The sequence below is a fragment of the Salmo trutta genome, chromosome 3 (genome assembly GCF_901001165.1).
Source record: "Salmo trutta chromosome 3, fSalTru1.1, whole genome shotgun sequence".
Lineage (NCBI taxonomy): Eukaryota > Metazoa > Chordata > Actinopteri > Salmoniformes > Salmonidae > Salmo > Salmo trutta.
This window is the reverse complement of record NC_042959.1, coordinates 28,131,725-28,201,644: the sequence shown is the minus strand read 5'-3', so window position 1 is coordinate 28,201,644 and position 69,920 is coordinate 28,131,725. Positions and strand designations below refer to the sequence as shown.

Below are 69,920 nucleotides of genomic sequence, written 5' to 3'. Positions count from 1 at the left end.
TGAGAGACGCTCTGTGTGTGTGAGAGACGCTCTCTGTGTGTGTGTGTGTGTGTGTGTGAGAGAGACGCTCTGTGTGTGTGTGTGTGAGAGAGACGCTCTGTGTGTGTGTGTGTGTGAGAGAGACGCTCTGTGTGTGTGTGTGTGAGAGAGACGCTCTGTGTGTGTGTGTGAGAGACGCTCTGTGTGTGTGTGTGTGAGAGACGCTCTGTGTGAGAGACGCTCTGTGTGTGTGTGTGAGAGACGCTCTGTGTGTGTGTGTGTGAGAGACGCTCTGTGTGTGTGTGTGTGTGTGTGAGAGACGCTCTGTGTGTGTGTGTGTGTGTGTGTGAGAGACGCTCTGTGTGTGTGTGTGTGTGTGTGAGAGAAGCTCTGTGTGTGTGTGTGTGAGAGAAGCTCTGTGTGTGTGTGTGAGAGAAGCTCTGTGTGTGTGTGTGTGTGTGAGAGAAGCTCTGTGTGTGTGTGTGTGTGTGTGTGTGAGAGACGCTCTGTGTGTGTGTGTGAGAGACGCTCTGTGTGTGTGTGTGTGAGAGACGCTCTGTGTGTGTGTGTGAGAGACTCTCTGTGTGTGTGTGTGTGTGTGAGAGACGCTCTGTGTGTGTGTGTGTGTGAAGACGCTCTGTGTGGTGTGTGTGTGTTGTGTGTGTGAGAGAGACGCTCTGTGTGTGTGTGTGTGTGTGTGTGAGACGCTCTGTGGTGTGTGTGTGGTGACGCTCTGGTGTGTGTGTGAGAGACGCTCTGTGTGTGTGTGTGGTGTGAGAGACGCTCTGGTGTGTGTGTGTGTGTTATGTGGTGTGTGTTATGTGGTGTGTGTGTGATGTGGTGGAGACGCTCTGTGTGTGTGGGGTGTGTGAGAGACGCTCTGTGTGTGTGTGTGTGTGAGAGACGCTCTGTGTGTGTGTGGTGTGTGTGAGAGACGCTCTGTGTGTGTGTGTGTGTGAGAGGCGCTCCTGTGTGTGTGTGTGTGTGTGTGTGAGAGACGCTCTGTGTGTGTGTGTGGGTGTGTGTGAGAGACGCTCTGTGTGTGTGTGTGTGTGTGTGAGACGCTGTGTGTGTGTGTGTGTGTGTGTGTGAGAGACGCTCTGTGTGTGTGTGTGAGAGACGCTCTGTGTGTGTGTGTGTGAGAGACGCTCTGTGTGTGTGTGAGAGACGCTCTGTGTGTGTGTGTGTGTGTGGAGACGCTCTGTGTGTGTGTGTGAGAGACGCTCTGTGTGTGTGTGTGTGTGTGTGTGTGAGACGCTCTGTGTGTGTGAGAGACGCTCTGTGTGTGTGTGTGTGTGAGAGACTCTCTGTGTGTGTGTGTGAGAGACGCTCTGTGTGTGTGTGTGTGTGTGAGAGAGACGCTCTGTGTGTGTGTGAGAGAGACGCTCTGTGTGTGTGTGTGAGAGACGCTCTGTGTGTGTGTGTGTGTGTGTGTGTGAGACGCTCTGTGTGTGTGTGTGTGAGAGACGCTCTGTGTGTGTGTGTGTGTGTGTGTGAGAGACGCTCTGTGTGTGTTTGTGTGAGAGACGCTCTGTGTGTGTGTGTGTGTGAGAGACGCTCTGTGTGTGTGTGTGAGAGACGCTCTGTGTGTGTGTGAGAGACGCTCTGTGTGTGTGTGTGTGAGAGACGCTCTGTGTGTGTGTGTGTGTGTGAGAGACGCTCTGTGTGTGTGTGAGAGACGCTCTGTGTGTGTGTGTGTGTGTGAGAGACGCTCTGTGTGTGTGTGTGTGTGAGAGACGCTCTGTGTGTGTGTGTGTGTGTGTGTGAGAGACGCTCTGTGTGTGTGTGTGTGAGAGACGCTCTGTGTGTGTGTGTGAGAGACGCTCTGTGTGTGTGTGTGTGAGAGACGCTCTGTGTGTGTGTGTGTGAGAGACGCTCTGTGTGTGTGTGTGTGAGAGACGCTCTGTGTGTGTGAGAGACGCTCTGTGTGTGTGGAGACGCTCGTTTGGTGTGAGAGACGCTCTGTGTGTGTGTGTGTGTGTGTGTGAGAGACGCTCTGTGTGTGTGTGTGTGTGTGTGTGTGAGAGACGCTCTGTGTGTGTGTGTGTGTGTGTGAGAGACGCTCTGTGTGTGTGTGTGTGTGTGTGTGTGTGAGAGACGCTCTGTGTGTGTGTGAGACGCTCTGTGTGTGTGTGTGTGTGTGTGAGACGCTCTGTGTGTGTGAGAGACGCTCTGTGTGTGTGTGTGTGAGAGACGCTCTGTGTGTGTGTGTGTGTGTGAGACGCTCTGTGTGTGTGTGTGTGTGTGTGTGTGTGTGAGAGACGCTCTGTGTGTGTGAGACGCTCTGTGTGTGTGTGTGTGAGAGACGCTCTGTGTGTGAGAGACGCTCTGTGTGTGTGTGTGTGAGAGACGCTCTGTGTGTGTGTGTGTGTGTGTGAGAGACGCTCTGTGTGTGTGTGTGTGTGTGAGAGACGCTCTGTGTGTGTGTGTGTGTGAGAGACGCTCTGTGTGTGTGTGTGTGTGAGAGACGCTCTGTGTGTGTGTGTGTGTGAGAGACGCTCTGTGTGTGTGTGTGTGTGTGTGTGTGAGAGACGCTCTGTGTGTGTGTGTGTGTGTGAGAGACGCTCTGTGTGTGTGTGTGTGTGAGAGACGCTCTGTGTGTGTGAGAGACGCTATGTGTGTGTGAGAGACGCTCTGTGTGTGTGTGTGTGTGAGAGACGCTCTGTGTGTGTGTGTGAGAGACTCTCTGTGTGTGTGTGTGAGAGAGACGCTCTGTGTGTGTATGTGAGAGACGCTCTGTGTGTCTGTGTGTGTGTGTGTGAGAGACGCTCTGTGTGTGTGTGTGAGAGACGCTCTGTGTGTGTGTGTGTGTGTGAGAGACGCTCTGTGTGTGTGTGTGTGTGTGAGAGACTCTGTGTGTGTGTGTGTGTGTGTGAGAGACGCTCTGTGTGTGTGTGTGTGTGTGAGAGACGCTCTGTGTGTGTGTGAGAGACGCTCTGTGTGTGTGTGTGTGAGAGACGCTCTGTGTGTGTGTGTGTGAGAGACGCTCTGTGTGTGTGTGTGTGTGAGACGCTCTGTGTGTGTGTGAGACGCTCTGTGTGTGTGTGTGTGTGAGAGACGCTCTGTGTGTGTGTGAGAGACGCTCTGTGTGTGTGTGTGAGAGACGCTCTGTGTGTGTGTGTGTGTGTGAGAGACGCTCTGTGTGTGTGTGTGTGAGAGACGCTCTGTGTGTGTGTGTGAGAGACGCTCTGTGTGTGTGTGTGAGACGCTCTGTGTGTGTGTGTGAGACGCTCTGTGTGTGTGTGTGTGTGAGAGACGCTCTGTGTGTGTGTGTGTGTGAGAGACGCTCTGTGTGTGTGTGTGTGTGTGTGAGAGACGCTCTGTGTGTGTGTGTGAGACGCTCTGTGTGTGTGTGTGTGAGACGCTCTGTGTGTGTGTGAGAGACGCTCTGTGTGTGTGTGTGTGTGTGTGAGAGACGCTCTGTGTGTGTGTGTGTGTGTGTGAGAGACGCTCTGTGTGTGTGTGTGTGAGAGACGCTCTGTGTGTGTGTGTGTGTGTGTGAGAGACGCTCTGTGTGTGTGTGTGTGTGTGTGGAGACGCTCTGTGTGTGTGTGTGTGTGTGAGAGACGCTCTGTGTGTGTGTGTGAGAGACGCTCTGTGTGTGTGTGTGAGAGACGCTCTGTTGTGTGTGAGAGACCTCTGTGTGTGTGTGTTGTGTGAGAGACGCTCTGTGTGTGGTGTGAGAGACGCTCTGTGTGTGTGTGTGGTGTGTGTGTGAGAGACGCTCTGTGTGTGTGTGTGTGTGTGTGTGTGAGAGACGCTCTGTGTGTGTGTGAGAGACGCTCTGTGTGTGTGTGAGAGACGCTCTGTGTGTGTGTGTGTGTGTGAGACGCTCTGTGTGTGTGAGACGCTCTGTGTGTGTGTGTGTGTGTGAGACGCTCTGTGTGTGTGTGAGAGACGCTCTGTGTGTGTGAGAGACGCTGTGTGTGTGTGTGAGAGACGCTCTGTGTGTGTGTGTGTGTGTGAGAGACGCTCTGTGTGTGTGTGTGTGTGAGAGACGCTCTGTGTGTGGAGGAGACGCTCTGTGTGTGTGTGTGTGTGTGTGAGAGACGCTCTGTGTGTGTGTGTGTGTGAGAGACGCTCTGTGTGTGTGAGAGACGCTCTGTGTGTGTGTGTGTGTGAGACGCTCTGTGTGTGTCTGTGTGTGTGTGTGAGACGATCTGTGTGTGTGTGTGTGTGTGTGTGAGACGATCTGTGTGTGTGTGTGTGTGTGTGTGTGTGTGTGAGACGATCTGTGTGTGTGTGTGTGTGTGTGTGTGAGACGATCTGTGTGTGTGTGTGTGTGTGAGACGATCTGTGTGTGTGTGTGTGAGACGCTCTGTGTGTGTGTGTGTGGTGAGACGTCTGTGTGTGTGTGTGTGTGTGAGACGCTCTGGTGTGTGTTGTGTGTGAGACGCGTCTGTGTGTGTGTGTGTGTGAGACGCTCTGTGTGTGTGTGTGTGTGTTGTGTGTGAGAGACTCTCTGGTGTGTGTGTGAGAGACGCTCTGTGTGTGTGTGTGTGTGAGACGCTCTGTGTGTGTGTGTGTGTGTGTGTGAGACGCTGTGTGTGTGTGTGTGTGTGTGTGAGACGATCTGTGTGTGTGTGTGAGACGATCTGTGTGTGTGTGTGTGTGTGTGTGTGAGACGATCTGTGTGTGTGTGTGTGTGAGACGATCTGTGTGTGTGTGTGTGAGACGCTCTGTGTGTGTGTGTGTGTGAGACGCTCTGTGTGTGTGTGTGTGTGAGACGCTCTGTGTGTGTGTGTGTGAGACGCTCTGTGTGTGTGTGTGTGTGTGAGAGACGCTCTGTGTGTGTGTGAGAGACGCTCTGTGTGTGTGTGTGTGTGTGAGACGCTCTGTGTGTGTGTGTGTGTGTGAGACGCTCTGTGTGTGTGTGTTTGTGTGTGTGACGCTCTGTGTGTGTGTGTGAGACGCTCTGTGTGTGTGTGTGTGTGTGTGTGTGTGTGTGTGAGACGCTCTGTGTGTGTGTGTGTGTGTGTGTGTGAGACGCTCTGTGTGTGTGTGTGTGTGTGTGTGTGAGACGCTCTGTGTGTGTGTGTGTGTGTGAGACGCTCTGTGTGTGTGTGTGTGTGAGACGCTCTGTGTGTGTGTGTGTGAGACGCTCTGTGTGTGTGTGTGTGTGAGACGCTCTGTGTTGTGTGGTGAGACGCGCTTCGGTGTGGTGTGTGTGGAGAACGCGCTCTGTGTGTGTGTGTGTGTGTGAGACGCTCTGTGTGTGTGTGTGTGTGTGAGACGCTCTGTGTGTGTGTGTGTGTGAGACGCTCTGTGTGTGTGTGTGTGAGACGCTCTGTGTGTGTGTGAGACGCTCTGTGTGTGTGTGTGTGAGACGCTCTGTGTGGTGGTGTGTGAGACGCTCTGTGTGTGGTGTGTGAGACGCTCTGTGTGTGTGTGTGTGAGACGCTCTGGTGTGTGTGTGTGTGAGACGCTCTGTGTGTGTGTGTGTGTGAGACGCTCTGTGTGTGTGTGTGTGTGTGTGAGACGCTCTGTGTGTGTGTGTGTGTGTGTGAGACGCTCTGTGTGTGTGTGTGTGTGACGCTCTGTATGTGTGTGTGACGCTCTGTGTTAACAGTACAGGATGGTGGACCCAGCGCATGGCGCTCTAGACGAGAGCTACACACCAGAAGGGGATTCCCAGGAAGTACACTCCGCCTTCTCAGACGATGGAACCAATGGACGGCGGGCAGGGAACGCGGTATAAACACAGTTACATATAAGTCACAGTACAAGAATTTCCTCCATGGATGACAAACGATTATCTACAACTTCCTGTCTCATGGTGATGTACTTCCTCTTCTGCAGATGGTGATCACCTCACGTACTGTCCTGCCCTCTGATTCGATGTCCATTGACGGGGGAGTGTCTGTCTCGGGCATGGGCGGTTACAGTGCCACTCTGGACCGTTCCTACAGGCAGGGTGGAGGGGGAGACTACCCCACAGCCACGGTCCCCAGGAACTACCACTACGGCCCCGCGGGGGGGTACGACGACTACAGGAGCGCCCCGCCTTCTGAGGCCTACGCCAGCCTGAGCAGAGGCACACGCATGGACGACCGCTACAGGTCAGACCACTGCCACTGTCGTTAAAGTTTGTGAAAAGTTTGTGAAAAAGAGCACTGTAAAGAAAGAAAAATGCTAGTATTCCTTTGAAGATTTCCTATCTTTGGTATAATTGATCTTCTGTCTCTCTCCAGACCTGCGGATGGGTACAGGACCCTTGACTCTGGGTACCGTGCCCCCAGTAGACAGCAGCTGGACCCCTACGCAGCCCAGCCCCAGGTGGGGCGAGGGGTGATGGGCATGGGAAGTGCCCTGGAGCTGGCGGGCATGCGCTACGCCCACCAGGGCCACTATGGCATGGAGGATGACCAGAGGAGTCTGGGATATGATGATGTGGAGTACAGTATGGCTCCTCCCACCATGCATCCAGGATACGGCACCATGCCGCGACTAGGCCCAGGCCCAGGAGGACTGGACAGGCGCAGGCTCAGGTAGACACACACCACTCGGATATGTATGTACACCATTCTCCGATACCACACACATACACCAATTAATTTGCGTCTGATTTGTGCAATTGTCCCTTAGGAGTTGTGAGGACACTTTGGAAGGGGACATGGGAGGAGTCGACACCTACACCTGGGGCGTCAACATGGAGAGAGGAAGTATGGCGTCATTGGACAGCACCCTGAGGAAGGGTCCGCCCACTTCCTGGAGACAGCCGGAGCTTCCTGAGGTCATCGCCATGTTGAACTACAGGCTGGACCCGGTCAAAACCAACGCTGCTGCCTTCCTCCAGCACCTCACCTTCAAGAACGACAAGGTAACACACACAAATCTTGTATATTTGCAAACACACTGATTTGTATTGAAATGATGGATATTACAAGTGTTAAAGTACTGCTGTCAGTGTTTTAGGATTGGTTTGGTGTGTGACCATGTTGGTTGTGTAGGTGAAATCGGAGGTGCGTCGTTTAAAGGGGATCCCTTCTCTGGTCTCGTTGCTGGACAACCCCAAGAGGGATGTACACCACTCGGCCTGCGGGGCGCTCAAGAACATCTCGTACGGACCAGACCACGACAACAAGATCGCCATCAAGAACTGTGACGGCATCCCAGCCTTAGTCCGGCTACTGAGGAAGGCCAGAGACCAAGACCTCACTGACACCATTACAGGTAATACTACTGTTCAGGCCCTCCAAGATTTCAAAGGGATTTTTTTGTGCTGTATGCTGGCAAAAATGCTTGATTTTGCTGCGGCAATTCTGTAATTTTGCATGGCAATATGTAATGATTTTTACCAATTTGGCGTGAAAATGCACCGACGGGAAAGTTTGACGTGCGGCTTGATTGAACCATACTCGGTGATTTTTGCGGTGAAGAGTTGAAATTACGAGCACTTTTTGTGTACTACGGTGATGGCTCCGTTTTGTGTTAATATTGAGATTTGACTTTTTTTATGTGGAATTAGCCCTCATAATATGCAGGAATTAGATTTTGCCCCAAAATTGTAATCACGGAATTCTAGAGGGACTGACTGTTATAACTATTACAGTACTGGTTATGGGACAGTAAAACATTACCGTGTAGTATTCCTACTATAATTCCTTATTATTGGTCCCAATCAGAGAACTGAGTCATGAAGATGATGGACGCATCTCCCTCTTCTTCCTCAGGCACTTTGTGGAACCTATCGTCTCACGACTCGGTGAAGATGGAGATCGTGGACCACGCGTTACACGCCCTCTCAGACGAGGTGATGGTGCCGCACTCTGGCTGGGAGAGAGGGAGTGACGGAGGGGAGGAGAGCCTCAAACCACGCCACCTGGAGTGGGAGACGGCCCTCACAAACACAGCCGGCTGTCTGAGGTACGTGGAGGGAGAGGAAGCGGACAGCAGGAGATGAATGGACAAAGGGACTATGTATTGGGGATGTTGAACCCTAAACATTGTATCTATATATATTTTTGTTTTGTTCAGAAACGTGAGCTCAGAACGTAGTGAGGCCAGGCGGAAGCTGAGAGAGTGTGCGGGATTGGTGGACTCGCTGATGTACATTGTCCAATCACAGATCAACCGCAAAGATGTGGACAACAAGGTGTTTAACCCAACCCGTAGCTTCTAATCGATTGCTGATGAATTTTACGTACTTGAGTAATGACACTTTAAAACCTCCCATCTCCCTGTCTCTGTGCAGTTGGTGGAGAACAGTGTTTGTCTGCTGAGGAATCTGTCCTATCAGGTTCACCGAGAGGTTCCCGGCTGCGAGCGCTACCAGGAGGCCGCACCCCTAAACCAGGGCCCCGCCCCCGGCTCCAACAAGGCCGGCTGCTTCGGCTCACGGAAGGGCAAAGGTCGGTAACCGGCCTGTAACCCCAAAAGGTCGATGTCCGCTCCCCCCCGGAAATCTTATTAGCATAATAAACACATCTGTTTAAGCTAGAGATCTGTTTTTGTTTTGCATTGGATGCGTCTCAGAGCTAGAGCTTGTCAGACCATGAGACATCCCGAAAATCGGTCTTTTCACAAAATCGTCTGTAGCATCCAAACCCCCACAAGCGTCTTGGGACTCGTCTGAAGTCAGTCGGTACAGAAGATCTGTCAAAATTCTGTCTGTAGCGTCCAACAGTTTAAAGGTGAGACTCTCATGAAAATGTTTTTTGCTCTAGGATGCCCACAGGCCTCGAGACTCGTCTGAAGGCCCCCCAGTACCACTCAAAAATGGATGGCAGTATATATGGAGACTGTTTAATGAAAGAAAATGGGGGTTTAAATACACTATTTTTCATGGTTCGGGCTAGGCCCCTTCGTTCCAGTGAAGGGAAATCTTAACGATACAGCATACGATATTCTAGATGGTTCTGTGCTTCCAACTTTGTGGCTACAGTTTGGGGAAGGCCCTTTCCTGTTTCAGCATGACAATGCCCCCGTGCACAAAGCGAGGTCCATACAGAAATGGTTTGTCGATTTGTGTGGAACAACTTGACTGGCCTACACAGAGCCCTGACCTCAACTCCATCAAACACCTTTGAGATTAATTGGAATGCCCAACATCAGTGCCCGACCTCACTAATGATCTTGTGGCTGAATGGAAGCAAGACCCCGCAGTAATGTTCCAACATCTAGTGCAAAGCCTTCCCAAAAGAGTAAAGGGGGGACCAACTCCATATTAATGCCCATGATTTTGGAATGAGATGTTCGAAGAGCAGGGCTTAAACGCTTGTGGGTTAAAGGTCATAGTTCTCTGTGTCTAGAGGTAGAAAGTTTCCCTTAACTCCAGATCTAGGATCAGATCACCCTCTCCCCAGTCCTCACTCATTAAAAGGGGTGCGAGATTTAGACTGACCTTAGATCTGTGGTTAGTGGAAACATAATCCTATTATGTGTATGTGATGATTGGGTGCCATGGGCTGGGTTTTGCTCTTGTGAATCTGATGTGCTTGTTGGTGGCTGGGTTACTATTTCAGTTTTTCACTCTCTCCTTCCCTCCCTCTGTCCTCCGCCCATCCTCTTCTTGTGTTCCTGTCCTGTTTTAGATGAGTGGTTTTCCAAAGGTAAGATTCTCTTCAGCTGCGTTTATGCAAGTTGCCCGATTCTGATCTTGTTTTTCACTAACGGGTCTTTTGACCAATCACATCAACGCTGAAAAATATCTGCTGTGATTGGTCAAAAATATCAGAATTGGGCTGCCGTAAACGCAGCCTTCTTGGTGTTCTATTGTACTGTGGCGAAATAAGGGCTTTTCCTAACGCTGGCCGGTCTTAACATTGCCTTTACTGTAAATGGGACGTGACAGAGTGCATGCTGTTCAACTAGTGCATGATAACATGTCATTCTGAGGAGACTGCCTCTATTAGAAAGGGCAGTCTATTAGAAATGCGCATTAAAATGTATTTTTACATCTACCTCAATCAGAATGAGCTCTAGATCGTTTTGACCTCTCCTCATCATCCTCTCTCTCCAGGTAAGAAGGATGCGGATGACGGGAGTGTGGACCAGGTTGATATTCCAAAGAGGACGATGCCTGCCAAAGGTAAGTCGAAACACCATACGAAAGCGCAGTGGACACAGAATCAGTTACTGAAATCCGTCTTCCTACCAGGCTATGAGCTGCTGTTCCAGCCAGAGGTGGTGCGTGTGTACACGTCGCTGCTGAGAGAGAGCCAGAACCCCTCAGTGCTGGAAGCCGCAGCCGGGGCTGTACAGAACCTGTGTGCCGGACGCTGGACTGTGAGTGGGCAGCCTCTGACCTCTCACCTTTCCCTGAATCTCCTCGTCTTGCCTATCATGTTCTGATCCATAGCGTTACCCCAATGACGTTGGTCGCAGATTACTCCCTCTCCCTCCCTCTCTGTCCCTCAGTATGGTCGCTATATCCGGGCCACGGTGCGTCTGGAGAAGGGCCTGCCCATGATGGCAGAGCTGCTGGCTCATGGGAACGACCGCGTGGTCAGAGCCATGTCGGGAGCCCTGAGGAACCTGGCCATCGACAACCGCAACCGTGAGCTGCTCGGTGAGTTGGTGTATCAGATAACACACGATATCACAACTTCATGAGGAAATACGTTTTTCATCAGCAGATAGATGTAAAACATTTTCCCCAGATACTCTAAAGAGTGGATGTATTGTCCTCCCATAGGTAAGCACGCTGTGCCCCACCTGGTGGCAGACCTGCCGGGTGGCCAGAGCCAGTCGGCACGACCTCTGTCTGAGGAGACAGTGGTGTCTGTACTGAGCACGCTCACTGAGGTGCTGGGCAACAGCCTGGAGGCCGCCAAGACCCTCAGGGCCTCCCAAGGCATCGAGAGACTGGTACTCATCAACAAGGATGGGTGAGAGTGTGTGTTTGCGTGTGGAACTGAACAGCTCGCGTGTGGAACTGAACAGCTCATTAACAAGTTATATTGTTGCCGTTTGTTTGTGGCTGATGGGTCAGTGTTCATGCAGTACATGTCTAACGGAGTGTATGTCTATTGGTCCTGCAGCAAGCGGTCTGAGCGGGAGGTGCGTGGGGCAGGCCAGGTGTTACAGCTGGTCTGGGGGCACAAGGATCTGCGGCGCCCCCTGGAGAAGGACGGCTGGAAGAAGACCGACTTCATGGTGAACCTCAACCCCACCGCCAACGGCCCCTCTACACGCAGCAATGGGACCTACGAGGACACTACTATGCCACTGCTAGAAAGAGGTGACACTTGGAAGAGTTGTATTTGCATCAGACTTGCACCTTAACAGGAAGTTAAAGCTAGACATAAAATGTAGGAATTTTAGGGAAGCAAACAGAATGTAATGGCTTTTTTTTCGACAGGGGAGAAGAGGGACATGATTCCACTGAATGACCTAGGGCCTGGTGAGTATCCATAGAAACCCTGACAAAGCTAAGCCCAGCTAATACTTTATTTTTGTCAGTGATTTATGCTCTTCCTCCCTACGTCTTAGAAGCCTACTCTACACTGGACCAGAGGGAGAGGAGACACACTCTGGACAACTCCCTCAACGCCACAGACACTTTACAGGTAAGACACACCCCTGCCCTGTACACATTGTTTCTTTAACTTAAACACACTTGCCTTTTAACCTGTTCTCTCTCCTTCACACCTTTTTTAAAACGTCTCCATTTTCTTTTGGTTGACGATCACCGTCTCTACTCACGGTATCTTTCTCACTTTCACAATCTCCCGCTCTTTCTGTCTTTCTCGTTCTGTCTCAGCGTGGGGTGTATGGAGGCAGAAAGGGTTCACTGCCTCTGTTGGACTCCTACGATGGTTAGCCCCCCTCTCCCCCTCTGCATGTAACAGCATGGTACGTTTCACCTCTTGTCCTGCATGGACTCTATCGCCATCCTTTGTCTCTGATACCTATTACCTATCTCTGCTGTAACACTGTGTCAGTATTGTGTTATTTCAGTACCTTGGTTTTGTGGACAGTATAGTGCGCAGTGAAAACTGATTGAAGTTCAGCGGTATGAATATTCTAGTAGTATACAATACCATCAGTGTTTCCCCTAGTTCAAGAAAAATGTAATTCTCTGTAATTGTATACATTGTTCCATGGCGCTGAGAGAGAATATTGCTATGTGAAAGTTAATTTCCTATTTCCAATTCTACACATTTTGCCATGGCCATTTGTGTTCTTATGCTCAAGCATAACAAAACCAATGGGCATGTGCCCTGTCAGTAATCCAGCAATGCCAAAACAATATCCCTGACCTCTACCCCATCGAGCACCTTTTGGATGAATTGGAACGCCGACTGCGAGCCAGGCCTAATCGTCCATCAGTGCCCGATTTTCCCCTAATGCTCTTGTGGCTGAATGGAAGCAAGTCCCTGCAGCAATGTTCCAACATTTAGTGGAAAGCCTTCCCAGAAGGGTGCAGGCTGTTATAGCATCAAGGGGGACCAACTCCATATTAATGCCCATCATTTTGGAATGAAATATTCGACGAGCAGGTGTCCACATACATTATATATACACACACACACACACACACACACACACACACACACAGTTGAAGTCGGAAGTTTACATACACTTAGGTTGGAGTCATTAACTCGTATTTCAACCACTCCACAAATTTCTTGTTAACAAACTATAGTTTCGGCAAGTAGGTTAGGGCATGCACTTCGTGCATGAAACAAGTAATTTTTCCAACAATTGCTTGCTGACAGATTATTTCACTTATAATTCACTGTATCACAATTCCAGTGGGTCAGAAGTGTACATACACTAAGTTGACTGTACCTTGAAACAGCTTGGACAATTCCAGAAAATGTAATTTCTTTAGAAGCTTCTGATAGGCTAATTGACATCATTTGAGTCAATTGGAGGTGTACCTGTGGACGTATTTCAAGGCCTACCTTCAAACTCAGTGCCTCTTTGCTTGACGTCATGGGAAAATCAAAAGAAATCAGCTGCTTTCTGTCTCCCAGAGATGAATGTGCAAATGAATCCCAGAACAACAGCCAAGGACTATATGAAGATGCTTGAGGAAACGGTACAAAAGTATCTGTATCCACAGTAAAACAAGTCCTATATCGACATAACCTGAAAGGCCACTCAGCAAGGAAGAAGCCACAAAAAAAACTGACTACGGTTTGCAACTGCATATGGGGACTAAGATCGTACTTTTTGGAGAAATGTCCTGTGGTCTGATGAAACAAAAATGGAACTGTTTGGCCATAATGACCATCGTTATGGTTGGAGGAAAAAGGGGGAGGCTTGCAAGCCGAAGAACACCATCCCAACTGTGAAGCACGGGGGTGGCAGCATCATGTTGTGGGGGTGCTTTGCTACAGGAGGGACTGGTGTAGTTCACAAAATAGATGGCATCATGAGGCAGGAAAATTGTGGATATATTGAAGCAACATCAAGACATCAGTCAGGAAGTTCAAGCTTGGTCGCAAATGGGTCTTCCAAATGGACAATGACCCCCAAGCATACTTCCAAAGTTGTTGCAAAATGGCTTAAGGACAACAAAGTCAAGGTTTTGGAGTGGCCATCACAAAGCCCTGACCTCAATCCTATAGAAAATGTGTGGGCAGAACTGAAAAAGCGTGTGCGAGCAAGTAGGCCTACAAACCTGACTCAGTTACACCAGCTCTGTCAGGAGGAATGGGCCAAACTTCACCCAACTTATTGTGGGAAGCTTGTGGAAGGCTACCCGAAACGTTTGACCCAAGTTAAACAATTTAAAGGCAATGCTACCAAATACTAATTGAGTGTATGTAAACTTCTGACCCACTGGGAATGTGATGAAAGAAATAAAAGCGGAAATGAATCATTCTCTCCTATTATTCTGACACTTCACATTCTTAAAATAAAGTGGTGATCCTAACTGACCTAAGACGGTGCAATTTTTCTAGGATTAAATGTCAGGAATTGTGAAACTGAGTTTAAATGTATTTGGCTAAGGTGTATGTAAACTTCCGACTTCAACTATCCATGCATACAGTGGCAGAGTTTGTGAACCCTTTGGAAATACCTGGAATTTCTGCATAAATTGTTCAGCTGATCTTCATCTAGGTCACAACAATAGACAGTCTGCTTAAACTAACACACAAACAATTTTATGTTTTCATGTCTTTATTGAACACACCGTGTAAGCATTCACAGTGCAGGGTGGGAAAAGTATGAACCCTTGGATTTAACTGGTTGAGCCTCCTTTGGCAGCAATAACGTCAACCTGACGTTTTCTGTAGTTGCAGATCAGACCTGCAACAACGGTCAGGAGGATTTTTGAACTATTCCTCTTTACAAAACCGTTTCAGTTCTGCAATATTCTTGGTATGTCTGTGAACTGTTCTCTTGAGGTCATGCCACAGTATCTCAATCGGGTTGAGGTCAGAACTCTGACTGGGCCACTCTAGAAGGCGTATTTTCTTCTGTTGAAGCCATTCTGTTGATTTACTTCTGTGTTTTGGGGCGTTGTCCTGTTGCATCACCCAACTTCTGTTGAGCTTCAATTGGCGGACAGATGGCCTAACGTTCTCCTGCAAAATGTCTTGATGAACTTGGGAATTCATTTTTCCGTCAACGATAGCAAGCTGTCCAGGCCCTGCAGCAGCAAAGTATTCCCAACCATGATGCTCCCTCCACCATAATTTACAGTTGGGATGAGGTTTTGATGTTGGTGTGCTGTGCTTTTTTTTTTCTCTCCACACTTAGTGTTATGCGTTCCTTCCAAACAACTCTTTATAGTTTCATCTGTCCAAAGAATATTTTGCCAGTAGCGCTGTGGAACATCAAGGATCCCTTTTTGTTAACCTCAGACATGTAGCAATGTTTTTTTTTGGACAGCAGTGGCTTCTTCCGTGGTGTCCTCCCATGAACACTATTCTTGCTTAGTGTTTTACGTATCGTAGACTCATCAACAGAGGCGTTAGCTTGTTCCAGAGTATTTTCTAAGTCTTTAGCTGACACTCTAGGATTCTTCTTAATTATCCTCATTGAGCTGTGCTCTTGCAGTCATCTTTGCAAGACTGCCACTCCTATGGAGAGTAGCAACAGTGCTGAACTTTCTCCATTTACAGACAATTTGTCTTACCGTGGACTGATGAACATGAAGGCTTTTAGAGATACTTTTGTAACCCTTTCCAGCTTTATGCAAGTCAACAATTCTTAATCTTAGGTCTTCTGAGATCTCTTTTGATCAAGGCATGGTTCACATCAGCCAATGCTTCTTGTGAATAGCAAACTCCAATTGTGAAGTTTTTTTTATAGGGCAGGGCCGCTCTAAACAACGTCTCCAATTTAGCTTTTGGAGAAGTCATTAGCCTAGGGGTTTACATTTTCCAACCTACACTGTGAATGTTTAAATTATGTATTCAATAGACAAGACAAATAGAATAATTTGTGTTATTAGTTTAAGCACACTGTCTATTGTTGTGACTTTGATCAAATTTGATGACCAATTTATGCAGAAATCCAGGTAATTCCAAAGGGTTCACATACTTTTTCTTGTCACTGTAGATATTACACACACACATCGAACAAAAATATAACGTAAGATTTAAAGTGTTGGTTTCATAAGCTGAAATACAAGATCACAAAATTTTCCCATATACACAAAAATATGAAGTTCTCTCAAATTTGGTGCACAAATGTTTACGTCCCTATTAGTGAGCATTTCTCCTTTGCCATGATAATCTATCCACCTGACAGGTGTGGCATATCAAGAGCTGATTAAACCATACACAGGTGCACCTTGTGCTGGGGACAATAAGGCCTCTCTAAAATGTGCAGTGTTGTCACACAACACAATGCCACAAATGTCTCCAGTTGAGGGAGCGTACAATTCACATCCTGACTGCAAGGATGTCCCGCAGAACTATTGCCAGAGAATTTAATGTTAATTTCTCTACCATAAGCTGCCTAAATCATTTTAGAGTTTCGCAGTAAGTCCAACCAGTCTTACAACCGCAGCTGATGAAACTGAGTTTCTGTCTGTAATAAAACTCTTTTGTGGGGAGAAACTAATTCTGATTGGTTGGCTGCACCCCTGCTTAGTCATGTGAAATCCATAGGTTAGGACGTAATGAATTTATTTAAATTGACTGATTTTCTAATGAACTAACTCAGATTCTTTGAAATTGTAGCATGTTGTGTTCATTTTTGGAGTGTGTGATATATATGTATATATGTATGTGTCACTTGATGTACAAGACATTAGGAACACCTGCTCTTTCATGAGACTGACCAGGTGAGTTATGATCCCTTATTGATGTCACCTGTTAAATCCACTTCGACCAGTGTCGTTTAAGGGGAGGAGACCGGTTAAAGAAGGATTTTAAGCCTTGAGACATGGATTGTGTATGGGTGAATGGGCAAGACAAAATATTTAAGTGCCTTTGAACAGGGTATGGTAGTAGGTTTGAGGCACACTGGTTTGAGTGTCAAGAACTGCAACACTGCTGGGTTTTTCACGCTCAACTGTTTCCTGTGTGTATCAAGAATGGTCCACCACCCAAAGGACAGCCAGCCAACTTGACAACTATGGGAAGCATTGGAGTCAACATGGGCAACTATCCCTGTGGACTGCTTTTGACACCTTGTAGAGTCCATGCCCCGACGAATTGAGGCTTTTCTGAGGGCAAAAGGGGGAGGTGGAACTCCATATTAGGAAGGTGTTCTTAACGTTTTGTACACTCAGTGTATACTATTTGGCGCAATGATGAATACAGGGGAAACATTGAATACCCAAGAGGCTTTCACACTGGTATAGTATGCTATGTGAACTTGTGTATTACGCTGTATCATATACCTTAACAATATACCGTAGGCAATTGCATTTTGGCATATTGTGTAGACTCACATACTTGCACCACAGAATCCACTTGAGTGTACCGTTTGCTAAACACATGCACTAATCAAATGTATTGCTTATCATTCCCTTCTCCCTCCAGAAAAACTGATCGTGTGCATCACCCAGAGTGAGCTGCCCCTGCCCTACCACTGCTACTGAGGAGAGACCCACAGACTTGCTCTCATCCCCCTCTTTTGCTCCTTCATCACAAGTCTGTGGTTATGAAGATGAGGGTTGGCATCCAAAGAAAGCAGTTGTGTTGCAATCAGAAATCTGACACACACACACACACACACACAGATCATAGTAGCATCAGAAATATATTATCTCTAAGTTTTATTGATATTCCTTTTTTCAAGGCAATCATCTTTGTTTGACAATCATTGTTTATTTCTGTTTCTATGGTTACTTACATCCAACATTTGGCTCAGTGAGCGTTCCCTGTCGTTCGTTAGATTTATCGTCCTCATACTCATCCATGCGTTTTGTCGTTGTCGTGAATCAGATTGCTGCCATCACCTGCATCCTGAGATGAATTTATTTTTAAATATCTGTAGGGTATGTGTATATAAAAAGAGGACATGTTTGATTGGTAAGAGGAGGTGTCTGCTTTCAAGGTTGATTTTAATTTAAATTGTGCCCAGATTGGGATTGGAAGGTGACTGGTGGACCAATGAGACTTGGCCCTCATAGATTCAGAATGTTTGTATAGGAGTTATTTTAATCTCTTCTAGTTATCTTCGTCTGGTTGGTTTTGGGTTAGTTGGGAGAGTTTAAGGCCTGTGTGTGTGTGAGTGCCATACAGGAGATCTGTGTGAGATTGATGTGTGTGTGAGAGAGCTTCGTTAACGAACAAAACCCATATGACCGTTTATTTTAAAGGATTTCACTTTGTGCTCTCATGCGTTTTTCTACTCCTGTGGCAAATATTTATTTTATTTGTCTGTTCTTTTCAATTGTGGCTTTTACAGATTTACCAACTGCATCTTTTGTCGAGTGATAACCTTTTTTTTTTTTTTACGTGTCTGTTTTCCCTAATGTAAAGATATGACCGTTAGACTGCTGTCTTACCCTCCTGATATGTTAACTATGGCTGTGGATTTAGCTTCTGCTGTGCAGGTAGCTGGAATACTACAGTTCACACACTGTTAAAAAGCACCACAGCTCTTAGTCCTACATTGCCCATACTCTAGATAACGTTCCAACACTAAACTACAACACTAGAAACTCATTCCCCACACTACTATACAGAACCCCACTACAGACCTGGGGCCTATTCAATAGGATGGGTTGTTAGAAATGTATTACATAGAACTCACAAGATTCTTTATTCTGCATGTTAGACTTTATTAGTGTCTGTTTTAATAAAAGACAGTTCTCTGCAATGCTCTGAACCACCTATAACGCTAATCGCACTGCAGTTCAGTCAGTACTTACTGTTACACCGGACAGAGCAATGTGCCGCTGATATGGACCACGAGCAGTGGTTGAAAAGGAGAATGAGGTTGGTCTTCTCTATAAATGACACTTGTAGTTATGTATTGAGAGAATTGCTTTCCTCAGAGGTGACTCGAGTGTAGACACAGCGGGACCAAGCTAAGGGGAAAACTCTAAAAGCACATTTTGGTATAAGATCTGTTCTTCCTGCTTTGACTTCATTTTGTGCCCGCGTTTTTAATATTTTGTTTTCTGATTTGGGAATGGTTGTTGGGAGTGGTGGGTGAAGCATATGCAACCTGTTATTCTTTTTATTCTGCTTTTACCACTTTCTTTGAATGGCAAGAAACCAATCCCACATGGATAATTTCTCGTTATTATTGCCTATTCATGTACAATGATGATGAACTTACCTGCCTTGGCTCTGAAAAGTTTCTTTTTCACTAAGAATATGTAACTGGCAATACTGTTTTATAAAATAAAGATCTTTTCTCAGACCAGATTTGATCAGATTTGTGTGCATGTGTGACAGCTAGAGATGTGTACTTGGGATAAACACGTCTAATTAAAGAGGTACAGCTTAGTTTATCTGGGTAACCAGACTCCCTAACTCAAACACACACCTTCACGCCTTTATAACCATGAAGGCTTGAGCTAGGGGTGGTCTTGAGCTAGGGGTCAGTCTTGTGCCCCACTCGCAGTTAGTATGCATCTACTACATTTGAGATGCCTGAAAGGTGTTTCTAGCCCTTTGAATTTGATTTTGAGTCTACACCTTGGCCAGTAAGTCCTAGACATTGCTGTATGTGTTCCAACAGGCTAACGTGACCCTGGGGAACATTTTGACCACAGATGAAATTTGAGTGTTCAATGTGCTCAGCCTTCTTTGACTCATGTCTCACGCTGTGAGACGATACCAGGGTGGGTGTGACCAATGAACACGAGCACTTTAAAGTGTCTCAATGTCCCCTTGTAAACCCTTGTCAGTATTCCAGACATCTCTTTGCCTTGCAGCTTATGCAATTAAACTACAGCTGTAGGATGGATCATGAAGCCTCAAGTGTGTGTGTGTACACTGGCAGACTTGCCATTAGGTGGAGGAGGCAGGGGCCTCTTGAGCTGGGCATAGAACATTTCTCAGCTCGAGTCCCTTTTAATCTGTTTAAAATGGAGATGTTTTTTTTTAACATGGGCTGCGTCTCAATCCATTGCATCTGCCGATGTCAGCGCTACAGCAATGTTTGTCAGACCGGTAGACATCACGAAAACGTCTGTAGCGTCCGAATGGTTTGGCCTAGAAATTGAAACACTCACGAATACTGGTGTTCTCCGTTTTGCTCTATGACCCCAACAAGTGTCACGGGGCTGGTCTGAAGGTAACCCGGTACCGGGCCGAAAAATGAATGGAAGTGAATAGGGCATTTCCCCGTCAAAGGTATACAGCTGATTCCATGGTTACAAAATATTTTTCGTAGCTTATATCTCTCGGGTATAGGACATTTCCAAACGCTTCCTTTTGACTAGCAGTTAGGCCAAAATCTATGTTTTATCAAATATTTTTTAAATATTACCTACAAGGGTCCTAAAATGATTCTTCCCCCTAGGGCCTCCAAATCACTAAGTCTGCCCCTGTATGAGCGTACGAGAGCGAACAAGTAAGTGTTATTAGTGTGTGTACAGTATGCATGCAGCCGATGTGTCTCTCCCTAAATTTGAGGGCACTTAATACAGCAGATTATCTCTCTCCTTGCTCCCCTGTTGCACACACTCTCCTGTCACTTGGTACTAGAGCTATTTAAAGATGCCACTCTCCTTCATTTGCTCTCTCAATCATGCGCAGTGTCATGTTTCTCCAGAATCCACACAGCAGGGCAGGAGAAGGAAAACTAAAGAACAGATTGAGAAAGAGTGAACACCAACTGTTCCAGATGGCATGTTAGTGAGGATTTAAACATGTTGACTTCAGACCCATGAAGATTCAAGTCTTCAAGTCAAACTTGGAGCAAAGGGCAAAACCTTACCAGCCACGGACTATTGACAAGCACTGGGGGTACCTACTGTCTGTGTGAGAGAGCAACAGCTACTGAGCACAGGAAGTGTGTGGTGCAAGAGATTAGAGACTGGAACTACAGAATGTTCTTTGCATTTATTTTTTCCATGGATGATTAGCCTAACTGGAGACATCACAGGCTAAAAATAACTTCAATATTGAACAAGTTTTGCATCACTCTTCATTCTGCTGCTCCACTATGGATCACCTCTCTCCCCCGTCTTCCAACATGCAGGATGGTTCACCCACCACGTTACCAGACTCGTCTCGCCGCACCACTCACACTGGTAACCAAGGTGGGTTGGGATCGTTGGTATATGAGGTGGGGGTTGTGTGGGATCACCTGCGGCCGCTCATACCGTTCTTTCTGATCAGTGCAATGGTCGTGGCAATCATCTACCTAATCCAGCACATTATCTACTCTGGGCCATTCACCGATCCACTCTTCTTTGAGAAATTCGAGGAACGTTGGCCTAGGCCCAAACCGCACAAGGATACCTCACCCTCAAACCCAGTCCTTTTCACTGACGCTTTGGAATACACTGGGAATGGAACCCTTTGAACTTGAGTCGTGGAATTCGGAGGAATTCTGCCTGTGCCGTAGGATTCTATTTGAAGGAGGATCAAAGGTTTTTACAATCTCCCTGTGGAATTTGTGGTGAAGTTCATAATCAGATCATGGTTAGATCTGCACGTGACTCCCAGAGGCTTGTCTTTGACTCAGTTGTGTCCTCATGTCTGTTCTATTCAACAGCCCCTTGGGCTATGTGTATATAATGTGCAGATTATGAGAACCTGGAGTCTGGACCATTACTAGGCTATAATTAGACTACAATGCTCTAATGTCTTAATCTAGATTTATTAGCCCTGTATATTAGCGTCTGTCAGTGACGGTGAATGTATTTAATGATTTAAATTCCAGTAGGCCTGGCCTAGATCTACACAGTTAATTGTTTAAGATTAATACAATACTCGTAATTTGGGAGAAAAATGCAAATTGAGGGGGAATAAAGTTTTGGGTTAAAAAAAATGTACTCATCTGTACAGCTTACAGTCCACTACACAAATAGAGAATTTTCAGACTGTATGGATTTTCTCTACAGGTGCATTTGTGGCAACCCATTTAGCAGTGTTGCCAGGTCAAGCTAAAATGTGTTGCCCAATGACCACTCAAATCCCCACCCAAAAGGCCTGAAAACTTGGCCAACTTTTTTTTTTCAGCAGCTATAGAGGAGTCATTATGGAGACACCTATTGGATAAATGTGCAATCTCAATACTTATGGTGAAATTCCTTCTCTGCATTTTTCCCTTTTTATTGGTTCCTCACTGAACTATTGAAGTGATAGATAAATGGTTAAGAGGTATGTTTTTTTCAGAAAATATTCATGTGATATGGTGTTGATCATTTTATTTTTACCTTTATTTAACTAGGCAAGTCAGCTAATAACAAATTCTTATTTTCAATGGCAGCCTAGGAACAGTGGGTTAACTGCCTTGTTCAGGGGCAGAACGACAGATTTGTACCTTGTCAGCTCGGGGATTTGAACTTGCAACCTTTCGGTTACTAGTCCAACGCTCTAACCACTAGGCTACGCTGCCGCGCCACTATTGTGAAATAGTGTTAATACATTGCTCTAAAATAATTGTATTCCTTTAAACTGGAGTATGAAAAACTAAAATCCCCAACAGTTTGCTTTTTTGATTTTATTTCATAATAAATGTAAATTAATGTGTGAGATAAGTACACCAAAACAGCTAGTTTGGTAGTACCCATCCATCTAGTATGAAGTGATCCCCACACAAGTTGGTGCTGCTGATGCCATTACCCATATGTTGCTCTACAGAGAGTAGAGGAACAGACAGATATGAGGTGTTCTGCTCACCCCCAAAGTGCTGGGTTAGGCCAACCAGGAGCCTTACTACCAGGTTGAAGCCATTTCTTGGACTTTAGGGGACACTCAGGAACAGGGTTCCAGCCAGTGAGGGGCCAAAGGAGGTACATGTTGGTGATCACCATAGAAGTTGCAGTTGCTTCTTGGTTGTGACGTCAGTACTTTCATCAATAATCAACGAGTAAGACTCATTTACAATTGTATGTATTAGTTCCTCATGCACTGCTGGCCCTATAACTTCATTCGTGATCGCTGTGCATTTTGTTCTGTGGAAATTGATTCCTTTCTTTGCGATGTCTTCAACGCATCCCAGGTGATCTACAGGTGCAATGCTGGAGTGGCATGCAAAATGTGCAGCGATCTGTAACGATGATTGTTTAACTGTTATTCTCTCAAACAATGTTCTTGCATTAGAAAATGGGGCAGCATTTCTCTTGTTTCTCCGTTTGTGAATGAGAAATAAGATCGGCGTGGTGGGCTCGCATTTTTCATCTGCAATACCTACAATTTAAATCAGTTAAATCTGTTCGTTCCTCTGTCCTCACTCACCACGTTGCTTCCTAACTGTTGGATGTAATGGATGTCTCTCCCTTGCTGTAATGATTGGTAGGACTGGGGGCGATCAGGATACAAAGAACCACTCAAATAATACTTTTGAGTGAGAATTATGAAGCTAGCTAGCTCACATCACCTGTCATGATGTGCGCGTGCTGTTAATCCTGACTGCCGTGACTCCGCTGAGCTGCAGCATACTACACAGTACTACACACTCCATGTGATAAATATATTTTCCAAAGCATCTGGTCTTTGCCTAAACCCTAATAAGTGTGAATTTGCTGTTAAAGACCGTGTGATACCCTCTATATGCAATATTCCAGTCAAGGAAAAAGTAACATACTTTGGGATTACCATATCTAAGGATCAACAGGAAAGATGCTCATTACATTTTATACCTATTATTGAAAAAAACTAAAAGAAGTTGAACCATTGGTTGCAGAGGGATTTATCCTTGAAAGGTCGAGTATTGATTGCTTTCTAAAACTGAAGGTATCTTCAGACTTACTTATGCAGCCCAGTCCCTACATCTTGACAACAAAATAGGTAAAGAGGTTGACCAGGTGCTTTTCAACTTCATCTGGAAAAATCACACACATTATATTAGGAAATCTGTCGTTATGAACTCATATATGGTGGTCTCAATTTTTTTGATTTTCCTACTTTGAATAATACTTAAGATAAATTGGGCTAAACATGTTTTAAAGAATCCAACTTCAATTTGGAATTTCATCCCTCATATCTTCTCCCGTTTTGGTGGCCTCAATTTTATGTTACTTTGTAACTATAACATTGATAAGATTCCTGCAACATTATCTGCTTTTCATAGACAAGTATTCTTAGCGTGGTCGTTAATATATAAACATAATTTCCCTCCGCATAGGTATTTCATTTGGAACAATAAGGACATTTTGTTCAGAAACAAGTCTTTATTTTTAAGAACTGGTTTAATAATCATATCCTGCTGGTGAGTCAACTTTTTAATGCAGAAGGATTGTTACTCAATTATGAGGAATTTTTATCTCGTTACAATATCCCTGTAACACCTAGAGAGTTCGCCATAGTCTTTGATGCTATTCCATCTGACCTTCTTGACCTACCGTCGCTTAATCCAGCTGAATCTCCAATGCGGAAATTATGTTTCTCCTTGCTCCCTCAGAACAGCAGATCTATACGTGCTTTATTTCAAAGGGATATTGTATCCATTCCTTATGTCACAATTTACTGGAATACATTGGTCGCTAATATCTGTTGGAAAAAAAGTGTGGTTGTTACCACACAAATACCTGCTTGTTAACAAGGTCAAAGAGGTCTCTTTCAGAATGATCCATAAGTATAACCCTGCGAATCATTACCTGAAGAAACTCAAAAAAGACATTAACTGTACTTTTTGTGTTGAGCATCCAGAAACAGTTTCGATTTTATTTTGGCATTGTCTACATGTAAAACAATTATGTAAAGATATTCACAGTTTTATAATTGTTAATATTCTTGATGACTTTTGTTGTTGTTTTTTATGGGAGAATGTGCTGCTCCGGTTTCCGTAACCATAATAAAGATAAAGAAAAACCATTTTACCTCAAATCTAATTGTGATAATGGCAAAATGTCATATTCATAAATGTAAATTCACTAATAAAAAACCCTCTTCCATGTTTTCTATAAGGAATTCGAGCAGTACATTAAGACCATTCAACATTCTTCGAATAAAAAAGCTGTTAAAACAATCAATATGTGTGTTTCTTTTAAGGTCTTTGTATAATCTGTAATTTGTTGTACCCCCTAGCATATGTTATCATTGTCTATTAGTGTACTTCCTGTATGTATACAGACTATATTCTACATTATAACAACAACAAAACAGTACTACACACACCCTTCCGGTGTATATGAACTCATAACATGGCAACCCTGCTATTTAGCGTCAAATCAGTGACCTCTGCAAATTGTCCGTGACAAGGACGCTAGCCTTCGGTCAATTAAGAGTTAAATACAGAAAAAATAATAATAATAATTAAAAACAGATTGTTTTAAAACTTTTATGCACTTAGCATTGTCGATGCTTTGAAGTTTAATTTTATTTAAGAAAAATGACATATCGAATGACTGGATAAAGGTGAGTAAAGTGATGCATGATTTTATTTCTGTAAACTAACTTTAGCTAGCCTGGCTAACGTTAGCCGCTTGTTGCAACATGTTGCCTTTTAATTTACGTTTACTAGTTAGCTAATCACACGGCTAAGCATCCGTTATTTATATCATGCTAATGGAGGGTGCACTTCAACAAACTATTTTCACCACTTCAAATAATATCTATATACTCGTTGCTTGAGTCGAGCGTTGGTAGATGGTGCACAGCTAGCCAGTTAACGTTCTAATTTGGCTGGGATTGTAACTAGTTAGCCATCTGACCAATTAAGTAGATTGCAATTCAGCTGATAATCGATGCCTTAATATTTTCCCATAACAGAAAATGTGATTGTGGCCTAGGTTTTAAACTTTTATTAAGTTATTATGGCTTTAATTTGAACTCAGAAATGCTTATTAACAAATTCAGTTGAATAGGCCTATTGTAGTACATCATTCTTTCATCTCACAACCTATATCCCACCATTCTTCCATTCATCCTTCCATTGACTCTCCTCTCTCTCTCTCTTTTAGTGGATGTGGGAATGTGGCGGTATCAGAGGCCAGGGTTCGAGGCCTTACTCCTGGCAGAGCTTCAGAGGCAGCAGAGGTGCAGACAGTTCTGTGACACGGTGCTCTGAGCAGAGGGTATGGAGACACACACTTCTAATGTAAACATGCACACCATCCGGATCATCCATCTCTCTCTCTCCCTCTATCAGGGGTGTCAGTACCGGCCCACAGTTGCATCCTGTCCGCCCTAAGCCCCCAGCTGTCATGTGCCCTGTCCACCTCACCGGCACCTCCCTCTGGGCAGAGCCACCTACTGGATTTCCAGGCTTTTGGGGCATGTACCCTGGTGAGGCTGGTGGGTCTGCTGTATTCTGGGGAGATAGAGGGAGAGGCAGATGGTGATTTCTGCTGCTACTAGGCTGGGCATCCAAGGACTGGTGGAGGTCGGAAAGAGGGATGACAAGAAAGAAAGGGAGGTGGAAGATGTGGTCCAGCAGTCAATGAGAAGAACGGGTCCAAGCTCGGCGGAGGAGAAGAGACTGATGGAGTGGGTATCACAAAGGGACGTGGGGGGTGCAAATGGACGCCCTGCAGAGCAGTGAAGCTCAGACAGAGAGAAAGATGGGAGGAGAGCGAAGAGAGGAGAAGCACTCACCATGAGTCTCAGAGAGAGGATGAAACCGACTGTGTGAAAAAGACTCCGGCACTCAGGCTTGTGAGTTGAAGGGGAATGAGACAGACACTGGTGATTCTAACAGTGACTTTTCCACTGGGCCCATCTGTTCCACTGTGGACTTTGATCTCGTGACCTCACTCACTGGTTCAGCTGGGCCAGTTTTCCTCAGTACGTCCCATGTTGATGATGTCATCCCTTTCCAGGGAACGGAGGCCTCTGGTTCTGTTGTCCCTGTTCCCCTCCCCGTACCGTTCACCCTTAATATCCCCTACATCCCTCTGTCTCACCTGCTTTACTGTCCCCCAGCTGATAATCACACCCCTAACAATCCCCATCCTACCATCTTCATGCCTTCTGGGGAATCTGCACCCATTTATTTCCTCCCCCCACCTGGGGGGAGGGGCTTAGTTCTGAGGAGGAAGAGGACATTGATGTCATTGGAGGAGAATTGGACCACGCCCCTTTTATTGGAAAAATGTCATCTCTGCTCTGACTGAGTGAATACACACGGTATCCTTCATTATCGGTCAGACTATCACACTCAACTCTAATCTAGAGTTTTCTTTGCTTTTACGCTAACTATAACCATGTCCCTCCTATCCCTGTTTCCCTAGTGTGACCAACATCTTCCCCCTGCTAGGAGACTGGAGTATGGACAAACTGCTGTGTGTGGACCATCTCACAGTACAGAATCAATTGGGGGCTGCCACATAGACAGCCGTGGCATAACGACATGGAATGTACAGATTTCTGCTTGATGGAGAAGCATGATTGTGTGGTTGAGTTCCTCCAAGTTACCAATTGTTAAACAAGAGGACAAATGGATGTTTAAAAAAATTTGGAAGTTTTTGTTGAACCTTTTTTCTACCTCACCTGGTCTTTAGAGCTCTGTGCTTGAGTTCTAGTTTTCAGCACTTAGATCGTCAATTATGAATGTGTTTTACACTATGGGTCAGTTGTGCTCTGTTTAAGTCTACATCTCACTGCCCAGACCTTTACAACATCATTGTGTTAAAGTTTTCAATGACCCGTGTAGAAAAACAGCAGCTATATTTGCCTCTTGTGCAGAGGAGTTTGGGTTCATTCATACAGCAAATGTTTCGTTGCGAGTTGCCAAGAAATCAGGTTTTACACTGATGTTAGTTCAGTTTCACAGGAATTGACGACTTTCATTGGTTGCGTGTCAATCATCACAGGCCTACATCTTCCGATTCTGCTTCAGATTGTTCTAGAATGGAATCACGTCATGGTGGTTGTCGTCATGATTGTCATTATTACTGTTCTCCCCAGGTGTTTGACTGTTTTCTGTTTAAAAACCAGATTAAAGATGTTCTTAACACGTGTCCTTGTGTGAATCTATTTCAAGTGCAGCCTAAATAGCCGAGATGTTTATCATGGTGTTGTAGTGTCTAAGTGGTGACAGTAATCTGACTGGATACAGCAAGGCTATTCATTTTTTTGTAAAAAAGCAACAGGTTTATTTGAAGTAGTGTTTCAGTTATATCTATGTTTATCAGAGGGTTTGACATGCCGTGTACAAGCCCTATTAGATTAGACCCAAATAGCACATCTTGAGACGCTGCTATGTTGAATCCCATATGGTATTTATTATAGATTATCCTACACACACACCGTATAATGATATGACAGGCCTGAGCGACTGAAGTGAACATGAGTTTATTAGTTAACCTTTGGTTCAACCTCCTACACACATCACATTAGAGCTGCACTACGGTGGTGGCCATCTTGAAACTGGTGTCTGCTGATGCGTTGACCTCTGGTTCGAGCAGGATGTGTGGCTCCCTGCTCAGCCCAGGTGACCTGGACAGGGGTTCGGGGTTCAGGTAGTACAGCGCAGGTGTGTGTCTATGTGCGGGTGCTCTACCCTGATAAAAATAAACTGTGTGTTATGTCAGTCATGTCAGTGTGTGTGTTCCTGTGATTAACCGGTGCGATATAGTCTCATCGTACCTTGGAGCGGCTGTGTGTGTCAGTGTTATGTGGTGAGTCGGTAGTTAGGGGTCTTCCCGTTGGGTGGGGGGGTAAGGGGTAGAGCAGCGTCTGGGCTGGGGATTGCTGTCCGTGGGCCTCTCAGCCTCTAGCCCCTCTTAATGCTGGATACGGCGGATAGACTGGATCTGGGGGGTCTGGGAGTGGGAGCCCCAGTTCTTCCAGTGCTGGTAGTCTCCACTGTGTCTCTCACACTCCATGATATACTGCTGGCCCCTGTAGCCGGGGTACTGGTAGCACACAAAGCTGGGGGATAGCGATAGGGGATATTCATTTAACACTGAGGTTTAGTATATCAATCGTATGCGCAAAGTATTAAACCACAGCTGTTTGCTAACACGTAGCGTGTGTGTGTGTGTGTAGTGAATAATAGACGTTAACTTACGCGCCACACTGCACGTGCATGGAGCCGACCTCGGGCATGGACCAGCCCATGGCCTGCAGGGAGGGGTAGTCATCACACAGCTCAACACTTTGGCCCATGAAGTTCTCTCTCTCAAAGATCATCATACGACTGCTCATGTGGGACTGAGAGAAAGGTTACACATACACACACACATAAATATGACCATATTCCAAGAATTTGGGAGTTTCTCAAGGAAGGCTTTAATAGAATGTATCTGTTTGACAGACATACAAAAAAAAATGCATTGATTCTCTTTCACATCTCCTCTTTCTCTATCTCACACACTGTGGTACTCACAGCACAGTAGATGGGACGCAGGGACATGAGTCGCTCCACGTGGTAGGACAGGGAGCCGCTGTAGGCGTCCCAGTGGGGATACTCTCCTCTCTCCAGGATGAACTGCTGGCCCTGGAAGTCATGGTGCTCAAAGCCCACCCAGCTACAGGGGGATGAGAGAGACATTTTACACATTGAACTACCCGTCTTCTACACCCACATTGAACCAGCCACTATAAACAAAATAACTCACTCATCCACACAGACAGACAGATTACACACCTGGATTCCTCTATCCCTGAATACACATTCACACTAAACAGATGGCGTAAACACACAGTGTGAAACTCACGCTCCACTCTCCACTCTGATGGAGCGGATGATGTCAAGGCCGCATTCGTGGATGTTGCAGCACTCAGAGGTGAACTCCTGGCACTTGCCCTGGAAGTGCTCCTGCTCGAACACAGTCACCTACAGAGAGAGAGATGGGTGGGGAGAGGGAGAAGAAATGGAAGATGATCAGGGGGACATTTAAAGTGACAGAGCCCATCCCACTTATGCAAAGGTCTGTGCTCCTGTATGTGGCTCATCTAAGGTGTGTTACCTTGAAGAAAGGAGCCACGCCCATTCCCGAGTTGACAAGGGATTGCATCATTGGTGATCTAGTGGTTCTGTACATCTTTACACCTAAGAGGCAGGGGTCAAACGTTCCATTACACAATCTCCTCAACTCTATAAGTCACATCAACGCCAACAATCCACACAGACAGAGTAACATTCTATTATATTTTATTACATTCTATGTTATTCTATAATCAAGGCTTCACACTGGTTTTCAAGTGAACATGCCTCGGGAAACAACCTCTCTAAAATGTTTCCCCTTTAACACTTCTATCCACTATCCACTATTTGGAACAGTCTCTAATGAGCTGAATTCATACTAATGCCGATCAATAATCTATGATAAAGCTACACGATATGTTATCTAACAAGCTCGCTCCCTGTTATAGCCAATCATATAAAACAAATAATACGCAACAAATCGAGATTATTGTGAACTAACGGTAAAACATCACATCGTTTATTGTCCATCCAAGTTTGTAGGCTACACCAGAATAGGCAATATGGAGACACGGATCAGTTAAACGAGTCTATACATTAAGTAGCCAATCTATGCAATGTGCACTGCAGGTTAACGTGTTGTTTCAGGGTTAGTGCTTTTTGGTGAGTTTTAAATGAATGTGTAAACGCGTCTTGAATATGCCTGTTATGACCTATCTGACTGACTGTCCCTATAATTTGCATTAAATGCGTTACGGAGTTGGCACCTTACCTAGTTTGGCACTTATTCGTGATGAGCTCGGTAGTGACACGCGCCTAACGCTATCTCGCGTAGAGCTTTGAGAGAACCTGGCGCTTCAGTTTTATATGGACTAACGAGAAGCGCGCCCCTTGGAGCGCGTCCATGGCGCAGGGCTTTGGGACGCGCACAATTACTTTTTCCCACCTAGAACACTGGCCAACTGCGCGCTCCTGTTCTTTCCGGTCATTCCATCGAAACTGCGCGACACGCCAGCTCAGCATATACTATGGAACGTCAGTCCTCTCTGTGCACATCGATCGGTGTTTGCCCTGAATGGGAGAGGAACAATAGCGGCCCGGTCAGTTCGTGCTGGTCAGCAGTACGGTGTGTGGCAGTCACAAAGGCCGGGATAGAGATGGAGAATGTGGAGATTAAAGGGTCACAGGCACCGTTTGGGTAGAGAGAAAAAGTCAATATACAAATATGTTTATAATTGAATATGGACAGGATAGAAACGTTTGAGAATGAGAAAGTGTTTCACATCTATATGTAATAGTATCTCATTAGTCACTAAACACATAGGACAACACAGACATGTTTTGCCCCCTTTCACAGATTCCATGGGTCGCACACACACCTGAATCATGCCACACATCCATCCTTGAGTCCCCATCCATCCTTGAGTCATATACATGGTACCCTGGCCCCTTACGTACAGCAAAGTCCCCCCCCCAAAAAAATTGCACCACACAACTTCACTCCTCACACCTCATCGAAATCATAGTGACACCTTATAGACTTAACACTCTTAATCAAAACCCTGTCGTTGGATAATGTGAGGTCCAATAACGCATCAATTAAAAAGTATGTTAAATGACTTGCTTCAGGCTTGAGCTCCCATTCAACTGTTTCAAAACCAATGGTGGTGAGATGAGACTCAGAGAGAAGACATGACCAGAAATGTTCTGTTTGTAATAGAAGTTGCTACTGATTATGAGCAGATGATTAGCACAATTCACATGTCCTCTCATGTAAATAGTGAGCCTATTCAGTAAATATCCTCCTACCTATTCAAGCTAGCTTTTAATGTTTGATCACTTGAAAACAATATATTTTACATTAGTAGGTAATGGTTTTATGTATTGTGATCGTTTTTTCTACTTTTGATGTATTATTGCTGTTTTTCTTTAGTTTTCTACCTTATGCACATTGAGCGTGGGAAATGTGCTCCTCAAAATTACATAGAATCAATATTATTATGATCATGAACACAATATATGTACAGGTCTTTGTCACAGGTTATACCAGAGTGCGAAAAACATAATCAGTTGCTTATCACAGATACTGGTACAGTGTTATGTCTCTATCTCTCAGATACTGTATCTGTTTGTGGTTAGACCCTATCATCATGTACAGTATTCCACTATCAACCCCCCTCCAATCCTTCTCAATGAACTATGGATCTCATTGGTCCCTGTGGCCGGCCCCCCTCTCTGACTGTCCCTCTCTGATGATGCGGTGGTTCTATTGTCTCGTGGTTCTGACCTCAGCAGGTTTGTTTCTCTGTCTCTAATCCTCCTCCTCTGGGCGCCAGCGTATAAAAGGGCGGGGCGCGCTCTGAGCCACAAACACTCTCTGAGTGAGGCAGATCACACACACAGGTAAGAGCAGCAGACACACACGATACACATGCTGGCACCTGCGTACACAGGTAAAGGGAGCAGGGGAAGAAAGAGGAGTAGCAGCTGTTCAGCAGCAGTTTGACTATGAAATTAGCAAATAGAAGTCGCTATAATAATACCTGTTACATTCATATTATACATCACTATATTAAACATGTAGACTGCATCCACAGCCACAAATATCCCTCTTCCCCTGATAGCATACATTCACTTCATCTTCATCCCTTATTGCCTTTTCCATACATTTTTTGTATTCCCAACACATTGGATGTGTCTTCTTGACTGTTTTGAGACTGTTTCATTCTCATCCCTCTCTCTCTCTCTTCCAGTCATCATGTCCAGTGATAAGTCCAAGGCTGCTTCCCAGACCGACGGGAAGGCTGCTCAGAGCAAGAAGTCTGAGATGGGCATGATGGCCTACAAGGCAAGTAGTCCCCAACTAACAGGACTTCTCCTGGCTCCAATCTAATGGAATATCATTGGATCACTGATACAGCCAGACACCATCTGTGTTGAGGATGTACTTATGTCTGTTTCACTTTCTCTGTTTGCCCCTCAGATGTTTGTGTTCGACCAGGAGAACTTCCAGGGTCGCATGGTCGAGATCAGCAACGAGTGCATGAACGTGTGTGAGATGGGCATGGACCGCGTCCGCTCCCTCCGCATTGAGTGTGGACCGTAAGTCAACCTCTCCAGTTTTTTTAAACTATATATTAGTTTCTATTAATGTCCTGCTATCCCTGTAGCTTTGTGGTATAATGGTAGACATAGCAGTATCATTTACAGTTTTTTTTCAATCCTAATTAGATATGTCAACACAGCTGTATAATAAAGTAACACTGTCTATCCTGTATAGCTTTGTGGGCTTCGAGCAGATGAACTTCTGTGGCGAACACTACATTCTGGAGAAGGGAGAGTTCCCCCGTTGGGACTCTTGGAGCAACTGCCAGAAAAACGACTACCTGTTGTCCTTCAGGCCCGTCCGCATGGTGGGGACACTCCTCTCGCCTTTCACCATCTCTCTCTCTGTCATCTGTTCTCTCATTTTTCTGACTTATACACATCCTCTCTCTTTGTGACTTCCTACCCCCTGACCTCTCACTCTGTCTTTCTTTACTCTCTCTCCATTTGTGTCTCTCTCCTGTACATTTCTCTCCTTCTGAACACCTCCCTCATTCTCACACACCTCTCTCCTTTCCCCTCTCTCTCTCTCTCTCTCAGGACCCCGAGAAGCACAAGATCTGCCTGTACGAGGTTGGGGAATTCAAGGGCCGTAAGATGGAGATCATGGACGATGACGTTCCGTCTCTGTTCTCCTACGGCTTCACCGACAGGGTCGGCAGCATAATGGTCAGCTGCGGAACGTAAGTGTTGCTATGGAGATGGAAAAAGGAATCGACAGAGTTTAAACTCACAACTAAGAACACATAGATCTAGAATGAAAAGATTGTAGGAGAACGGCTGTTATTTTAGTGACATACGTAGTGACTTGCCTAGTGACATAATTTGGTCTTCTCCTTTTTCCCCTCAGCTGGGTGGGCTACCAGTTCCCCGGATACCGTGGCTCCCAGTACCTTCTGGAGAAGGGCGACTTCAAACACTTCAACGAGTTCGGCGCCCGTCACCCCCAGTTCCAGTCGGTGAGGCGTATCCGCGACATGCAGTGGCACCAGCAGGGATGCTACACCATGGCCAGCAAGTGAGGCTCAGGGAAGGAGAGAAAGAGAAAGAGCGGAAGAGAGGGAGAGGGGCGGAGGAAGAGAGAGAGGGGGAGAGATGTCTGAGGCCTTGCAGGACCCCTGGCTGAAGCTTACCATCTGAAACAGCAAGGGAGAGGGGTGACGTTAAATATCCCCCACTCTTTGAAACCTCAATTGAAGGACCACCTGGCTACAGAACACCTGACAGACAACCCCTCCATCACTCTCTCTCTACTCTTCTCTTTCTCTCCTGTGGTCCGACCTTAGCTTTTCCCTCCTTCGCCCCCCCCCTTCCTTTTTCGTCCCCCATTCCTTTCCCCTGCAGTCCATTGCAGCACCAAAGAGGGAACGAGAAATATCTTGCTGTTTTACACATGATTCTCGGCTCAGGGTATGATGCACCATGGGAAAAGAAGTTTCAATATCCACCCCCCACTTCCTAACCCTGTGTATCGCACACCCTCTCTGCTGTACAGAATCCTGGCCAACTTTTCAATAAAAATGAAAATCTTGATTTCAAAACGTTGTCTTTGCATTGTGACCGATAACTCTCATGACCAAGATGACACTGTATGAATAAAAGTGCTATAACAGGTCATAACATGAAAATCATATCAGTACAGATTAGTCAATGTTGATGAAAAAGTAATTAAAATGCACATACCAATAGGAGAATATGAAGTAAGAGCTGAGCACTGCAGATCATTTCCAAAGCCACCCTTTGCCTTGATGACAGCTTTGCACACTCTTGGCATTCTCTCAACCAGCTCCATGAGGAATGCTTTTCCAACCATCTTGAAGGAGTTCTCACATATGCTGAGCACTTGTTGGCTGCTTTTCTTTCACTCTGTTGTCCAACTCATCCCAAACCATCTCAATTGGGTTGTGAAGGCCAGGTCATCTAATGCAGCACGCCATTACTTTCCTTCTTGGTCAAATAGCCCTTACACAGCCTGGAGATGTGTTTTGGGTCATTGTCCTGTTGAAAAACATGATAGTCCCACTAAGCGCAAACCAGGTGGGATGGCATATCGCTGCAGAATGCTTTGCTAGCAATGCTGGTTAAGTGAGCCTTGAATTCTAAATAAATCACTGGCCGTGTCACCAGCAAAGCACCCCCACACCATCTCCTCCATGCTTCACGGTGGGAACAACACATGCGGAGATCATTCGTTCACCTACTCTGCATCTCACTAAGACACAACGGTTGGAACCAAAAATGTGGACTCATCGGACCAAATGAGTGCGAGGAGCAGGCACAGGACGTACTGGGCTATGGTGGCGCACTGGAGGGAGAGTGCGCGGAGCAGGCACAGGGTACACTGGGGGCGATGAAGGGATGTTCGCCCAGGTAACCATACAAGCTAGAACCACCACTGTTTGGGAGGTGTCTGTTTCTAGACACTCTAATTTACTTGTCCTCTTGCTCAGTTGTGCACCAGGGCCTCCCACTCCTCTTTCTATTCTGGTTAGAGCTAGTTTGCGCTGTTCTGTGAAGGAGTAGTACACAGCGTTGTACGAGATCTTCAGTTTCTTAGCAATTTCTGGCATGGCATAGCCTTTATTACTCAGAACAAGAATAGACTGACGAGTTTCAGAAAAAAGTTATTTGTTTCTGGCCATTTTGGACCTGTAATTGAACCCACAAATGCTGATGCTCCAGATACTCAACTAGTATAAAGATGGCCAGTTTTATTTCTTCTTTAATCAGAACAACAGTTTTGAGCGTTGCTACATAATTGCAAAAAGGTTTTCTAATGATCAACTAGCCTTTTAAAATGATAGCTAACACAACGTGCCATTGGAACACGAGTGATGGTTGCTGATAATGGGCCTCTGTACGCCTATGTAGATATTCCATAAAAAAATCTGCCGTTTCCAGCTACAATAGTCATTTACAACATTAACAATGTCTACACTGTATTTTTGATCAATTTGATGTTATTTTAAATGGACAAAAAAATGTGCTTTTCTTTAAAAAACAAGGACATTTCTAAGTGACCCCAAACTTTTGAACGGTAATGTATATGTCCTTTATTGTTACAATACATCTTAACAACATGTTAAGACCTGAGCCAACTCCCCGTGCGGAGCGAGTGACCGAGCAAGCACCGTGTTATGCGGTGATACGCACTGTGTCGCCAGTGCGTACTCACAGCCCAGTGCGCTCGGTGCAAGCTCCTCACCGTTGCCGTGCTAGAGTTGGCCGGCAGCCAGGGAGAAGTGCACCGGCTCAACGTATCTGGTCTCCAGTGCGTCTCTTCGGCCCAGGTTATCCTGCACCTGCTCTACACACAGTACCCCCTCATTCACCAGCACAGCCCAGTTCGTCCTGTATCAGCGCTCCACCCTTGCCGGGATATAGTCAACATCGAGCCAGGACGGGTTGTGCCAGCCCTAAGCGCCAGACCTCCAGTGTGCCCCCAAGGCCATTTTTTAAATTTTTGTCATTTAGCAGAGGCTCTTATCCAGAGCGACTTACAGTAGTGAATGCATACATTTCATACATTTTTCCCCCCGTACTTGTCCCCCCGTGGGAATCGAACCCACAACCCTGGCATTGCAAACACCATGCTCTACCAACTGAGCCACACGGGATCTCTAGAGGCGAAGGTTGAGAGCCGTGCGTCCTCCGAAACACAACCCAACCAAGCCGCACTGCTTCTTGACACAATGCCCACTTAACCCGGAAGTCAGCCGCACCAATGTGTCGGAGGAAACGGCGTACACCTGGCGACCGTGTCAGCATGCATGTGCCCGGCCCACCACAGGGGTCGCTAGTGCGCGATGGGATAGGGACATCCCTGCTGGCTAAACCCTCCCCTAACCCGGACGGCGCTGGGCCAATGGGACTCCTGGTCACGGCCGGCTGCGACAGAGCCTGGACTCGAACCCAGAATCTGTAGTGGCACAGCGATGCAGTGCCTTAGACTTGGGAGGCCCTCCGCAAATTGATTTTAACAAACAATTGGTCCCCCAAAAATGTGGCCCTCCGTTGAATTTCAAAATCCCGATGTGGCCCTCGAGCCAAAAAGTTAGCCTACCCCTGCACTAGATGTTGGAACATTGCTGCGGGGACTGGCTTCCATTCAGCCAAAAGAGCATTAGTGAGGTCGGGCACTGATGTTGGGCGATTAGGGCTGGCTCGCAGTCAACATTCCAATTCAACCCAAAGGTGTTCGATGGGGTTGAGATCAGGGCTCTTTGCAGGCCAGGCAAGTTCTTCCCCACAGATCTCGACAAACCATTAACCTATGGACCTCGCTTTGTGCACAGGGACATTGTCATGCTGAAACAGGAAAGGGCCTTACCCAAACTATTGCCACAAAGTTGGAAGCACAGAATGTTTTGAATGTCACTGTATGCTGTAGCGATAAGATTTATCTTCACTGGAACTAAGGGGCCTAGCCCGAACCATGAAAAACAGCCCCAGACCATTATTCCTCCAACAAACCTTACAGTTGGCACTATGCATTGGGGCAGGTAGCATTCTCCTGGCATCTGCCAAACCCAGATTTGTCCGTTGGACTGCCAGATGGTGAAGCATCACTCCAGATAATGCGTTTCCACTGCTCCAGAGTCCAATGGCAGAGAGCTTTACACCACTCCAGCTGACACTTGGCTGTTTGTATGGTCTTTATTAACTCAAATGTTTTTTTTTACATTGTTGGCAAACTGATATGTGACACGTATTAATGCCAAAATAACATGCTAAACAGGTGGTGCTCAAAATAGGTGGGGCTCTTCGTATTATTTATTAAAATAGTGATATTTAGGCATAGGGTTAGTTGGTGGTGCAATTTCTTCCTTTCCCCCTTCCTTTTAAATTGTTGTATCACAAAATGTAACGTGATCGACCACACACTACCGTACAGTAGGTGGCGGCATGCACAAACAAAGTGAGCGAACGCCACGATACCAAAGATGAAGAAGGCCCAGCAAATATTGTGGATATAATGATAAGATACATGTCTCTCTGCCCTAACAATGGGAGATGTTGTCAACAAAGGGGCACAGCGGGTTGTCTAGCTCCCACCTATCCTTTCTTAGGATTGGTGGATACATCTCATTATTGTAAAACATTTTTGAATATTCGATGAGGGTTGTTCCATGTCAAACGTTTGAATTCAATAGAGAGCGATGCTACGCTACTAGCCTCATTACATGAATATGCATAACCATCTCGAGACAACTCCGAAATAGTTTTTTTTCTCAGTGGCCGGGATGCCACTTGTCCTATTTATATCAGTACACTCGTAGCAACTTAAGCACTACTAACTTCTATTCCGATCAAATAAACCTTAAGTAGAAAATAAGCCATTATTTTGTTGTTGTTGCCGAATTCGACACTCCACACAAAAACTATTGCTTGGTGGGCGAAACAACGCTACCTGCTGGAGGGAGACAGTTTTTTTGCGGAGTTGGGCCTCTTCCTCTCTGGTTCGTGTCCACCCACCAAACAGTATCGTTTCCGGAATGTTCATGCCTTCGGAAGGTTCAGAAATCTTGGAATTTGATAGCTAACCATTCACTGAAAACAATAACAATTAACTTTGACAGGTGGTTTCGTCATGAGGATCTGGTCAGTTTTGTTTACGCTCGATGCCTCTCGTGTGGACTTGTTTTGCAATCTTGCTAGCCAACAACTAACAAGTCAACAGACTATCTTCCAGCTGATCAAAACAAGGTCAATTGACGATGCGGTGAGTCGAGAATAAACTATTTTACTAGCCGTTTCTAAACATTTAGCTTAGCGACATTATGACAAATATACAACGGTTATGGCTTTCGGTCATATTAGTAAATTAAGTACATGCGCGATAATAGTAGTTTACAACTTTAGTACTTTTCCGCACAGTTCCACGCAATGTGGATGTTGTTAAAAGACCCCGCCCTCTCGGCAGACTCAGCAAGCCGTGGAGAAAGTGCGTTTTCCATAATTCACAACTAGTCCACCTGAAGCCAGAACCATGTCTTACCCAAATATTTATATATACACTAGAATATTGATTGGGGGCGCTGTGTTCAAGCCAATGTGCGTGCCTCCATCTTCGCAAAAATATTTATATAAAAGACTGATTGGGGGCGCTGTGTTGAAGCCGACGTGCGTGCCTCCATCTTCGCACTTCCTCACAATTGTTAAACATATATTTTGGAAGCTATATAAATGCATTTATTAACGTCTACATTCGTTTTCGCCACGTTTATTATATTACAGACACCTTAATGCATAATTGTAAATGATTTTATATGAGCACATTTTTTATTGATTACTAATGTTAATGTCCCCACTACAACAACAAAAAATACTTAAATACACTGAACAAAAATATAAAACGCAACATATAAAGTGTTGGTTCTATGAGCTGAAATAAAAGATCCCAGAAATGTTCTACACGCACAAAAATCTTATTTCTCTCAAATGTTATGCACAAATTTGTTTACATCCCCGTTAGTGAGCATTTATCCTTTGCCAAGATAATCCATCCACCTGACAGGTGTGGCATATCAAGAAGCTGATTAAACAGCATGATCATTACACAGGTGCACCTTGTGCTGGGGACAATAAAAGGCCATTCTAAAATCTGCAGTTTTGTTACAGATGTCTCAAGTTTTGAGGGAGTGTGCAATTGGCATGCTGACTACAGGAATGTCCACCAGAGCTGTTGCCAAATAATTTAATGTTCATTTCTCTACCATAAGCCACCTCTAACAAAATTTTAGGGAATTTGGCAGTACCTCCAACCGGCCTTACAACCACAGACCATGTTTATGGAGTCCTGTGGGCGACCGGTTTGCTTCCCCATGGTGGTGGTGGGGTTGTGGTATGGGTAGGCATAGGCTACGGACAACAAACACAATTGCAAGGTATCTGTGACCAACAAATGGATATCTGTATTCCTAGTCATGCAAAATCCATAGATTAGAGCCTAATCAATTGACTGATTTCCTCATATGAACTGTAACTCTGTAAAATCTTTGAAATTGTTGCATGTTGTGTTTATATTTTTTGTTCAGTATACATGTCATTTTGTCCTTGAAACATTTGACTTGAAATACTGTAGAGTTCCATTCATTCCGATGGAGGACTGCTCCTTCTGGGAGTGACAATATGGCCGACCGGTGTCTTCAAAGCCTCTCATTGGACAATACATTTAATCAGCAGTCCAGGGTTTAAATCAGTGTTGTAGTAGTACACATTGAGTGTCTTGGTCTTGTCTAGTTGTCAGATACATTTTTACCTGGTCTCGGACAGTGAGGACCTGTAATTTCAGACCAGCGGAGTAAAAAGCCCATCATTAACAGCTTCCATTCAGTCAGCGCATAAAAACGCTTTGCCAGGCCAAATATATATACTCCTTTCTTGAAACAATATCTTGTTGACTATTGAAACATGGGATTCCTACTTTACTTGTAACATTACTGTACTTTCATTGAAAAAATCCTTAAAGTTTGTTTGAATTTCCTTGACTCTCTGGTAGGGAAGAGTGGGGTAAATTGTTGACTAAGTTGCATGCTTACTATTAGTAAGGGGAGACAGGGAGAAAATCTATAGTAGACATGTTTGCGCAGTGACGAACCTATTGGACCCCTAGGCCTTCAGTGTGACAGGCTGTTGATGCTGAAAGGACAGCAACCATAATACCAGCACACTCATGTAGGAGAGTGCACTTTTGTAAAACACAAAGGGCCAATGATGTAGTGGAGGCTATATGCAGGTATATGACCTATACCAACTTTGTCCCTTATGAAAAAATATTGCAGTCGGAGTGCAGTATAACTGCGGTTATTCTGCAATTACTGCGTCCAAAATACCACAGTTGACTGCAGTTTCAAAACGGCAATCTTATTTTGTAAGGGGTTTTCAGTGGGCATTGCCTAAACTCACTTCTTAATCCCTTCGGTTGCATATCAAAGTAGTGTAGCGGAGGTGTACAGAGTATTAATTATGTAGTACAATAAGGAAATCATGCACAAAGTTGTCTACACAATTGCAAAGCACGTGAAATATATGCACATGCGCGCATTACACATATCCTAGTTTCAGCAGAATATAATCTGCAGGCAGCAAGAGCGCGCAGCTCTCAAACTGGTTGTTGCATGGAGCAGCTCACAGAATAATTACATTGGTAGCCGGTAGGGTAGGAAAGACATTTCAATTCATGATATCTAGCAGTAAATGCTAACTAAGGCAACAATGGGTATGCAAACCAGGTATTGAAAAGGTTTGGTCCTTAGTCTTGGTTAGTAGGCTATTTACGATGTGCAATTCAGTCATCATGCCTGTTTGCATGAACATTTATAAAGGCTTTCCCAAAAAACCTTTCCAATTAAATGTTGACTTGCCTACCTGACAGAATGATTTAATGCTGATTTGTATCAATGGGGAAAGCATTTGTTTTGCTCAATTGAATTAAAGGGCAACTACACCCTCCAACAATGTATTTTTTTTTCTTCCCAGACCTAAAAAATAAAATAGTCTCCTGATGTGGTTTAAGTATTGTTGTGGACTTAGAACATCACATTTGTGTCGTTTTCATTTATTTAAAGTGTGATTTTAGATTTTTAACAAAGTGGTGCAATTCCGTCACACAGGACCCACTTCTTTAGGCACCACTGCATAGGGCCGATGGAAAGACACTAGTCCATTCACTCTGACATATTAAGCCAGTAGGTCCCAATCATAAGAATAAAAAAACAAAACCTTTAGGCTCAGCATTTCCCAATAGAAATGTACAACTATTACTTACCATTGCAAAAAAACTTTTCATGTTCAGCACACAAAGTAACCCGTGATCTAAAGTTTAAATGCAACAATGTTTCACACACAAGTTATTTTCAAAGAGATGGCTAACAACAGCAAGCTCGCTGCAATAAAAAACAGTTCCACTCACCAGATGATCATTTCAAACTTAACTTCATGTTGAAAGTAATTATTTTAAAGGGGGAAGCTAACAAATTAACAACAACATTATCTTCGATAACACCTGCTGCATCCGCTGCAAACTATCCTACAACAAAAGCTAGCTAGCTAGACCGTGGTAAAACTACTGCTCGCTATTGCACAGTGACCTGTTGGCCTTCCGAAAGGCAGAAGTTTCCATACGTTTTGTTAAATCATCCCACCCATTACAATACAATGTAATTGGTTGATTCAACTGTCACTCCAAAATGTTGAATGGCAGATGCCTTTGACAAAATTACTGTCATGGTCTTGAATTGAACTCACATTATTCTGGTCTTGACTCTGTCTCGGACCTCTCGTCCCCCTCCAAGTCTCGGTCTTGACTCGGTCTTGATTCGCTCCGGTCTTGGTTTTAGGTGGTCTTGAACCCAACACTGGTTTATATCACAGGAGGTTGGTGGCCCTTTAATTGGGGAGAACGGGCTTGTGATAATGACTGGAGCGGAATCAGTGGAATAGTATCAAATATATAAAACACATGGTTTCCAGGTGTTTGATGCCATTCCATTTGCTCTGTTCCGGCTATTAATATGGGCAGCCTCCACTGGTTTATATACATACTTGGTGCTACCACGGGTTTTCTACAAAGGTAGAGTTTGTTTTGCAGGCCCTGTCCCATGTGGGCGGAGTTGCCCATTTTAGACCATTCCATTGGCCTTTAAGTGAAATCTCCACCCAACCTGGTAATCTGGCCATGCGAAACAAACTGAACTCCACCATTGAATAAAGGTTAAATAAATAAAACATTTTTACAGCTGATTGTGGTTATGAAATGTAAACAAGATGCTTATGTCATGTGTTCTAATACCATTTGTTTTGTCCTAGTGGTGATGGCCTGGGAGATGGACAGCTCACACGGACCAGGGTCACCCCAAAGAGTTCTGCCCAAAACTGAACATTCCGAGGTCGAACTGGTCTCCAGAGGTCAGGAATCCATCCCTACCTCATGTGTCAAACAGGAGCGGACAGAATTATTTGTTACGAACCCTGAGCCTCAGAGGCCAATGCACATCAAAGAGGAGGAGTATGAGACCACAGTCACGCCCCTTTTATTACTTACCAAACAGGAGAGCCAAGACAAGGAGATTCCTGACTCTAAACCAATGAAACTTGAGCTTCACGATCCAACCAGCCAATCATGTACAGCCCGAGAGGAGGAGAAAGCAGAGCTGAAGAAGTCTGGAGGAGTGTTCCATCCAAAGAATTCCGGTCTCCCTAAGCTTCAGGCCCCCTCTCAGCCCTCGGCAGCTGCAGGCTCCAGTCCTGTGAGTAAGGAGGAAGGTGAGACGGAACCAGAGGTACAGGAGGACCAGGGCACTGGAGACTGGCTAGCCCCCGTAGAGGACGACGAGGCCCTAGGTGAGTCCCAGCGTCGACGGGGCTTTGAGTCCGCCAGCCGTTCTCTTTCTTCCATCCTGGGCTCCGACTTGGAGTCAGATGACAAGGAGGGGGAAGAGGACCCCACCTGGGCCCCTGCCGACCCCCAGACCCTCCAGGACGACCCAGACGCTGACATACCCGCTCTTCGAGAGGCGTCCTCACTGTGGCACAGGAAAAGAACATCATCGTCACGAGGTCGAGACAAAAGAGGTAGAGAGGGAGGTAGAGGTGGTGTTTCCTCGTTTCCAGAACCTAAAAAGAAGCCCAAAAATTTTTCCTGCCAGGAGTGCGGGAAGGCCTTCATGTCCCGCCGTGACCGGGAGAGGCACGTTCGCACTCATAGCGGGGAGAAGCCATTTCCCTGCCCCAGATGCGACAAACGCTTCAACGACAGTGGGAACATGCGTAAACACATGCTGATCCACTCGGGGGAAAGGCCCCACCTCTGTCCAGACTGCGGCAGGGGGTTCTCAGAGAGGGGGAATCTCAGCAGGCACAGGGCCCACATCCACGGCAGTATGCCCAAGTCCGAATGTGAAGACTGTGGGAAGACGTACATAGAGAAAGGAGGTCTGGACCGCCACATCAGATCTGGAGCCTGCTCTGCAACAAGAAAAACATGACATTTATAAATGAAAAAGGGGCCTACAATTACAACCCAGTTTCCAGCGATCAAACTATCAAATATGGATAGCGACTTAACAGCCGGTGACAAGAGCTCGCTGGGAGAGTTCGGTGATTCCTTACTTGAAGGTATTTTTCGCAGCATTAGGGGGTGGGAAGTTTCATGAATCGAGAGAAAATATTGACATTATGAAAAACAGTGCGTATGAACTGAGAAACTGTAGAAAAATTCATATAATAGATGAAGAGAAGATCTAGTCTATATTTGTATTCTACTTCCTATCAATACCTAAAAAATATATATATTTTCAGCCATTTTATTTTCGCAAGACTCAGTAAAATGACAAATGGAAATGGATAAGTGAATTTCATTTAAAGTTTGTCCTCCCGAAGAGAGCTTTCTCCGTGAGTGCCTTTATGAGTGGAGACAGAGAGAAGTGCTTTGTGAATGTGATGATCTGTACTTCACTGTTAAAGTAAACAATCATGGATCAAGAACTGTGTATTTGTGTGTTTCTTAAGTCTAAGGCCTGGATTCACTGCGCGTTATAGCACAGTGCACTATAAGTGACTTTAAAGTGCAGTTTACACTTGAGCTGAGATGCAGTGTTTTTCATAAGTGCCTTTTAAAAGGCACATTGTCGGCTTCTGTCTAGTGGGCTGCGCTAGACAGCCCCCTTCCCTGTAGCTCAGTTGGTAGAGCATGGTGTTTGCAACGCCAGGGTTGTGGGTTCGATTACCACGGGGGACCAGCACAGGAAAAAAAAAAAATATATGAAATGTATGCATTCACTACTGTAAGTCGCTCTGGATAAGAGCGTCTGCTAAATGACAAAAAATGTTTAAAACTTTTTTTTTGTAAAAAAATGCTATAACACCCCTTGCATTGAATCCTGGCCTAAATGTTGTTTCCCATGTCCACAAGAGAAAGGTAACTTGCCTATACACTCCTGGTACAAGGTATACACTGAAAGAGAATAAAGGTTTTATGAGTTATGGATCTACACTACCCCAAGTGAGGATCGAGATACCAGAGAAAAGTTGAATGAATTACTAACCAGTGCATTAGATTCAGCCAAACATGAGATGCTTTCGTTGAAACAGTCACGTAAAGGGTCTTACATTGTCTAAAAGTAGATCAGTAGGGAGCTGGGTCGTATATTAATTTGTGCATACCGTAGCAAAACATTTTGCAACGGAAAACAAAAAGAGTTCAATATTGGTCTCCCCGTTTTGTCATATTTGCCCTTTCTTCAACCTCGAGTTGTCAAACGTATCCAACCGATCATACCCATCCAAACACGAAAACACGCAGAGGATCCGCCCTAAATAAGCAGTCAGTCCTCACTCAGGGAGCCTGTACAATAACAGATGTAGGATTTCTTCATTTGAGCCAGTTTGCTACAGCAGGAAAATAATTCTGCAGCAACAGGAAATGTGAATTATTATGTGGATTATAATTAATGGACTGTTTTTCTAGGGTCTGACATTTTTCGTTAAGGCAAATCAAGTCTGACATTTTAAAGTGGAAATTACAAACATTTGCCTTTTTATTTACTTAAATACACTACAAGTTTGCCAACAAAAGTGATCAAATTAAGATCCTACATCTTTACAACTGGTTTTGGAGTTATAGTCGGGAGACTCACTACAGCTACATAATCTCTCCCTCTCTTCCCACCTGCCCTTCTTCCTCTACCCCTCTCCCTGATCCTGCCTCAAGTCTACTAGAGGCTCTGCTGTTGGCTGTGGTCTTTCCTGGAGCCATAGGCTCATTCTCTGATTGGGCTGTGCTCAGGTCAGGACCGGAACTTTGGTAAAGGACTTGTGGTTGGATTTGGTGGCAGAATTAGGAGTAGTTTCAGTCACTGGCTGCCCTGCTGTCTAGGACTGAGATGACCCTTGACCTTTAGTGCTGACCCTAGCAGTAAGGTCATGTTGTGGAGGTGGTTCTGGGGTTTTGACTGACGGCTTGTTCTTGTTCTCAGATTTGCGAAGCCTCCTGGGTCTGGGTGGTGTAGCTTTCTGTCTAGGTTTGGTGGCTTGTGTTGCAACGTGGTGGTAGGTGTGTTTAGTGTAAGTGTCATCAGTAGTTTGAGGGGTCCTGCTGGTGTGGCTGTGGTCTGGCTCGTCATGGGGGCGGAGGATACGGCAGTGGCAGGTGGCTGGATTGAAGGTGTGTCAGGTTGTTGGGTGAGCACAATCATGATAAACCCCCCCCATCAGTTTAATTGGAACCCCGATACAAAATCTGACCAGGTGCTGCCTGCTGTGTTGGGGGTTTCCCTTGTTTGGGTAGGGCAGGGAAGTGGACGGGTCTCTCTCCCCCCTCTGGTCGTGGTAGAATCTTTGGGCACCTGCGGCCTTTAATCAGTTCCTCAGCCCGCTTGGTCTGTAGGGGGTCAGGGTGAGAGGTGTGGTTGTGTGCCTCCAGGAGGGCCAGGTTAGTGTAGTCTGTATGGCTTCTCACTCTGGTGTAACTTCCAGAGATCTGCAGACCAGTGGGCCGAGAGAACTTACGCTGGCACAGCTCACACATTTATATGGCGATCTCCAGTGTGAGTGAGCTTGTGGGATGCCAGGAGATGTGTCCGCTTGAAACTCAAAGTGCAGAGGTCACATGGGTACGGGCACTCGCCGTTGTGCATTCGGCAGTGCAGCATGACCTCATAGTCCGTCTTGAAGCTCTTCCCGCCGTAGGGGCAGGGGTGTGCGCGCTCCAGCCGGTGACGGAGCTCGTTGATACAGAGGCTGCAGCGGTGGGTGCTTGACGCAGCGGAAACCCTTGGAGCAGTGCGGGCAGAAAAACGTCTGGTCCACCTGGTGTGTCATCTGGTGACCGCCCAGTACCTCCACGTGAAGAAGCCGTTTGTGGCAGATAGAGGGGGGAAGAGGCTCGAAGGCTCGCTTCCCAGTGTGTGTGCTCTCATGGACAGCCAGCTGCACCGGAATGGAAAAAGCCTTACCGCAGTCAGTACACATAAACAGTTTAGGCTTGGGTGGAGCGCGTTCTTGCCTCTCTCTATGGATGCGTAGGTGGCTGTTGAGCCCCTCGATGCGGTAGAAGTGGTTGGGGCATTGAGGGCAGCCGTGGGGCTTGACGATGCTGTGTTGGCGGCGGTGCTTGCTGAGAGAATCAGGGCGTGTAAAGCGCTGGTCACACACATTGTAGGCTTTGGCCCCACTACGAGTGAGCAGGTGGGAGGCCAGACCCTTCCTCCCCTGGCCTCACTCTGTGTCTTCTAAGATGGCGGCGCAGGACCAACTCCTTACTGAAGTTCTTAAAGCACTGTGAACAGTTAGGTTCTCCCTTCTTCCTGGGTCTCCAGGACCTCCTCTCCCTGCTCCTCCTGATCATCCCCCAGCTCCTCCTGATCATCACCCAGCCCCAGGTCCTCCTTTCTGGGATTAGCTAGCTCCAGGGTGCCCCGGCTGGAGGGTCGCTGGCTGGCCGCCACACCTTTACATGCCTCCCTGAAGATGATTGTCAAGCTTGACGTTTACCATAGTGAGCTCATACTCCAAGTCTTGCAGCTGCTTTCACGAAACAAGATACAGCTGTCACCTCTTCATCAAACTCCAGAGTGTCCTCCTCATCGCTCTGCTTCTTCTCTTGGACCGCCTGCATTAGCCCTACAATGGAGAGATGTAATTACAGTAGCTAACGTTAGCGAAGTAGTTCAGTAACATGTTATGTTGTATCATTCAGCAAGCACAAGTTATATTCTGTAAAAGAAAACAGAAAAATTTGGAGAAATTAAATTACAAATGTACCATGCACAGCATCACCTGGAACATGGTTTGTATTTGGTACCACAGCTGCAGTGTTATGGTTATTGAGCTGGTCTGTGAATGAGCCGAGAAGGCTCTCAGGTTCATTCTCCCCGCTGGTCTCTCGGTTTGCCCGTCTCTCCTCCAGTCGCCGCGTCTGAGACTCCTTCTCGGCACTCTCTCTGACAAATTGGGCCACACTGTTATTCAACCACAACAGGATTTCGCCGTGACATGTCTATGCAATCTTTCATATGGCTTTCAAAATCTTGCATGTTATCGAGGCCCGATTGTGGTATGAGGGTAGCTTTGACAGTTGTGCTTCCAGTGTCTTTGATGGCATCATTGCCGTTTAAATTAGGTCATGTATGCTTTAGCAATGAAGTTCTCATCCGTCAGTCGTTTAGACCCCTATAAATGAGTGAAACCACAGTTTCTGCGCTGCCTTTCTTTGATAAAAACACTTTGGTCATCGGCACCTCCATTACCAGTAACGTGTTGAATGAAAATGCTTCTTCTTCTTCTTTGGATTAAAACGGAGGTTGGCATCCAACATGGTGCATTACCACCCCCAACTGGACTATAATATAAATTCATTATACTTTGTGATACAAAAAGGGGAAAGTGGAAAAATAAATAAACTAACCCCCACCAAAAAATATATGCAAATATAAAACAACTAACCTTAAAAACCCACTACCCCATTCCACTACTTTGACCCTATCTGCTCCTGCACCATGCCAATGGCCTGGGAGGATGGGACACCACCAGTCAACACACCCTGTAACTCTTCTGATGTCAAATTTTGCATACCCAATACTTCTCTGCAGCTGCCACCGCAACATCTTTTTTCGGTGATTTACGTTCCATTTCTGCAGTACAGTTGATAACCTATGAACGCTAAGAAGCCAACCATACTGATGCATATATCGCTTGTTGGCATTTCCCTCTGTGCTGGCACAGATCTATTACTCACAGGGATCCTCTCAGGATCCCTCACCCTTGACCCATCCTCTTCTACTTTCTTCACTGCCTCAGCATTCGTCACCTTCTGCACTACTCTGACTCTAGCCATCTCAACCTGCTTCTCTCTCACCAGACACATCTGATCCCCAGCAACGTGGGCACCTCTACAGTTGACACACACAGGACTGACAGTGACTCCTCTGTTTCATCACGCTCACCACCAGGTCTACTTAGCACCAAAAGGCGTGCATCACAAACACCAGGAATCTTCAACTTCATTTGCTCCATCTCCATACTTAATGCTACCCCAGAAATCACTAATTTCAATGGTGCCCTGTTCCTAAGAGCAAAGCAAGAAACAGATCTTGACTCAAGTTGCGTGACACGGAGCGCCCGCTCCTTCTGGTCAGAAGAAACACAAACAAATATCACAAGTCCACTACAGGTTACCTTCACTGATTCAACTGCATCCAACTCCTTTCTCACCCACCCTGAAACCACAAATGGATCTGCCAAAAGACAACGATACACTTTCTCAAAAAATGTAAATCCTACTGGACAAGATTCTTCTTTATCATGTCCATTGATGCCAGGTTCGGGTTCCGAGCTCTTAACCACACCTTCCACCTCACTTAACTCGCCCTCATTCACTTCCATTTCACCTCCAGAACTCAGCCTGGTGCACTGCTCACTCTGTTTTCACTTGACACCCCTCTTCTTCTTCACCCCATTTCCATTTTTACCACCATCTTCCTCAAATAAAAATCCAACCCCTGCTTCCTCATACTTTCCTCTTTCCCCCCCCCATTCCTCCTCAGAAAACCATCTCTCTGTGTCCTGGTCCCAACATTCCGCTTCTCCCGACTTTGCTTGCAGCCCAGTGGCATCCCAACTTAACTCCATCTCATAATCATCCTGCTCACCTTTTCTGGCCACACACAGAAAAACGACCCCCGTCGTGGCTGAAAACCTTCAGCTCTCGCTTGGTTCTATGCAATTTCGGTTCATGTCCATGCACTACGACCTTTTCTCTGATTCATTTCTGTTACACCCAGCAGCTCAAGGTGATCAGCCCGGACTCAACCTTGCCACAGTGCTGCTCATAAACCTAGTGTCTTTGCATATGCATAGCAGAGGAGGCTGGTGGGAGGAGCTATTGGAGGACGGCTTATTATGTAATGGCTGGAATGGAATAAATGGAATTATCAAACATATGCAAACCACGTTAGACTTGGTTAAATTTTTTTCCATTGTTATAGAAGTTCATAAAATTGCTGAGTTGAGTTGGTTGAAATCTTTTCAATGCCACCGTGTGTTTTTTGCCTTGAACAGAAGAGGTGCCATACTGTGTGTGGAAAATGTGAATTTATCATAGACATTAATTATCATTTTCATTAACTAAATTCCTGTCCCTATTTAGTCTTACGTTGCATTAAAATGTGTCTAATTTTATTATCAAATGATCATCAATAAATGAATTAGTCAAACATTTTCTTAGAAATGATTACATTTAAGATAACACATAAAAACGGCGATAGAAACAACACAAACAGACAGCTTTTTACTTGAAAATAACGTCACATTTTACAAACGAGGTTAAACCTTTGAACACATACAATCAGAGTAAAAACATTCACTTAAAGAAAAGACACTTTAAAAAGGTAAGAGATACTCATGCCAGCCAAGCATTAGGATTTTGATATGTTACAACCAATCGATGTTCAATTTAACTGTCACAGCTTGAGTTCTAAGATTTGTAGAACTACTTTTAAGCGTTCACTCAATTTAAGTGCTGCTTAACAAAAAATAACAAACCGAGGTCCAGTCAGTAGAACAAGAATGTTCACTACAAATGTAGTGGTCCCTTTTCCAGTTGTTCACTACAAATGTAGTGGTCCCCTTTCCAGTTGTTCACTACAAATGTAGTGGTCCCTTTTCCAGTTGTTCACTACAAATGTAGTGGTCCCTTTTCCAGTTGTTACACAACAACGCCATCTGGTTATCTCAGCGTGACATCATTCGAACAAATTCTGTGAAAAGAGAGAGAGAGAGAGAGAGAGAGAGATAATGACAGAAAGAGAGTTAAATGAAAAGGAGACATGATTATCCCGTACACAGACCAACAAAAAACCCAAGTCACTGCTTCTAACATATAAATCAACAAATAAATCACTGAAGCTGAGCATGCGTGCACGCAAACACATACACACACACAAACACACACACAGACACACACACACACACACACACACACACACACACACACACACACACACACACACACACACACACACATCTCGCACCCTCAAAGTCGACCAGTCCGTCCCGGTTGAGATCCACGTCTCGGAGGATCTCGTCGATCTCTCTGTTGGTCAGCTGTTCTCCCATCAGCTTCTTCATGGCCTCCCTCAGTTCCATTATACTGATCTGACCATCACTGTTAGCATCAAACTGCGAGAGAGAGAGAGAGAGAGAGAGAGAGAGAGAGAGAGAGAGAGAGAGAGAGAGAGAGAGAGAGAAAGAGAGAGACAAAGAGAGAGAGAGAGAAAGAGAGAGAGAGAGAGAGAAAGGGACAGAAAGGAGGCTATAATGACAGTTACTTACATTGAGAAAGACAGCAACCATCTCTGTCAGCTTTGAAACCACACAATCTGAGAGAGAGAGAGACCTCCTTGAATGCATCTCTCAGTTCTTTCACTCCGATCATGTCTGCTGTCTCTGCCAGCATCTTTGGGCCCATCAGCTCCACAAAGTCCTCAAAGTCTAGTTTGCCGCCACCTACAGACCAGATTAAAACATTACTACTATTACTCATAGTTACAATACGGACAATATGTCTTTCATTGCCTAAATATTCCTTGATTTTGTGTTTCCTTGGTTCATAATTCATTGCAGTAATCAACCTAGATTCCGCCATAGCACTCTAGAGTTTCAGATATTCCATGATTCTGTGGTGTTTCCGCTGGCTCGTGATGATGACATCAGACTCACAGATGGACTGGCCCAGCTCGATGAGCTCCATCTCCGTGGGCATGTAGCCCATGGTCCTCATGCACTCTCCCAGGTCCTTGTAGCTGACATAACCATTCTTCTTCCTATCAAACTCCACAAACGCCTCGCGAAGCTCTGCAAACACACAGGCGCGTGCGTACGCGTACGCACACACACACAAACATACAAGTACACACACAGGGTAAGAATTAGATAGTGTAGATTGTAAAACATATCATGGTACGATTCTGACTGTGTGAGATAGAAGGGGATAATCTACCTTCAATCTCCTCTGGTCGTAGGTCCCTGTCCTGTTGGAGGTAGCAGAGGGACTCACATAAGCAGACTGGTAGTTGCACACGAACACACACACACACTGCATCACAAACGCACACACGCGCTACATCACAAACCCATGAGATGCACGACGACGACAAAATCTGTTTGCTCATGTACCCACGACAAGACAAACAACATACGTGCATGTTTCATGTCGATACAAAAACTGCCGTCAAACACATAGATGTAAATCTAAAGATCAACAAACACAAAATGTTCAACCACAGATATTAGGAAATACACAATGGGCCTCAATCACAAAGACCATGGGAACCAATCAGCCAAAGGTATAAAAAGGCGGAGAGAAAAGAAGAGAAAGAAATTCTGCCATTTGTTTTTGCTTGATAAAATCTACATCTTTTTGCTATGGTATGATTAATAGCAGAGGTGGTACATGTGATTTGTAGCGTGCCAGTAGACACACATGGTTAGAAAGAGTAAACTAGGATGCTTTGCAAAGTTAGACTAAATAGTATATCTATCTAGTACATTGCTTCTAAATATATAATACAGTATCAGTCAAAAGTTTGGACACACCCACTCATTACAGAATTCATCTTTATTTGTACTATTTTCTACATTGTAGAATAATAGTGAAGACCTCATCACTATGAAATAACAAATATGGAATCATGTAGTGACCAAAAAAGTGTTAAACAAAGCAAAATATATTTTCTATTTGCGATTTTTCAAAGAAACCACCCCTTGCCTTGATGACAGCTCTCATGAGGACCACCACAGGAAAGGAAGACCCAGAGTTACCTCTGCTGCAGAAGATAAGTTCATTAGAGTTAATTGCACCTCAGATTGCAGCCCAAATAAATGTTTCACCGAGTTCAAGTAACAGACACATCTCAACATCAACTGTTCAGAGGAGACTGCGTAAATCAAGCCTTCATGGCCGAATTGCTGCAAAGAAACCACTACTAAAGGACACCAATAAGAAGAAGAGACTTGCTTGGGCCAAGAAACTTGAGCAATGGACATTAGACTGGTGGAAATCTGTCCTTTGGTCTGATGAGTCCAAATTTGCGATTTTTGGATCCAACCGCCGTGTCTTTGTGAGACGCGGTGTAGGTGAGCGGATGATCTCCGCATGTGTGGCATGGAGGAGGAGGTGTGATGGTGTGGGGGTTCTTTGCTGGTGACTCTGTCTGTGATTTATTTAGGATTCAAGGCACACTTAACCAACATGGCTACCACAGCATGCTGCAGCGATACGCCCTCCCATCTGGTTTGGGCTTAGTGGGACTATCATTTGTTTTCAACAGGACAATGACCCAACACACCTCCAGGCCGTGTACGGGCTATTTCACTAAGAATGAGAGTGATGGAGTGCTGCACCAGATGACCTGGCCTCCACAATCACCCGACCTCAACCCAATTGATATGGTTTGGGATGAGTTGGACCGCAGAGTGAAGGTAAATCAGCCAACAAGTGCTTAGCATATGTGGGAACTCCTTCAAGACTGTTGGAAAAGCATTCCAGGTGAAGCTGGTTGAGAGAATGCCAAGAGTGTGCAAAGCTGTCATCAAGGCAAAGGGTGGCTACTTTGAAGAATCTAAAATGTAAAATATATTTTGATTTGTTTAACACTTTTTTGGTTACTACATGATTCCGTATGTGTTATTTCATAGTTCTACAATGTTGAAAATAGTAAATAAATTAAGAAAAACCCTTGAGGTGTGTGTCCAAGCTTTTGACTGGTACTGTATATCTGAACCTAAATCTGCACAGATTACATTGTATGAGCCATGTTTGTATTATGGACCTGGTAAAATACTTTCACAAAACATAAATCACAGTAGTAACCAGATTATTGTGTGTGTGTGTGTGTGTGTGGGGGGGGGGGGGGGGGGGGGGGGAATGTAGGTGGTTTCGTGTAAGTAAGACCCTTGGACATATAATGTGAATTGTTTACAGACACAGACACACACACGTCCACACACTGTAGGTCGTGCCTGTTTTGGTGTAGTAGGTCATTAGGTTGAGTTTGTTTGGTGGCAGAGAAATATAGGGAGAGACAATCCCTGTAGATGTCTTTCTCTTTACTATGGATGTTCTTCTTGGAATCTCCCTGTATGTGATAAACACAGTGCAACACCACATCAAGGTTTGGTTGGACTCCTCTCTGGCTGCAGTATGTACTTTATATAGCACGTTTGATTGGTTGTCCCATGATGAAAATGAAATTATTGTGGAGAGAATGTTATGTGGTGAGAATGAAGTGAAGATGATCATGATGTGTGTGTGTTGGTGTGGGTGAGTGTGTGTGAATAGTTTAGTATGTAAGTATACGTGCGTGTGTGATTGAGTATGCGCTTGCATGCATGTGTCTCAGTATGTGTGTGTATGTGTTCACTAGCGTGTGTACGTACGATCTGGCTGCTTGCAAAGCCCTGTTTGAGGAAGATGCAGGCGGGTCCCACGATGCTGTGTAACACGGTGCAGTTCTGGACCAGTGCAGACAGTGGCGCCTTAAACTCCTCGTCCTCACCCGATTCCTCCTCGCCCTCCGACCGGGGCCCCTCCTGGCCCCCTGCCCCCCCCTTGCCCCCCTGGGGCTCGACGGCCCCCTTAGAACCAGAATCATCCAGAACTAGTGAACCCAACAGTCGTTGGTTTCACACTCTGTTTCCCTCTCTGTCTGCTGAGGTCTGACAGCCAGCTGTCCACAGCACTAGTCCTCAGGGAGATCCGATGTTACATCAGCAAACAGGACAGGACAGGATTGGCAATCTCTGTCAGACTTTTAGAAGTTTAACTCTATCTACATGACAAGCACTATCAGCCAGCGGACCATCAACCTAATAAGTCTAGCTCTCTGTCTGTTTATGTGCTGGTCTGTGTGTTGGTTACAAGAAGCTATGCTTTCTCTCCATCTCTCACTCTTTCTCTCTCTCTCATCTATCTCTTTCTCTGCTCTGTTTCCCCGAGGCTCAGTCTTGGCTCAGAGTTGGATTGGGGTTTTCATTCTGCTAAGTGTTCAAACACTCAACTCAGAGACTCAACACAATGTTATATAACACACTTACAGATTACATCTAGTCAATATGATAATACCAGAGTTGTGTTTAGTTAGAGTTTTTCTCAACCTGTGTACAATTGTTTTTGGGAGGTGTGGTTAAACTAACCTACAGCAAACCAACAATGATCAAATGCTTAAGTAAATTTGCAGAATGTCTGATACGTTTCTTGCCTTTATGCCTGGATTGGATATACTGTATTAGACCCAGTTTTGCAAAACTGTAAATACAGTTGTCATCAATGAATGCGAAATTCAATGCGAAGGGTTTTGTTCACAGAGTATGAATATGTTGTTTTCATCAGAAGAGAAAAGGTTGCAAATGTGTTCACGGTTTCTGGCAATCGGTAAATACTACTACACAATATTGGAAATGGAAGGTACAATATAGGGAAAGATCTAGGCAACAGGGACTGTCAAATTTGTAAGATTTTCTACAACATTGCAGAGATGCAGAAAATGAAGTGGAGTTACTTCTAAGTATCTTTGGGTTACTCCTAAACCTTCCCTTGAATCAACATCGTTTCTACATAATTTCAACCCAAAGAATCTATGTGATGATGTGGAATCAACGTGGAAAATCTATTTGCCAATCGTTTTTTTTCACCCAACTTTGAACCTAAATCCAATGTAATGTTTTGTTGTTGATTTCACGTTGAATTCACATTAGTTGACGCCTCAACCAAATGGGAATCAAAACTAGACGCTGAACTGGGGTCTATGCCCAGTGGGTTGTGACCTTCCATTAGAGAGCTTTACATTGGTGTGGATTGAGGCCTAAACATTCATATCAGTTGTGTTCTCCCATTGTATTCACCTTCCTTATTTCTATTGGGGATTGTGCTTCTGCAGCCGATGGAAGGTCTAAGCCCATGCGCAGTACTGAATACATGGAATTGGATTGTGAAGATATTGATGAAGGAATCCTGCGCAGTGTGCTTATTTCTATTTTCTTTTTGATCAGGAATAATATTGTCATTTCCCATAATTATGCACCTTTTGATAGTTGTATTTCCAATTTTGATCATCATTATTTGGTGACCGCAAAGCAAATATTTTGATCACTAGAATCAAAAACAACACACACTAACTTTCTGGTTTGTCAGCTTAGACTCAAGAGAAATAAATGTTTGCGTTAATCTTTTTGCAGACAGTCGTGTTCTTTTGAGTAACGTAGTAGCGATTGTGACAGTAGCATATAGAATTGATGAATATATTTAAGCTTTGAGAAGGCGACTGCATTTGGAAAATGCATTTACTGTTTTTCAATGGGCCACAGAATTCTGTCTTGAGAATCAACAACATTGATCTATAAAAAAAAAAAATGCTTGTATGCGCTTGAGAATAATCGTAGTATCAAAATCCACGTCTGGTACAAGATTGATCTGGTTGTTGGGCCTGCCCTTTAGGAACCACAAGGATAAAGATCTCTGGGGAGTAATACTGCTTATCAGGCTCGGAAATAATCAAAGAAAGATCTCCATTGTACAGAGATGCAGAGACGTTATGCATATAAGTGAAAAGGAAACGTCATAGATTGTCTCTACTGGAGTTGTTCAGAATAATCACGTTGTATTGTTTCAGATCAATGTTGTGACAATCCTGCAGATCAATGTTGTTTAAAAACACACAGGACCTATTCTAAATTGAGTACTTGCAGAACAAATACATTTTGCCAATATTTTCAGGATACTACACACATAAACACACAGACAAGGAAATAACAAGCAAGCAAAGGCTTCTCTCGTCCCATATCTTTAAAAGAAAAAGCAAATAACTGCTCTTACCTTCTTCATTTTGTTTTTCATGGATGGCTTAGTACAATTTCCCATCCCCTATCCTCGGAGTGTGAAGTAACACTCTTGACCCTCCTTCTCTTTTCCCTCCCTCTCTATTTTCTTTTTCTTTTTCCTATTTGTTCTGTCTCTCTCTCTCTCTCTCTCGCTCTCTCTCTCTCTCTCTCTCTCTCTCTCTCTCTCTCTCTCTCTCTCTCTCTCCCACCTTTCTTTGGAGTTCTAAAGGTCCCACCCGAGATTAGAGTTCTGAGGTGGGGTCCAGGAGGTCCTATCACCCAGTCACATCGTGGTCTGAAGTGATGTTCATATCAGAGATGAAACATATAGTAGAACCTCTAATCCACACTCAGAAGATCCTAAATCCCATAAACAACATCCCGATCTGCGTTTAAGGTCGCCTAAAACAAACATTAACCTAGCCCACTTCTATGTCTGAACAGAAAATAGTTCATGCGTGCATTACTCTGTCTCTCTGTCTCTCGCTCCTACTCACTCATCAACTCTCAATTTGACCCCTTCTTAAATTCCCTATCTCTACCCCTCTCCCTCTCTCCTCCTCTCAGTCCCTGGAGGAAGGCTTGTTACACCATTCAAATGACTACATCTACGTAGGGGGGTGAGATGCAGAGAGAGGGGGAGAGACAGACAGAGAGAGGGAGGAGAGATAGAGAGAATTAGAGGGGACAAACACAAGGGATTTAAAAATCCCTATCCCTCCATTTCAGATTAAAGGGAGAGATGGAGGGGTAAGAAGAGAAACGGATAGAGTAAGGAGAATGAGAGAAACAACGAAAGGGAGAAATTGAGGGCAGGTTGGAGAGAGAGGTGATACAAGATGGAAAGAGATGATGAGAAGGAGGAGTGATTGAGAGAAAAGGACGGAAAATTCAGAGAGACAGGGAGAAAGAAAATCAAACTGGTCATGAGATAAAAAATCTACGGGAAAGCAGGACGAGAACAAGACAAGAAGCAGAACAGTGAAAGAAACAACAAATGAGCGAGGAAGAAAAGAGCCAAGAGTGAGACTGATGCTCAAACAGCCTGGGAGCAAGCTGCTGCTTTGGACTACCATTAGGTGTGTGTACGTGCGTATGTTAGAATCACACACACCATTGACTGTATGCGTGTGTTAATCACATCCAAACCAAATACGCGCATCACAGTCGACTGCTCTAATTGGTCTGTTTTTAAACTCAATAAACACGTCTTCCTGCTTTCCTTGGATGTTAAATGTAATATTCTCTCTGATTTGTGCATGATAAAAGCATGACAGAGGTTCTAATCCGAGCTGTAATGCTGTCTAATCCAGAGACACAGACATAATATCAGACACTCCAATGTTTAAACTGTGTTTCTGTGCCACAACACTGACTCACATGACTAAATAAATACTATGACTACTGATGGGAATTACATGCTGCATAAGGACAGGCTGAGAGAGAGAGAGAGAGAGAGAGAGAGAGATACAGAGACCTATAGGATTTATTTCTTGTCAACAGGGACAGATGTTAATATACGGTAGCCTGACTTTGTAGAGCTTATTACTTATGCATACCATTCGAAGCCATTGTCCTTGTGGTGAACCTTGGGGGCATAAGGCTAAGTGGTAGGTTCCATAGACGCTGGTCTAAGGTCAGATTTGTGTCCCCCCCCCATATGGTTAAGGTTAGGATTGGGAGAAGGTAAAGTGATGCCAGATCTATGCCCATTGGTGCCTAGCGGGCCCCAACCACTATCCAGAGAGTTCCATACCCTCGTAGTTCAGGAGAGGGATGAACTCTGTGATAGGCCTGCTCCTCCAGCTGGGACTTGTTATGATGCACAGCTGTGAACAAAGTACTTTGGCAACTTCCAGGCTATTGGGTAATCGAACACATCAGTGTGTATGTGTGTGTGTGTGTCTGTGTGTGTGTGTACGTGTGCATGTGTGTGTTGTATAAATAACATTTGTAGTAGGATATACATTATGTGACATTCCATGACCACTCAAAGATGAGGCTTATCTGATGTAACTTGGCATCAAATTCTGCCAAATATTTATTTAATATTTGATACTGTAGTTTGGTCATTCCGGCTCTCTCTCTGTCTCTCTTTCTCTCTCTCTCTCTCCCTCTCTCTCTCTTTCACACCCATTCAAACCCAGACGTATGGTGATAGTAGCAGATAAGAAGTATGAGTGCCAAGATTAACTGAGTGACAGATGTCTGTTATCAGATCAACCGACCGCTTTCCTCTATACTTTTGGAGACAGACTTGGACTTAGATCAAATGAACAGTCTGGCTCATGTCATGACGGAATCTTTAACAAGTACTAGGTCAGTTCTAGGGCAGTTCAACACTGCAGTGTCAATTTAATACCACTAGAGGACAGCTTCTGTCCAAAATATAGTACAAAATATAGTGTTCCATAAGTATTTGGCAGAAATTAAAGCAGCAATCAGCAGCTGAAACAACAAAAATGTGTACTCCCCGTCCTGTTTGGGTAAAAAGCTGAGGGATGGGGCAGGAGAAATGTGACCACTCTCAAATTCATAGATATAGCTATGGAAGCAAGGACTAACCATCCATGATATCAAAATGATTGTTTTAACCATGTTTTAAGGCTATATAGTGTTTGTTTACATTTACTTTGTTAACAAACATTGGAGTAAAACAAGCTTATATTTTGGGTTCTGAAGCTCATTAGGCATTTAGAAGTTGTATTATTCAAGAATCAATGGGTAAATATAATTCATTTATAAGTCACAAAATGTATGTAGCAACTGCAGATTGCCCCTTTAAAACCACATTGTATTTTATTTATATAGCCACAAGGGAGAATTGTCCTTGGTGTCCCACCCTTTTCCTTGGTATTCCCACCCTCGGGACGGTTGAGCTAATGTGCGCTAATGTGATTAGCATGACGTTGTAAGTAACAAGAATATTTCCCAGGACATAGACATATCTGATGTGTCTAAATTCTTGTTAATCTAACGGCACTGTCCAATTTACAGTAGCTATTACAGTGAAAGAATACCATGCTATTGTTTGAGGAAGGTGCACAATTATGAACTTGAAAATGTATGGATAAACCAATTAGGCACATTTGGGCAGTCTTGATACAACATTTTGAATAGATATGCAATAGTTAATTGGATCAGTCTTTGCACAACCACTGCTGCCATCTAGTGGCCAACGTCTAAATTGCTCCTGGGCTAGAATAATTCATTATGGCCATTCTCTTGCATTTCAAAGAAGACGATACAAACAAAAAAAACGCATGTTTTTTTTCTTTGTAATATGTTCTACCAAATCTAATGTGTTATATTCTCCTACATTAATTTCAAATTTCTACAAACTTCAAAATGTTTCCTTTCAAATGCTATCAAGAATATGCATATCCTTGCTTCAGGCATTTAGATTTGGGTATGTCATTTTAGGCGAAAATTGAAAATGACTTAGGAGGTTTTAACCATCCTTTTGTGGATTTCAGGTTTTCACGTGGATAGAAGAACAAGATCTCTCTCTCTCTCTCACACACACACACACACACACACACACACACACACACACACACACACACACACACACACACACACACACACACACACACACACACACACACACACACACACACACACACACACACACACAGGGTAAATCAGTCTGCTAAACAACACTCATGCTGTTGATAGGATAAACATTGTTGCAACCACTGCCATTAAGACTGATTACCTATCTAATTCATATTTTATTATTGATCATGTAAATGAATCATGTCACTCTGTTGGGTTTCTGGTTCTGTGTGTTCTGAACAGCATCTGATCTGCATCAGGTATCAGTATTAAACCTCTCTGTCACACAACCAGTATGGGTGTCAGCTCACAACCACAACCACACACACGCGCACGCAAGCACACGCACACACACACACCTTGTTTGCTCTGCATGCCTAGAGGACTGAGTGTGTGGTAAGTGTGTGTGTATTGAGACAGACTCAGGTAGACACGCATCATGTAACCTGACTCTTACCCCTGGCTGGAAGTAAGGCTCTGGTCACTATGGTGATGTGCGTGGAGGAGCTGGTAATTCTGGAGATGTATTGTGTTCTGATCAGGTGTCAGATACTGACACTAGTATCCAGTGACTCAACCTGTCAACTACAGGAACTCTGCAGTGAGTCAGAACCAGAGCCGAATACGAGCACAGGGGAGAGCAGGCCAGGCCAGGCCAGGCAGGACATACTAGGCCAGGGGAGAGCAGGCCAGGCCAGGTCAGGCCAGGCAGGACATGCTAGGCCAGGGGAGAGCAGGCCAGGCCAGGCCAGGCAGGACAGTTCAGGCCAGGCCAGGCCAGGCCAGGACAGGCCAGGCAGGACAGGCCAGGCCAGGCCAGGCCAGGGCAGACCAGGCCAGGCCAGGCAGGACATTCTAGGCCAGGGGAGAGCAGGCCAGGTCAGGCCAGGCAGGACATGCTAGGCCAGGGGAGAGCAGGCCAGGCCAGGCCAGGCAGGACATGCTAGGCCAGGGGAGAGCAGGCCAGGTCAGGCCAGGCAGGACATGCTAGGCCAGGGGAGAGCAGGCCAGGCCAGGCCAGGCCAGGCAGGACAGGCCAGGCCAGGGCAGACCAGGCCAGGCCAGGCAGGGCAGACCAGGCCAGGCCAGGCCAGGCCAGGCCAGGCCAGGCCAGGCAGGACATTCTAGGCCAGAGGACAGCAGGCCAGGCCAGGCCAGGCAGGACAGGCCAGGCCAGGACAGGCCAGGCCAAGCAGGACATGCTAGGCCAGGGAAAAGGGGAGGAACCAGACTCCCGAGGGCAAACCTACTGTCCCCCCCCAAGACTCTGAAGCCATGTGATGTTGTGCTGTTGAGTCGGTGTAATGTGGGTGGGGACGAGTACTGTTTGGTGTTCATTACTCCTGGGGCTTAAAACGATATCTGTTATGAATTACAGTTTCCTAATGTAGCAGATGCCAATGAAGGAGATTAAACCCTCAAACACGCTACCACATGAACCCTGAACACATAGATAAACAACACAACTCTGTTAGCATCAAGGCTAACACTTAAACATGGGACATAGGATAAGCAGCTACCGTGAAGTATGGGGACAGAGTCAGCATTTATATTTGGAGCAGGGGGCCTTAGAATTTCAATCAGGACCTTGGTAGATTGAAATCGTGCCTTGGATGGATGGACATGGACACACACACACACATAGACACACATAGACACACATAGCCACACATAGCCACACATAGCCACACACACACACACACACACACACACACACACACACACACACACACACACACACACACACACACACACACACACGGCTAAAGAAGGCCTATCCCAGGGCAGACCCGGGGCATCCTGGTTCTTACCGGTCCAAATGCTGGGTCCATAATAGGGAGTAGGTCTATGGACTCCTTCTCTTCCTGCTCCTGACCACTCGTCTTCATCATATCTGCCACCTTGTCCTCCACATCCAGGTCCTCCTCTTCCTCTTCTTCATCCCCTGTACCTCTCTCTCTATCTCTGGGGAAGGGGGTGGGGGTCTGGCTGTACCTCCTACCATGGGGGGGGTTGACTCCAGCCGCTGAGACTTCTGAGTCTCCACTCTGCTCACTGGACCTCCTCCTCTGCATTATCTGCTGTTTCTGAACCTTCTTACTGATCGCTGCTTTTACCTGCATGGGGAAAGTACAGGTGACAGAACCATTATAACAACGTTGATACTGATAGTTAGGAACTGAGTCAGAGCCATACAAGTGTTTCATACAAACTATGAAATGAATCAGATATTATTATTTCAAATGGAAAAATGAACAATAATTGAGTAATGAACAAATTGGTGTTTGAGGTAAAATTCACAGGTAAATTCACAAGTATTCTCCATCAATTAATATTTTTCTCTTAATTTTATCCCATAACATCTGACAAAACCCTAAAGATTATATTTTTTTCATATATCGTACCTGCAAGGTGATCCCTACCCCCGTCCCATTCTATATCAATCCACTCTGTTCTCACCCTCAACTCCTCCTAACACACAGCAGTTAGCCCCTCTCTCTCTCTCACACACACACACACACACACACACACACACACACACACACACACACACACACACACACACACACACACACACACACACACACACACATTTCTATACACACAATATCATATTAAACTCCAAGAGACGCTAAAACCTCTCATAACATATATGTTTGTTCACTCGAGGTAGAGAGAAATTAGTCAAATTTAGAAGATAATAAAACTATACATTGTGTAATTAATTCACATGAAAACAAACCGACACAAACACACCCATACACACAAACACACACCTGTTTTGCGCTTTTCCCGTGCGGCAAGCTCATCCCTGCGGAACCACCTCCTCCGGCGGAAGAATCCTTCGGAATGATCATGAACATCTCGGTGTTGTTTTCTTACGTGCTCTATCTCTCGCTCCCCCTCCCTTTCTCGCTCCCTCTCTCGCTCTCACTCTCTCTCTTCCTCCCTCTCCTCTCTAGTTTTCCTAGTGGACCTTTTTTTTTTACAGACACTTCAAACTGATTAGTTCTGTATCTATTAAAGTCATTTTGTCTGGACTTTTCTCATTTCTGCTTTGACTTGCTTTCTCTCTCCCAAGTTTAAAATCAGAAAGTAGCTAACTTTTCCTAAATAAAATTGTTCTCCCTTTGTACTCCCTTGATTTCCCTCCCCTTCTCTTTTCTCCCTTTCCCCTGTCTCTATCTATCCCTGTTCAGTGGTTGTTAGTGCGTGCCTCTCTCTATCTCTCGTCCTGTTTGTCCAGGCGAGGGGGTTTTATCATCATGTGTCCTGTAACTCAGGGATTGAGTTCCTGCCCCTCTCTCTCTTTCTCTCTTTCTCTCTTTCTCTCTCTCTCTCTCTCTCTCTCTCTTTCTCTCTCTCTCCCTCTCTCTCGCTCTCTCTCTCTCCCTACCTTCCTATCTCTCCATCACCCCCCCCCCACCACACACACACACACACACTCTGTCTCTCTCTGTCCGTCCGCCTTTTCCCTGTCTCTCTCTCATGTTGTCAGTCTGTGATCTGTTTTGTGTCGTGATAAGTTGTGTCTGCCCAGGACCTGGCCTTTGTTGGAACGCTAATTGGATTTTCATTGAGGTGTTCAGGTCAGCCTTTCAGGAGGAGGGAGGAGGAGGGAAGGGGGGATGAGTACAGATTCAAACATGACATGTCATCACCATCAAACACGAACATGCATGCATGGATAAATACATCATGTAGGCATGACTAAACATACACACAAACACAGTTGCGAGTGCAAACACACACACACACAAACAGTACCAGTCAAATGTTTATACACACCTACTCATTCAACGTTTTTTCTTTATTTTTACTATTTTCTACATTGTAGAATAATAGTGAAGACATCAACACTATGAAATAACACATATAGAATCATGTAGTAACCAAAAAAGTGTTAAACATATCAAAACATAATTTATATTAGAGATTCTACAAAGTAGCCACCCTTTGCCTTGATGACAGCGTTGCACACTCTTGGCATTCTCTCAACCAGCTTCATGAAGAATGCTTTTCCAGCAGTCTTGAAGGAGTTCCCACATATGCTAAGCACTTGTTGGCTTATGTACCTTCACTCTGCGGTCCAACTCCCAAACCATATCAATTGGGTTGAGGTCGGGTGATTGTGGAGGCCAGGTCATCTGATGCAGCACTCCATCACTCTCCTTGGTCAAATAGCTCTTACACAGCCTGGAGGTGTGTTGGGTCATTGTCCTGTTGAAAACAAATGATAGTCCCACTAAGCCCAACCCAGATGGGATGGCTTGTCACTGCTAAAGACTGTGGTAGCCATGCTGGTTAAGTATGCCTTCAATTCTAAATAAATCACAGTCAGTGTCACCAAAAAAAGCATCCCCACACCATCACACCTCCTCCTCCATGCTTCACGGTGGGAACCACACATGCGGAGATCATATGTTCACCTACTCTGCTTCTCATAAAGACATGGTGGTTGGAACCAAAAGTCTCAAATTTGGACTCATCAGACCAAATTACAGATTTCCACCGGTCTAATGTCCATTGTTTGTGTTTCTTGGCCCAAGCAAGTCTCTTCTTCTTATTGGTGTCCTTTTAGTAGTGGTTTCTTTGAAGCAAATCAACCATGAAGGCTTGATTCACGCAGTCTACTCTAAACAGTTGATGTTGAGATGTGTCTGTTACTTGAACTCTGTGAAGCATTTATTTGGGCTGCAATCTGAGGTGCAGTTAACTCTAATGAACTTATCCTCTGCAGCAGAGGTAACTCTGGGTCGTCCTTTCCTGTGGCGGTCCTCATTAGAGCCAGTTTCATCATAGCGCTTGATGGTTTTTGCTACTGCACTTTAAGATATTTTCAAAGTTATTGACATTTTCCGAATTGACTGACCTTCATGTCTCAAAGTTATGACGGACTGTCATTTCTCTTTGCTTATTTGAGCTGTTCTTGCCATAATATGGACTTGGTCTTTTACCAAATAGGGGTATCTTCTGTATACCACCCCTACCTTGTCACAACACAACTAATTGGCTCAAATGCATTAAGAAGGAAAGAAATTCCACAAATGAACTTTTAACAAGGCACACCTGTTAACTGAAATGCATTCCAGGTGACTATCTCATGAAGCTGGTTGAGAGAATGCCAAGAGTGTGCAAAGTTGTCATCAAGGCAAAGGGTGGCTAATTTGAAGAATCTCACATTGAAAATATATTTAGATTTGTTTAACACTTTTTTTGGTTGCTACATGATTCCATATGTGTTATTTCATAGTTTTGATGTCTTCACTATTATTCTACAATGTAGAAAATAGTAAAAACAAAGAAAATCCCTGTAATGAGGGAGTGTGTCCAAACTTTTGACTGGTACTATACCTGTGTGCCGTGCACTATCCCAGCACACAGACTCTATGCTCAATCACAGCTTGGCTTAGAGCATAACTCTAAGCTCTTCCTTACACATACATGTATGACATCACCACAGATATTTGATTCCACTGAAAGCATCTGCTTTCTAGAGATAAGTTATAACCACCTCTGCTCTTCCTTCTCATTCCAGAACAGTACTTAGCCCTTAGTCGATAGGATCGTGAAGGACCACAAATAGTTCAGGGATAAATGATCCAATCAGTTTCAGTTCAATGAAGAAGGACTATCAATGTAACCTAGCAACATACTGTTTGTACCACAGGAGGTTGGCGGCACCTTTATTGGGGAGGACGGACTCATGGTCACGGCTGGAACGGAATAAATGGAATGGTAATCGATTTCCATGTGTTTGATACCATTCCATTCCTCCATTCCAGGCATTATTATGAGCCGTCCTCCCCTCAGCAGCCTCCTGTGTTTTGTATTACCACCTACATCTATTATGTGTAAATTGGGTTGAACTCTGTCTGTATCTTGTTACAGTATGTCTTTATGTCTGCCATGTCGGTATGCTTGTAATGTAATGACACGTGGAACATTTCCAAACAGATTGTTTAGTATTCTATCCTATTTGCCCCACTGTTTTCTTGACCTCTGGCCCCTCCTCTTTCCTCCTCTATTCACCCCTCCCTTCTTAGCCGGATCTTAACCTCTATCCGGCTGAAAAAGAAGTTGTTAGTATTCAAGCTGAAGGATAGATGGTAACAAACATTTCTCCGGTTGCTAATGAGGTTTCCATTAATCACATTAAGCCTATCTCTCTCTGTCCCTATCTGTCTGGTCATTAGTTATTGATTGGGGAGCACAAACTCAGACCGGGAGAAAAGAGATCCATTACGACAAAAACATCCAGAGTTGCACTGGTCAAAAATAGAATGGTGTATTTTACAAAGGGATAACTCAGGAGGGCCGGAGGGAAAGAGAATGATAGTTAGAGAGGTGGATAAGGGAGAGGCCGAAGCCATGTTTACACCTTGGGTTAACATGTGGTTGTCGTCATCCGATCAAGATGATCTGGTCACTATCTGATCAAGATTTGTTGTGTCTACACGTGGTAATTAAATGTGTCTCTGATCTGCCCACTGCTTCCATATTGTGACCAGTTCCCTGGTCCCTCCCTGTGTGCAAATTAATCCAACCTGCCTTGGAGCTCCCTTATGACACAACCTGTATAAATTGTCTGAAAACAGCACACTTTTATAGTCAATAGTTTTACACAGATCATCACAGCCTATATTTGTTATCCAACGATTTAAAACTGGATGTAGGCTACTGTCCCCATATCTTCGACCTGTCCACAGCCATACAAATACATATTATTTCATATATCCTCCTGTTTTAAAAACACCAAATCAGCTTTGTAGGCCTAGAATAATTAGCGTACCAAAAATGTGTATTTCTAAAGACGTCTACACCTACAGCCAGACGCCTGGTCAAATTATGAAAACGGATAAAAGCAGCAATGGATCAACATGTCAAAGGGGCGCGCGTATACAGAAAGTACTCTGGCTTTATAAAGGAATAAAGTGTCAATCAAAAAGTAACCTAAAGAGTCCTTCATATTGTAGGAAGGACTACATATTGGACAGTGGCCTCGCTCATGCTTACAGAAAGCTATGCGCGTTTACGTATCAGTTTGGACATATTCTGCACTTTATTGCTAGCGATTTGTCTAGAAAATGCTAAAAGAGTCACAGAATGTAATATACTAAAATCGAAAAGGATTGCATTATATTCCAGGTGTCCGATTCTTATTTAGTAGCCTATAGGCCTTAACAGTACGAAAGAAGAAAAAAGTGACATGTTGGGAGATCGACCATGGCCGTGGGTGGATTTCCTCCAAATCATTGATCCTTCAGTAACGGAGTCTCCTTCACTCATCGAGACTTGATCGACTGATATACTAGCATTACAGAATGTAAACTTAACCATACATGTATTGGGGATACATGGGACGGACGAGGATGGAGTTGCAGCAGAAGAGCGCAGTGCATGAAAAGCGTATGGCAAGGTATAATGTGTAGGCATAATTGCTGTTTCCACCTGTACCTTTACGTATAGCCAGAGGGGACTTTTATTTCCATAGGCAAGCCACTGTGTTTTAGCGCTGTATTATTTTCCTATCTGATATAGCAACTGAATTAGACTATTCACATGACCAAACAGTTGATAAAGCGCTCAGCAGCTTTCCCTCAATATTGCCACAGCACTGTCCAGAATGGACGGTGGGCGGTTGGCGGGATGTTCACCCAATACCGCTCTGAATAAAATGGGCACTGGATTCTCCCGTTTCAACTCCTGCTATTACCGGCCTTTCTGTTCTATGCTTTAAAATAGAAAATGTTTCGCTGGCATTGAACCTGCGAACGAGGAACCCTTTGTCTCTCATTCAGAAACAATATGTCTTCATATATATATATTTATCTATTTATATATGCGTGATCTAATTTCGATTGGACTGTGGCACTTGGTTTCTAATGAAAACCACCATGATCTTAAGCGAGGTGATTTGATCGTCTCTGAGGGGACCCAGGTGTAGTGGTGTGAGGCCTAAATGATGTTTATGAAACACTGGGAAATGTATCTGAAATGAAACCCAGGGTTGTTTACTAGTCCAATCATAAATCGAAGTCCTCTCCTTGTTCCTAGAGATCTACCTGTGTGCCTATGATGAGTTATCTCTCCTTGAACAGAGAGAGAGAGAGAATGAGGGAGGGAGGGAGGGAGGTGATGGATGGATAAACAGTAATGTAAAACGGAAGGCTTGTGTTACTGGATGAAGATTAGCCTTGGAGTAATGCTATCTAATTACAGATAAGATGGACAGATGAACTAGAAGAACCTTCATCATTAATTTGTTTGTTAAAGAAGGGATGGACAATGAATTTACTATGGGCCCGATTCAGTCTTGCGATACAGTGCATTTGGAACATATTCAGACATCTTGACTTTTTCCACATTTAGTTACGTTACAGCCTTACTAAAATTGATTTTAAAAAGTAAAATCCCCACATCAATCTACACAAAATACCCCATAATGACAAAGCAAAAACAGGTTTTTAGAATGTTTTGCAAATGAATATAAAAAAAGAAATATAACATTTACACAAGTTTTCATACCCTTTGCTCAGTACTTTGTTGAAGCACTTCTGGCAGCAATTACAAGCTCGAGTCTTCTTAGGTATGACGCTACAAGCTTGGCACACCTGTATTTGGGGAATTTCTCCCATTCTTCTCTGCAGATCCTCTCAAGCTCTGTCAGGTTGGATGGGAAGTGTCAATGCACAGCTATTTTCAGGTCTCTCCAGAGATGTTCGATCGGGGCTCTGGCTGGGCCACTCACGGACATTCAGGGCTATCATGTGCCTTTTACTGAAGAGTGGCTTCTGTCTGGCCACTCTACCATAAAGGCCTGATTGGTGGAGTGCTGCAGAGATGGTTGTCCTTCTGGAAGGTTCTCCCATCTCCTCAGAGGAACTCTGGAGCTCTGTCAGAGTGACCATCGGGTTCTTGGTCACCTTCCTGACCAAGGCCCTTCTCCCCTGACCAAGGCCCTTCTCCCCTGACCAAGGCCCTTCTCCCCTGACCAAGGCCCTTCTCCCCTGACCAAGGCCCTTCTCCCCCTTCTCCCCAGTTTGGCCGGCGGCCAGTTTAGGAAAAATCTTGTTGGTTCCAAAGTTCTTCCATTTAAGAATGATGGAGGCCACTGTGTTCTTGGGGACCTTCAGTGTTGCAGAAATGTTTTGGTACACTTCCCCAAATTGGTGCCTCGACACAATCCTGTCTCGGAGTTCTACGGACAATTCCTTCAAACTCATGGCTTGGTTTTTTCTCTGACATGCACTGTCAACTGTGGGACCTTATATAGACAGTTATGTGCCTTTCCAAATCATGTCCAATCAATTGAATTTACCACAGGTGGAGTCCAATCAAGTTGTAGAAACATCTCAAGGATAATCAATGGAAACAGGATGCACCTGAGCTCAATTTCGAGTCTCATATTCAAAGGGTCTGAATACTTATGTAAATAAGGTATTTCAGTTTTTAATTAATACATTTGCAAAAATGTCTAAAAACCTGTTTTCGCTTTGTCATTTTGAGGTATTGTGTGTAGATTGATTAGGGAAAAAAATAAGGTCATCCATTTTAGAATAAGGCTGCAACGTAACAAAATGTGGAAAATGTCAAGGGGTCTGAATACTTGTCGAATGCACTGTAAGTAGACTTAACATACTTAACAAGTTAAAAAAAATGACGTTAGTCCATGTTAAGTCAACTTAAGAATAGTTGTGTGCCCATCTGTGGATACAACAGCCTGTGGTGTTATGTTGCAATAGACTTGTAATACCACATATATCAATTATGTAAAACACAAGCGTATACATGTCCAGCGCCAAATATAGAAGGGATTAGTATTTAACAGCTTTCTTATTTTTTTCATATTGTATTGTGGTATAGTCTGGTAGCTTCTCGCTTATCAAGTTTAAAGTGTCAGATATAGAAGGCTGAAACAATGGCTGGGTGATAATCCTACACACAACACCACACACACCACACACTTCCTGCGCAGACACGCACCTGTTCCCGCTCACACACAGCACACTCTCACACACAGACACACACGAATTTAAGACACATGGACTCTCAGGACTCAGCACCACCTTGACCCTCTGCTCTAATCTGAACCCCTTTCTGAC

The 69,920-nt window shown here is 44.8% G+C and overlaps 5 protein-coding genes and 1 long non-coding RNA gene across 11 annotated transcripts; 4 read left to right on the top strand and 2 right to left on the bottom strand.

The window, feature by feature from the left end:
* Positions 1 to 5,505: 5,505 nt before the first annotated feature.
* Positions 5,506 to 18,713, top strand: LOC115171748 (catenin delta-1-like). Of its 5 annotated transcripts, none has more exons than XM_029728861.1 (18): positions 5,506 to 5,671; positions 5,779 to 6,038; positions 6,171 to 6,467; positions 6,565 to 6,799; positions 6,930 to 7,152; positions 7,653 to 7,845; positions 7,957 to 8,074; positions 8,174 to 8,330; positions 9,513 to 9,530; positions 9,941 to 10,009; positions 10,079 to 10,206; positions 10,339 to 10,489; positions 10,616 to 10,808; positions 10,962 to 11,161; positions 11,282 to 11,323; positions 11,416 to 11,489; positions 11,684 to 11,775; positions 16,875 to 18,713. In XM_029728861.1, the coding sequence occupies exons 1-17, from the start codon at positions 5,555 to 5,557 to the stop codon at positions 11,741 to 11,743; spliced, it is 2,535 nt and encodes an 844-aa protein (XP_029584721.1). In that variant the 5' UTR covers positions 5,506 to 5,554; the 3' UTR covers positions 11,744 to 11,775; positions 16,875 to 18,713. The 5 variants fall into 5 exon arrangements, with proteins under 5 accessions (XP_029584721.1, XP_029584749.1, XP_029584711.1 ...); XM_029728851.1 differs by having other exon boundaries at positions 5,508 to 5,671; positions 11,413 to 11,489; XM_029728889.1 differs by lacking the exon at positions 11,684 to 11,775 and having other exon boundaries at positions 5,507 to 5,671.
* Positions 18,714 to 24,589: 5,876 nt separating this feature from the next.
* Positions 24,590 to 25,985, top strand: LOC115164794 (uncharacterized). Its single transcript, XR_003869984.1, has 3 exons — positions 24,590 to 24,824; positions 25,370 to 25,483; positions 25,558 to 25,985. It is a non-coding gene; the product is annotated as an uncharacterized LOC115164794 (long non-coding RNA).
* A 1,700-nt stretch (positions 25,986 to 27,685) lies between these two features.
* Positions 27,686 to 30,127, bottom strand: LOC115164788 (beta-crystallin A1-2). The gene is made up of 6 exons (XM_029717600.1): positions 30,050 to 30,127; positions 29,321 to 29,403; positions 29,069 to 29,187; positions 28,738 to 28,879; positions 28,420 to 28,562; positions 27,686 to 28,280 (listed from the first exon to the last, which is right to left on the bottom strand). Exons 2-6 carry the CDS (start codon positions 29,393 to 29,395, stop codon positions 28,133 to 28,135), a joined length of 627 nt encoding a protein of 208 aa, XP_029573460.1. The 5' UTR covers positions 29,396 to 29,403; positions 30,050 to 30,127; the 3' UTR covers positions 27,686 to 28,132.
* Positions 30,128 to 31,627: 1,500 nt separating this feature from the next.
* Positions 31,628 to 33,923, top strand: LOC115171740 (beta-crystallin B1). Its single transcript, XM_029728838.1, has 6 exons — positions 31,628 to 31,680; positions 32,031 to 32,125; positions 32,261 to 32,379; positions 32,558 to 32,690; positions 32,923 to 33,065; positions 33,233 to 33,923. Exons 2-6 carry the CDS (start codon positions 32,036 to 32,038, stop codon positions 33,402 to 33,404), a joined length of 657 nt encoding a protein of 218 aa, XP_029584698.1. The 5' UTR covers positions 31,628 to 31,680; positions 32,031 to 32,035; the 3' UTR covers positions 33,405 to 33,923.
* Positions 33,924 to 37,759: 3,836 nt separating this feature from the next.
* Positions 37,760 to 43,869, top strand: LOC115171734 (myeloid zinc finger 1). Its single transcript, XM_029728824.1, has 2 exons — positions 37,760 to 38,104; positions 42,193 to 43,869. Exon 2 carries the CDS (start codon positions 42,198 to 42,200, stop codon positions 43,368 to 43,370), a length of 1,173 nt encoding a protein of 390 aa, XP_029584684.1. The 5' UTR covers positions 37,760 to 38,104; positions 42,193 to 42,197; the 3' UTR covers positions 43,371 to 43,869.
* A 5,775-nt stretch (positions 43,870 to 49,644) lies between these two features.
* Positions 49,645 to 63,054, bottom strand: LOC115171726 (calcium-binding protein 2-like). 2 transcript variants are annotated; one of them, XM_029728804.1, is made up of 7 exons: positions 62,592 to 63,054; positions 61,626 to 61,931; positions 51,380 to 51,410; positions 51,100 to 51,234; positions 50,777 to 50,886; positions 50,412 to 50,559; positions 49,645 to 50,138 (listed from the first exon to the last, which is right to left on the bottom strand). In XM_029728804.1, the coding sequence occupies exons 1-7, from the start codon at positions 62,676 to 62,678 to the stop codon at positions 50,113 to 50,115; spliced, it is 843 nt and encodes a 280-aa protein (XP_029584664.1). In that variant the 5' UTR covers positions 62,679 to 63,054; the 3' UTR covers positions 49,645 to 50,112. The 2 variants fall into 2 exon arrangements, with proteins under 2 accessions (XP_029584664.1, XP_029584674.1); XM_029728814.1 differs by lacking the exons at positions 61,626 to 61,931; positions 62,592 to 63,054 and adding an exon at positions 56,252 to 56,337 and having other exon boundaries at positions 49,646 to 50,138.
* Positions 63,055 to 69,920: the final 6,866 nt, after the last annotated feature.

Coding starts and splice junctions, on each gene's coding strand:
- LOC115171726 (XM_029728804.1), bottom strand. CDS start 62,678: ATGTTCATGATCATTCCGAAGGATTCTTCCGCCGGAGGAGGTGGTTCC. Junction 51,411..61,625: donor TGGACCCAGCATTTGGACCG/GTAAGAACCAGG, acceptor TACCTCCAACAG/GACAGGGACCTACGACCAGA. Junction 51,235..51,379: donor ACGACCAGAGGAGATTGAAG/GTAGATTATCCC, acceptor GTGTGTTTGCAG/AGCTTCGCGAGGCGTTTGTG.
- LOC115171740 (XM_029728838.1), top strand. CDS start 32,036: ATGTCCAGTGATAAGTCCAAGGCTGCTTCCCAGACCGACGGGAAGGCT. Junction 32,691..32,922: donor CCTTCAGGCCCGTCCGCATG/GTGGGGACACTC, acceptor TCTCTCTCTCAG/GACCCCGAGAAGCACAAGAT. Junction 33,066..33,232: donor ATAATGGTCAGCTGCGGAAC/GTAAGTGTTGCT, acceptor TTTTCCCCTCAG/CTGGGTGGGCTACCAGTTCC.
- LOC115171748 (XM_029728851.1), top strand. CDS start 5,555: ATGGTGGACCCAGCGCATGGCGCTCTAGACGAGAGCTACACACCAGAA. Junction 5,672..5,778: donor GACGGCGGGCAGGGAACGCG/GTATAAACACAG, acceptor CCTCTTCTGCAG/ATGGTGATCACCTCACGTAC. Junction 6,039..6,170: donor CGCATGGACGACCGCTACAG/GTCAGACCACTG, acceptor GTCTCTCTCCAG/ACCTGCGGATGGGTACAGGA.
- LOC115164788 (XM_029717600.1), bottom strand. CDS start 29,395: ATGTACAGAACCACTAGATCACCAATGATGCAATCCCTTGTCAACTCG. Junction 28,880..29,068: donor ATCAGAGTGGAGAGTGGAGC/GTGAGTTTCACA, acceptor ATCCCCCTGTAG/CTGGGTGGGCTTTGAGCACC. Junction 28,563..28,737: donor TGCGTCCCATCTACTGTGCT/GTGAGTACCACA, acceptor CCTTTCTCTCAG/TCCCACATGAGCAGTCGTAT.
- LOC115171734 (XM_029728824.1), top strand. CDS start 42,198: ATGGCCTGGGAGATGGACAGCTCACACGGACCAGGGTCACCCCAAAGA.